Source organism: Carcharhinus amblyrhynchos, chromosome 13 (assembly GCF_965287045.1).
Source record: "Carcharhinus amblyrhynchos chromosome 13, sCarAmb.v2.hapA, whole genome shotgun sequence".
NCBI classification, from domain to species: Eukaryota; Metazoa; Chordata; class Chondrichthyes; order Carcharhiniformes; family Carcharhinidae; genus Carcharhinus; species Carcharhinus amblyrhynchos.
Window position 1 is genome coordinate 63997120 of NC_137336.1, and position 72089 is coordinate 64069208.

General features: G+C 43.1%; 1 long non-coding RNA gene across 1 annotated transcript; it reads right to left on the reverse strand.

The window, feature by feature from the left end:
• Positions 1-12885: 12885 nt before the first annotated feature.
• Positions 12886-51473, reverse strand: LOC145351558 (uncharacterized). Its single transcript, XR_013888429.1, has 4 exons — positions 51392-51473; positions 33569-33654; positions 14803-14972; positions 12886-13158 (listed from the first exon to the last, which is right to left on the reverse strand). It is a non-coding gene; the product is annotated as an uncharacterized LOC145351558 (long non-coding RNA).
• Between the last annotated feature and the right edge of the window lie 20616 nt (positions 51474-72089).

Here is a 72089-nt window from a genome sequence, read left to right on the forward strand (position 1 = left end):
GCCAATTAAGTGCTGTTAATTGTTTTAAACGAGTTTGTGAAACTTGTAATGTGAAATAGTTGGCAATCAATTTACAAAGTCCCACGCACAGAAATGAGATAGATAACCAGTCTTTTAATGATACTGGTTGAGGGATGACCAGTATGTGGGGAGAATACTCTTGTCCTTTTAGGAATAGTACCATGGGTTCATACATGTCCATTGAGAGGCTATTTGGTGCCTTGTCTCATCCTCAAGAAGAAGCCTAGCTTTGATACTGCATCTTTCCTCAACACTACAATGATATTGAGTGCCAGTGCTTTGTGTTCAGGTCTCTGAATCCGTAGCCTCCTAAGAGTACTGCCATTGATAGTACCTGAACTGAGCTGTAATTTGTTATGTCTATTTTGGATAGACATGACCAATAACTCCCTTTTTTTTTCAAGGTGAACAAAATCAGTGCTGGAGAATTAAATAGCTATTATGTTAAGTTTTAACAATTCATTCATTTTAATATTGGAGCAAATTCCACTGTCCTCTGGTGACCAACTGTTTTGATTTCTGATAGGCATTCTGGCCTTGTGAAGCTGTGTACTGGGGTCACCATAACATCAAATTTACTCCATTGTCAGCATTAGGCATTTTTGAGGACAGGACCAAGACATGTCACAGATTAAGCAAAGTTTCAGTAATGTGCTTTAGACCCGCCTTGTCCACAAGCCACAAAGGGGAGATGGGGGTGAGGCAGTGTAGTTAAGGTGAGCCCAAGCATAACTCACTGGCATCTCTGAAAGAGAAAACGAGAGAAAGATTGTGAGGTGGGTAAGGGATTGTGAGGGAGTGTCTGGCAACAGCAGTGACAAGAATTTTAAAACACCTAATAGATTGCAATTGGCCTGCAACAGCTAGAAATCTGCCTAGCAACAGCACTGGCCAGCATTCTAAAGACATGATGAGATGCAAATTTTGCTCAGTAACAAGATTAGCAGGCACCTAGACAAGATCTGATGGAAACAACTTATCTCGACAATTGAGAGATCAGCAGATGTATACAGATGCTAAGTTATAAAGTATAATGTGTTAAGTATCTAAACACCCTGCAATGCCCAAGCTCATTCTATTATTTATTTGGAGAAAGTTTGTAATGTTAGCTCCCAAATTCCTCCATTTAGACAACAAATCATACAATCTTAACAGCAGGAAGGAATTTGGAGCTAGATACAGTAGTATATTTCCACTCTCTTGATCCAGTCAATTTGAAGCTTGTGTCAGTGGACTGAGCAAAATCTGGGGCCCCCACCAGGAGGCAATCTTATTCACAGGTAATATATTTTCATATAATTTGTTCCATTGTTAATGCAACCAGCTAACAGTCTCCAAACCTGTCTGTTCGTAGATTTTAATACATGCTTGTGTTTTAATAGATTGGAGTTGAGGAGATATATGAGGGGAAGGTGGATGAATCCTGAATGATCCTGGTGGCCAGGGCCTCAAGAATTAATAACCTAATAGAAGCCCCTTTACATGAAAGAGAAAATGAAAGAAGTGGGACTTGTAGGATGGTATCATCTGTTGTAATTTTCACAGGTTCTCTGCATCCCCTCCATTCTTCCTCCCCACCCCCCCCCAGCCACCCTCCCACCTACCTACATGCATGCACGCACACGTGCACTCCCCTGCTCCCAGAGCAACATGTGCAGGCAGAGGTGCGATCACTGAGTTGAACAAATGCCAATTCCCCTGCAGCGGCCCATCACAAAGCAACCCACTGCACTTGGAGAAGCAGCAAGTCTCAGAGACCGTGGGATGGAATGAAGCTCTGCCTTGCCTCAGATCTGTTCTTAAAATCTCTCCTTTGGAATTTCAAGGCCGCTGACTCACTTATCTGTGTGAATACATTGCTGATTTAAATCACTTTAGAACAATGTTCATTGCATCAGCGTTTAAAACAGAAATAATTAGGGACTTCATATTTCTACTCTTTGAGTCGCGTATGTGTTATTGCTACTACAGGAATATTGAACCTTATTCCCCTTTCCATCTATTAAGCTCCCAACAATAAAAACTACATGTATTTATGTAGCACCTTTCATCTGGAAAGATGTCAAAGGGCACTTCACAGAGTTGTAACCTGACAAAAATGGGTGTCAAGTCAAAAGAGAAATTAGAAGGCTTTACCAAAAACATTATCAAAGAGGAGGCTCTTAAAAGGGGAGATATGAGATGGAGAACTGGAGGTTTTAGGGTGGAATTTCTAGTGTACGAGGGAGAAGAGAGGGGGTGATGCATAATTACACCCTTTTTCATATGACTGGAGTTATGGGGCTGGATTTTACAGGAAGTAGCTGGGTCGGGGGCGGGGGAGAAGAGGGTAGTTGCATCATCAACCCTGGAGTAAAAGTTAGGAGCAAACCAGCCCTTCCTTTGCTGGCTCCTCTTGGAGCTACTTTTTGGCCATTGAGCCATTAGCCAGTTCAGAGCGAGTCTTCCTTCTCCATCCAACCAAATCATTAATTAAACAGCTGGTAGCTGTCTGGTTCCAATAGTGCCACTAGGGGTTAATGGCCACTTCTGGAACTGCAACCATCCCTAATGACAATCATTGATGGTGTTGGATGTGAAGGTAAGTAAGGCAGTGGTATTACTGGGGCCAGGCTGATAGGCCATGGTGAGAAAGGTGGCAAGAACTGGAGTGGACGGGGCAGGGAGGGAGAAAAATGGGAAGGCTTTGGAGGGAACTGAAGAAAGGCACAGGAACTAACAAAGAAGGAACTCCTCCCCTCATCTCTTTCTCCACCACTAGCTTGATTCCTAAAATGCTGCTCCCCCACCACAGCTTAAAACTCAACATTGGTAAGAGAAAACTCTTAAGTAGGGATTAATTGGTTACTTATGGACCTCAATTAGCCCATTGCCGTGTGGCCTGCCCAACCCCTCCCTGATGGCTGGGAAGATTGTGATGGGGGTGGCAGTGGGCAGGTAGGAGCCCATGGCATGGCTCCATTTGACAATCTGCCCATAATATGTCTTGACTACGACCCTTCCTGATCCAGGGCTCTGAATTCAAACATCATCTGGTAAGTCAGCATAAAACAAACAGCAAAAGTGAGACTTTGTGGCATTGAACAACTAAAGGAGATTTATGCATCACTGATGACTCAGGTGTTAACGCTATAATGATGATGTGTTCTACACCATTGGGATCATTGTGTTGTGGTCTTTGCAGACCAATAAAAAACTGAAAGTTCATAAAACACCTTTTCCTGAACTCAGTGCTTTAATATCAATATTTCCCTTGAATTAAACAATGGTCATTGGATTGCCACTTGGTTTCTGATATCAAATGCCTTTAAGTCTTTATATTTCAGAATCATTACAAAGGTCCTACTGTGAGGTGAAGCAAGCTATTTTCAGTTTCTCTGAAAAAAAAGAATGAATAGGCAGAATTTCATGGGAGTGTTTCACATTGATCTTTTGGGTGAGCTCAGCACTGTAATCTTCTGGCATTCTGTCAGTTGTTCTGATGGCTGGGAGCTTTGCATCAGCAGGGGTGTGGGGGTTGGAGCCTAAGAATGCTGGGGAAGCCTGCTTCAGAGCACATGGATGCCATTGTGGAGGTTGCCCCGATCTCTTCCTGAACTGGGAGATCATCCACATCGCGCCCCCCACCCCCACCCTCACACTGCCACCACCCCCATCATCAATGGTATTGTCATCCCACACTAATGTGGATCGCTGGCATCGGGGCATCAGGACCCACCCAATGAATCCCTTGGTTGACCCGTGACATTCTATTCCCCTGCTATGACCCACTCCATGACTCCTCCTTGCATGACCCCTCTGTGCATAACCCAAGATGCCGCTTGCCCTGCATGCTCCCTCTGCATGTACAGCGCATGACCACCGCCCCCCCCAACTTGGAGAACTCTCCCATGCTGACCACACACCACCACCACCCCCCCCACCCCCGCCAATCCCCTTGCGGACCCCTTCCTGGATAGGTCCCCATCATTGTGCATACCTTCCATCAGAACCCCAGCCCCACATAGGCACCACCACCTTGACATATTTCTGCTGCCCAACCAGACACTGCCAGGGTGCCAGGTAAGCTATGCCAGATGTGCAGTGGCAGGGTGCCAGATGGGCACTGCCAGGCAGACACTGTCCAATGGGCACTGCCCATCCATGCTCCTACCACCTGGAGGTTTCAATGGCTTCCAATTTTCCTGGTGTGGCCATGATACCTGGTCTCTGGCAATAGTGACTGTCATCAGCATGATGTCATGTTGCCAAGGTTGGAAGCATCTGAGAGGATGGAAACAGCTGTGCCGAACTAGGTAAGTACTTTTAGATTTTGTAATTTTTATGTTAATAGGCTTCACACCTGTTATGTATGTTGGGTCATGCCTCTTTAAGAGAACATGTTAGGTGACCCGGGATTCAAATCCCATCCTGGGTAGATCTTGTTTAGCCAGTCTTGTGCTAGCTATGCCAGGGTAAAGGTGAGTTAATAAACTGTTCCTGTTAGTTTACTACCGCTGACCCTCTTGGTTTGTTATTAATCTCAATATCAGGCCTCACTAAATTCATGCCCACAGTCTTTGTTGAATCCCATAGAATATTTGTGCCCTATTCACTTGGAGGGTGGTGAGGGGTTGGGATTGTCACATAGAAATAAAGAAAATAAGAGCAGGAGTAGGCCACTTGACCAATGGGGCCTGCTCTACCTATCAATATGATCATGGATGATTCCCTATCTCAATACTATACTCCTGTTCTCTCCCCATACCCCAATACCTTTAGATTCTATTTCTTATGTACAAGGAAGTCGTATCTGATTGCTTTGTAATTGATTCATGCAAAAGCCATTCATTTGTCCAGAGTTAAAATCAGGCCAACCCTTAAAATCAAGCCCACTTTTCTGTGGGGAAAATCTTTAGGTGGCCTTCTACGTTACCTGAAACCAGACTACTGAGTAGTGGCATTATCGATGACCTTCGCATAGCCCTACTCCCAAATTCTGGTAAAGTATCTCCTGTGCACTGGACAATATATTCCATTTCTGTGAGTTGTTGCTCTTTTGATATGGATTTTGTTTCCTCGCTCACTACAAGTCAAAATGCACCAAGAAAACTCTAGAAGGAAATTTAATTGATGGTTTTGTTTTTCTTGAAGTATAACAATTGAAGTATAACAAGACATCAGCTTTGTGGTGACTGTCATGTGAATGTGTCAAGACTTATCCCCTTAGTGCTGTATTAATCTTTAACAGAGATATTATCCATTTATTATAGGTGGACTATTCTGTACATCAGCCTAGTGAACAGAGAACTGTAGTAATACATTAAGTATTTGCACATTAATATCACTGTAACCTCCCGATTAATGTCACTCCTTACCAATGAAATCTTGCATTGTTTTAATCATGGGGATGTTTCATGTCACTGACAAAATAATACGTTTTTACATGAGTTAAACTTTCACATTAAGCATTTGCCAAAAGTTTTCATGAATCTTAATTTCATAAGACCTTATGAAACATGATGGAAGCATTTTAGTGCACAGCCGTCACAGCATTTGAGTACTGGTCCCTGATCTAGGCTGGCATTTTAGATTCTGACTAACAAGTAGCCATTTTTGAATCATCAAGCAATCGTCTGTTCATCCTACTCACCCATCTCTATCCTCGTAATTTCTATCAAAGTCTTTGTCACAATTTGCTTCTTTTTTAAATTTCATTCGTGAGCATGGATATTGCTGGCTGGTCAGCATTTATTGCCCATCCCCAGTTACCCTTGAGAAGGTGGTGGTGAGCTGCCTTCTTAAATCGCTGCAGTCCACATGTGTGTTGACCCACAATGCCGTTAGGGAGGGAATTTTGGGATTTTGACCAGCAACTGCGTAAGAATGGCAGAAAATTTCCAAGTCAGGATAGTGAATGCCTTGTAGGGGATGGTAGTGTTCTCATGTATCTGCTGCCCTTGTCCTTCTAGATGGAAGTGGTTGTGGGTTTGGAAGATGTTGTCTAAGGATCTTTGGTGATTTGCTGCAGTGCATCTTGTAGATAGTACACACTGCTGCTACTGAATATCACTGGTGGAGAGGATGAATGTTTGTAGATATGGTGCCAATCAAGCAGGCTGCTTTATCCTGGATGGTGTCAAGCTTGTAGTGTTGTTGGAGCTGCACCCATCCAGGCAAATGGAAGTATTCCATCACACTCCTGACTTGTGCCTTGTAGATGATGGATAGTCTTCGGGGAGTCAGGAGGCTAGTATTCCTAGCCTCTGACATCTACACCTACATCCCCAATTTGGTATCATTAACAAATTTCAGAATTGCTCCCTCTGATTTAAAGCAGCAAGGAGAGCTGGGAGTTAAGGTTTAAACAGTGAGGAGAACCAAGAGTTCAGATTAAAGTATTTCTAGCTGCAGTTCCTGAAAGCTTGAGTTTCAGATCTGGGACTGTGGATGGGAAAACTGGAGCATCTACGAGCCTGAGAGCATCATAGGTAGCATGCTTAGAGAGGTGGTCACACCATAGCTGAAGGGACTTGAGGAAGGAAGGGAATGGGTGACCCCCAGACAGTCCAAACAAAATAGCCAGGTAGTTTAAGACTCCCCTGGGGTTCTGTCTCCAAATCAGTATTCTGCTTTGGAGGCTGATAAGGGTACTGGTTCCTCCAGGGAGTGCAGACAGAACCTGGAGGAATGCAGACAGAACCAGGTTTCTGGTACCACAAGCAACCTGCCTGTACTGGAAGAGAGGAAGAGCAATAGTAAGAGTAATATAGTCAGATGTACAGGTAAGTGCTGCTGTGGCCATCACCATAATTCCTGGATAGTGTGCTGCCTCATTGGTGCCAGGGTCTAGTATGTCACTGAACAACGGCAGGGCATCCTGAAGTGGGAGGATGATGAGGCAGAAGATGTTGGTACCAATGAAATAGATAGAAAGAGGGATGAGGTCTTACATCAAGAATTCACAGAACTAGGCAGCAGACTAAAAAGCAGGACCTTCTGGTTTGTAATCTTTGCATTACTGCATGTGCCATGTGTTAGTGAGCATAGAAACAGGAGAATGATGCAGATGATTGTGAACTTTAAGATGTTGGTGCAGGGGGGAGAGTTTCAGATCCTTAGATCACTGGGACTGTTGCTGGGAAAGGCGGGACCTGTACAAGCAGGATAGTCTTCATCTGAACCAGAGTGGGACTAACATCCTTGTGGGCTTGTTTGCTAGTGTTGTTGGAAGGAGTTTAAATTAATTTGGCAGTGGAAGGAGATGCAGGCTGTCAGCAGAATTGGGACACAGCATGAAGTAATCAAGTCAGAGGGAATGCGGCTGTATTAGGATTCAAGGTAGTAAGGTAAGGCTGGATGACCTCTGTTTTAATGCCTGGAGTATTACAGTTAAACTGGATGAGTTAAAGGTGAGGATTGACACATGGAATTGTGACATAGTAGCCATCACAGAGATGTAGTTGAGGGAAGGACAGGATCGGCAGCTCAAAGTTCCAGGAAAAAGTATCTTCAGGTGAGATGGGGTAAAAGAGGAAGAAGCATTGCATTTTAATTAAGTAGTTAGTTAGTGCAGCAAGGAGAGATGATGGGCAGAATTTCCCCATCCTCACTATGGCAATCATAATGGGCGGATGTGGGGATGGGTGGAGTGGACCATGCAAAGGTCTATTGACCTTGGGAAGGCATTTCCGGTCTTGAGGCAAGCATTTCTGGGTGGAGCATAGGAATAAAAAAGGGGCAGCCACATTGCTGGGTGTTTATTATAGACCTCCAGATAGTTAATGGGAAATTGAGGAGCGATTTATGAAAGTGTGCAAAAACAATAAAAATAGGGTTATTGTATGAGATGATTTCAACTTACCCATCATTAATCGAGCTGGATATAGGGCTTGGATGAAGTGGATTTCTTGAAATGTGTAGAGAAGAACTTTTTAGGTTAATATGTAGGGAGTCTAACAAGGGATAGTGCAGTGCTGGACCTTTTTCTGGGAAAGGAAGCCAGACAGATGGTTGAGATGGTAGTTGGGAGCATTTCAGTAATAGCGACCACAGCATAGTACAATTTAAGCTTGTTATGGACAAAGAAATAGACAAAAAATGTTTTGGATTGGGGGAGAGCAGATTTTAGTAAAATAAAACAGGATCTGGCCAAGGTAGATTGGGAACAGCTACTTATGAGGAAATCTACAGAAGAGCAGTGGGAAGGGTTAAGGGGGGGGGGACATTCAAAAAAGAAATAGAGAGGCTAGAGGCCCAATATTTACCCTCTAAGGTGATAGGAAGGAGTTACAAGCCCAGAGAAACATGGATGACCAGAGGTACTCACGATATAATGAGAAAGAAATGAGACTTCTGGTAGATTGAAGGGCTGCGAATCTGTGGAGGCATCAGTGGAGTACAGAAAGGGCAGGGTAGAGCTTAAGGAAGCAATTAGGAAAGCAAAGAGGGATATGAGCAAGCTCTGTCTGGTAAAAGCAAAAGAAAAATCCCAAGATATTCTACAAGTATATCAATAGGAAGAGGATAATCAGGGAAAGAATGGGGTCCATTAGGGACCAAGGACAAGAGTAGACTGTTGACAAATACTTCACATTCATCTTTGCTTAAGTGAATGAGGATGAAGCTATGGAATTCAGGGAGAGAGACTGCAAGGTTCTTGAGCAAATTGATATAGGGAGCGATAAAGTATTGGGGGTGTTGGCAAGCTTAAAAGTGGACAAATCCCCAGGTCCAGATGAATTGTTGTGGGAGGCAAGGGAGGAGATTGCAGGTGCTCTGACCAAAAATTTTTAATTCCTCTCTGACCACAGTTGGAGGTGCCAGAGGACTGGAGAACAGTTAATGTGGTTCTGCCATTTAAGAAGGGTTATAGAGACCAGTGAGTCTTACATCAGTGGTAGGAAAACTATTGGAGAAAATTCTGAAGGAGAGAATCTGTCACTACTTGGATAGTCAGCCTGGCTTTGTCAGAGAGAGATCGTGCCTAACAAATTTGATTGAAATTCTTGAGGAGGTGACCAAGTGTGTAGATGAGGCAAATGCAGTTGATGTAGTTTCTATGGATTTCAGAAAAACCTTTGGGAGACCTTGTAAAGAAGGCAAATGCACATGGGATACAGGGTAATTTGGTAAGGTGGATTTAAATTTGACTTAATTGTAGGAGGCAGAGGGTGATGGCAAAAGACTGCTTTCGTGACTGGATGCCAGTGTCTAGTGGTGTACCACAGGGATCTGTGTTGTGTCCTCAATTATTCATCATTTATAATAAACAACATAGATGACTATGTCGGGGGAAGACTTAATAATTTTGCGGATGAGCAAAGATTGGCTGGGTGGTGAACAGTGAGGCCAAGTGTTTTGGGCTAAAGAAGATGTGGACAGAATTGTCAAATGGATGGATAATGGCAGATGGAATTTAACCGATAAAGTATGAGGTGATACACTTCGGAAGGAATAATTTGACAAGAAGGTATTCAATGAATTGCATGACACTAGAAAATTCTGAAGAACAAAGGAACTATTATCCATAGATCTTTAAGGTGGAAAAATTTGTTCATAGAACGTGAAAAAGGCATATAGCACACTTTCCTTTATTACTCGATGCATAGATTACAAGCAGGGAAGTTATGTTAGAGTTTTATAGAAGTCTGGTGGGGCCACAACTTGAATATTGTGTGCAATTCTGGTTGCCACATTATAGGAAGGATATGATTGCACCGGAGGGAGGTGCAGAGAAGGGCAGAGGTCACAGGCTGAGGGGAGGGAGTAGACAACCTCTGAGATTCCTGAGTCGATGACTCAGGGGTGTCCAGTTGCAGCTCCTCCTTTCTGGTGCCTGAGTCTGGCACCAGACCTTCACCCTCAAGGAGTTTGTCAGGATCAGGAGGCAAGCATTGAATGATGCTTTCTGCTTGAAGCAAGCACTGAATGATGCTTTCTGGGTGGGGCTTAGGAATAAAAAAGGGGCAGCCACATTGCTGGGTGTTTATTATAGCCCCCCAGATAGTTTATGGGAGTTTGGTCTGGTGCCAGACCAAACTCCTTGAGCTGAAGGGATACCTGGAGGGACATCAAAATGCCCTGTTCCCCTCTTGTGTTGCCATTGCATGAACTCACCCAAGGCAAGGGCAATGGAGTGCAAGGCTGCAGGCATCACTGACAGAAACCGGGCATTGTGCTGGATCAGCATCTCCATGGCGTGCTCCACCCTCCATATAGAGATGTCAATGCTTGCATTTCCTCATTGTAGAACAGGCAGGTGCATTCCTCTGAGTTGCATTGCAACAGCTCTGCCTGGTGTTTCCTCGCTTCTGCTGAGCGTCTGTCAGAAGTTGGAAGGCCGATTCCAAAGGCTTGTTCTCAGACTGGGAACTCCTGGATGCCTCTTCTCAGCTGTCCTCTGACAGCTGGGGAGATGGGGTGAACTTTCCTACTCCTGTTGTAGACATGTGTTCATGCCGTGACCTCCTCCTGAACTGCCACTAATCCTTACCGAGGTAGCTGTTCCTGAACAGGTGGAGGGCACATGTGAGCGTTGTGATGTCTTGAACATTGTGGAACTCTTCTGTTCTGGTCCCTCCTATCTCCTTTCAGTAGCTGGAGCTGGAAAAGGGCATCTTTCTCTTCCTCATCCAGCTTTGGTCTCTTCCTGGAGCATGATGTATCAACTGCCTCCAAGATGGAGGCACATTCCACACTCAGGTTAGCATTGAATGGAAGAATTTGTACCCAGTGAAACCTGAAGCCAAGTTTGTCAGCCCCAATAGCACTTTCCCACTTCATTCCCATGAGCTTTGAAGCCCTTGCCTCTAGTTGAGTTAGAGCCCTCAGGTGTGGTGGATTCCCTCCAGCCTTCCGTTCCTCTTGCTTGTGCTTGAGTCTCTGAATGCTTGAGAGGAATTGCATGTTTCATCAGTTGGAACATTGCATTTAGGATCATATCTCATTTTATGGAAGCCCATTTCTATGAAGGATGCACAGTGGACACTGTGTGGTTTATGGTAATTGGCCATGAGGGAGGATATGCTGTAACCACTGATCCTTGGATCCTGACCTTTTAGAGCCTTTGTGGATTTTGCAACCATGGATGAGACTTACCCTCGTGGAGAGGAGTAGGTCATTTTTCCTTGAGAGGCACTGGTTTGTTGACCTAAATATTTATGCCATCAACCACCTGTGCCCATACTGCAGTATTTTCCCTGCTGAGCTTCCTCCTCCCATCATAGAAATCATAGAACCCTACAGTGCAGAAAGAGGCCCTTTGGCCCATCAAGTCTGCACTGAACACAATTCCATCCAGGCCCTACCTCCATATCCGTACATATCATACCCACTAATCCCTCTAACCTACGCATCCCTGGATAATTTGCAATTTCTTAGCATGGCCAATCAACCTAACCCGCACATCTTTGGACTGTGGGAGGAAACCAGAGTACCCGGAGGAAACCCATGCAGACACGAGGAGAATGTGCAAACTTCACAAAGTGACCCAAGCCGGGAATTGAACCCAGGGCCCTGGAACTGTGAAGCAGCAGTGCTAACCACCATGCAATTGTGCCACCCATCAGCTGTGTACAGAGTAATCCCTCATGACCCTGACATGATTGAGGAGACGGTGGAGGGAGGCATCACTATCCTTGGACACTGGACTCCCCTGCATGACATCTCCTGGTACGGATAGTAAGGGCCCTTTAAATATGATGTCTGGATATGATGGCTCCTGACATGGGACTTAGTCCCTATGAATCTAATATTTGGGAATGTGAAGAATTTGAGAATGCCAGCTTCTCTTTTCCATCACAAACTGTCTTCTTAAAGCATCCTCCTGTACCTGCTGCACCTTCACTCCCAATAACGAGTGCAAGGAGCTCAAGGATTGTATGTCGCAATGAATGGTATTTAACCGAGATGAAGTGGGTCTTGCTTTTTGACAAACAGCAATTTATACATACTTTGCATGTTTAAAACCAAAAAGACCCTCAAAGTGCTTCATGAGCAACATAATCAAATAAAACAAATGGTTCTATTTGTCCAGGTGCAGGTCAGTGGGACTAGGCAGAAAAATGGTTCAGCACAGCCAAGAAGGGCCAAAAGGCCTGTTTCTGTACTGTAGTGTTCTATGGTTCTATGGCTGCCCAGCCAAGAAAGAAGCTATTACAAGGGGTGACTGGAAGCTTAGTCAGAAAGGTGGATTTTAAGGAATGTGTTAAATAAATTCTTTTTGATTAATTTGTGGTACATGGGCATCACTGGCCGGCCAGCAATTATTGCCCATCCCTAATTGCCTGATGGCAGTTGAGAGTCAATCACTTTGCTGTGGCTCTGGAGTTGCATATAGGCCAGATCAGATAAGGATGGCAGATTTCCTTCCCTAAAAATTAATGAACAAGATAGATTGTTTTTGACAATCGACAATGGTTTCATGGTCATCAGTAGATTCTTAATTCCAAATACTTTTTATTGAATTCACATTTACCATATGCCATAATGGGATTCAAACCTGGGTCCCCAGGACACTGGCCAAGTTTCTGGGTTGATAGTCTAGTGATAATACCACTAGGCCATCGCCTCCCCTATCGTTAAAGGTGTTTGGGGGAGATTTTCATCGTGTGGAGACTGGATGAAGTGAAGATACGACAATCAATTGTCAGGTGAAGAAGGGACGCACAGGGAAATCTGAATCTGAGGAATGGTGGAGTAGAGCGTATTACGTTGTAGAGTTAGAATAATTTATAGAGATAGAGCAGGGCAAGCCTGTGAACTGGTTTAAACACAAGGACGAGAATTTACATTTGAAACATGGAGGACCAGGAGCCAGTGTAGGTAAGAAAAATTTATTGACTCATCTAAGTCATTGCATTAGCCAAATACATCAATGAATAGACAATTGTCTTCAAAATCCCCTCAGGTTTCAAACTGAATAAATTGAAGGCTTGAAAAGAGGGACCTCATTAGTGCTGATATCTAGTATATTTTATGACTGAGGCATTTTACTAAATTGACGTACAAATATTATTCAATGGTGCCAATGTGGATATAGGCTCTCCGGAGACCACTTGGAATAATGCAGCTGATTCATGAAACAATTGTGGAGATCCTTTCTTCTTCTGCTCAGATCAGTACATTAGCTTCAGAATCTGAGTCCCTGAAAGCAACCTGCTTGGATATTTAAGAAGGAAAGAATTAGTTCATACTTGGTCACATCTCTCAGAGACATCGCAAAGCACTTCCTGCCTGGCGAATTACTTTGAAGTGCACTCACTTTTATTATGTAGGCGAGTGTAAAAACTACTTCGTATGGCAGCACAATAAATTGGAAACAAATGACACCTCATGTGGTGACGAAATGCCTTCTCAAAAGGATTCCAAAAATCTCTGATTGAAAGTAAAAATGGCGAAACAAGTACTTCACCCCTATTAGCCAAGAATATGGAATTCTATGTAATCTGCAGTCAACAGCAGGAGTGCTAATGCCTAATTTATCATGACAAATGTGAAGACATCTTTTACAAGTTAAGGAACAGTGAATTAAGGATTTTTTTTGTTTATTTATCAGTGTCACAAGTGAGCTTACATTACCATTGCAATGAAGTTACTGTAAAAATCCTGAAATTGAAGTCCTGAATTTGAACACAAACTGTCTAATCCTGATAGATTGATGAGTGAACAATGCAGTTTTGTGGTTAATATATCCATATCACTTTAATCTTTATCTTTAAGATGAACAGCCCATGCTCGTAGAAGAACCATAGACCTACTTAGAAGTTTACAGCACAGAATGAGGCCATTTAGCCAATGCATCTGTGTTACCTTCAGCAATCTGATACTCTCTCTTCTCTTAAAAGATGCAATGGTGTCTCTGTTAGCATCCTTTGGGAAAGAATGCCATGCCCAAAGCCTATAGGTCTGCTAAAGCCTACAGCAGAGTGAAATACCACGCAGCAATCCATCCTGTCATTATTTGCCAAGGTCTGTGATAAGTGTTTCTACAGATTGAAAAAGGCCAAGTCAGAAAATATGGATAATTTGCAACTAATTATCTCTGAAATTTCTGTTAAGTTCTGTAATCAAAGTAACAATGATTGCTTATTGTTGCTGAATTCCAGTTTAGTTTTGGAAAGGAATGCTTTTGGTTGCAAACTGTTTTATGTTAACTGCGATGAAATTCAGTAGTTCCTGCTAGACCTGAAAGGCCACACATCCTTTGCATCGTTTCAACACTGAAAATTCTTTCCAGCATCCATACTTGTCATTTGAACAATCACATCTTTGGCATTTGATGTGGGCTTGAATATAGCCAAGTGTTTTTGGAGTTACAACCATTAGAAAGACAGGGTGGGGTTTCTATTCTTCTTTCTTTCCAACCTTCAAGAGGATGACCTCAGTGGATGACCTAATTTGGATTTATGTTTTGCGTTGCCACAGCAACGTGCTTTAGCTATGACTATGATGCCAGTTTTCTTGGCTCCGGAGACCTGATCATGTTTCAAGAGATGGAGATGAACAGTGCAGCATAAAATCAAGCCCAGTTTCTACTGGGCCGACAAACTAACACTGAAAGCAGCCTGTAGTTCAGTGACAACATACTGCTCCTGACTCTATCTTTGACAGTATGAAGCAGCAAATGAGAAGATTAAATGCTGAGAGTGTCAGCAGGGCCTTGGCATTTTGGGTCGATTTTTCCAATTGTATTGACAAGAGAGCATAACATATATCAAAGAATAAGTAGGGATACCGCCCATCTAATTCCCTGAGGGTTTCTGATGCTTGGCACTTGTTGTTTTCTATAAAAGTACTTACAATTTGATGGTCTGTTAGGGACTTCCATAGATGTCAGTTTATAAGCCAAACTCTGAAGCCTTGAAATACCCCTCCAGAAATAGGGATTGACTTGTAGGTTGAATACAAAGGTGAACTGCTGGCATGGGTACGTTGCACTGCTGTGTGTGGGCTTGCTTCATCCCTTGCATCTGTATCAATAAGTAAAACATTTAATGGTGGGATGAAAAATTGAGGCTGAATACCAATATAAGTATTGCATGGCATGGCTGAAAAGGGGGTCAGCTTACACGCCAAGTTTATGCGAAAACATGGACTGCAATTTTCTGGCCGTTCTCGCCCCACAACCACTGCAAGACAGGATGGAGAATCTGGCTCTCAGCCAAATCTTCATTCACCGCAGTGCACTAGAGTGTGGTGTGAACCATAGAATCATCATAGAATCCTACAGTACAGAAAGAGGCCCTTCAGCCCATCGAGTTTGCACTGACAACAATCCCACCCAGACCCTACCCCCAATCCATACATATTTTACCTACTAATCCTCTCTAACCTATGCATCTATGGTCAATTTAGCATGGCCAATCTACCTAACCTGCACATCTTTGGACTGTGGGAGGAAACCTATGCAGACATGAGGAGAATGTGCAAACTCCACACAGACAGTGACCTAAGCTGGGAATCAAACCCAGGTCCCTGGAGCTGTGAAGCAGCAGTGCTAACCACTGTACTACCATGCCACCCATGCTACCGTGAACAATGGGAGAATCCCACACGTGATGTTCGGGAGCAAGAAAATGGGTTCGTCTTATATGCTAGGTCGTTTTATTAAACACAATCAATGGTATATAACAACACAAATCCTATTAATACCAAGAAAATGGTTTAATTGTAAAAACAATTGTCTATTGACAGCTTGCTGAGTAGGTTAACTCCATTCCAATTTGGTTGGGAATTATACTTGATTTATAATGATCCAAAAACAATTCAGTTAAACTTGGGGGAACTGTGGAACACAGAGGATTAGAATGCTGCCTTTTTCACAAATGGGACTTGGATTTAAATCTAGCCAAGACAAATAAGGTCTGTTCTATTTCTAATGGTTGTTAAGAGTCCTAAGTAAAATGAGTTTGGGCAGCTTGAAACCCAGCTCCCAATGGATACCAGTCCATGTAATAAAACTATCCGCAATTCAGCACTAATTGGTCCAGAGACACAATCAAAGTAAATGGTACGGGAAACGAAAATACCACACTTGAATAGTAGAATGTGTTCTTCTGGGGTGCCCTATATCTGAGCTGCAGTCAAACTAATCAGTTAACGCAGAACTGTATTACCGAGTGTAAAGGGGGGAAATGTTTTACTCTTCTGCATTATCATCCCTCTTTCTGATGCAGCTCTTTCCCTCCACCTTCCCACCAGAAAGAAACGACAACACCTACAATGCTAAAGTGGCTGTACTCAGTCAGATCCTTTACTTTCCCAATACGGTATGATCATTTATAACAAAGCTATATTCCACTGCCTTTTTAAAAAAATTCAGGGCACAGAAAACAGGTCTTGTGACTGGTGGTTATTTTGGGGATTTCAAATTACCTTCAAGAATATTACATTCACTATTAACAAGAGACCTAATGAGCAAGCAGTTGGAAGAATATAATGCCATGCTGCAGAACAAGAGTTGATTTATTACAGCATAAGTTCCTGGGCTGCATTTCGAATGGGTTTACTAAAAGAAGCACACAGTTGTTCGGACTTCCAGTATATAGTTCAATCTTTTTTGATAACTGCTTGCCACCAATTATTTTCTTCAATCCCCAAGGGGATTTGGACGCAAGACCACTTCATAAACAGTACAATAACAGCTTGGTGATCAATTAGAAATAGACATGATAGAATTCTGGTTAGAGAAGGATGGACCTGTAGTTTGTTAACCTCACAATCCAACCCCTCCTATTGTCTGGGGCTGACCAGTGGCCAAAAAACTTTATTCTACCAGCCATATAAACACTGTGGTTACAGGGGTACAACTCCCCCCCGACTCACCAAAGCATTGCTACTATCTACAAGGCACAATTCAGGATTATGTTTGAATACTTGGCCTGGATATGTGCAGCTCCAACAACACTCAAGAAGCCCGATAGCTTCCAGGACATAGTAGACCATGTGATTAGCACCCCATCCACCACCTTGAAATTCTTTCCCTTCACACCAGCACAGTGAACATAAGAACATAAGAAATAGGAGCAGGAGTAGGCCATCTAGCCCCTCGAGCCTGCCCCGCCATTCAATAAGATCATGGCTGATCTGTCGTGTCTCAGTTCCACATTCCCGCCCTCTCCCCATAACCCTTAATCCCCTTGCCTATCAAAAACCTATCAACCCGCGTCTTAAAAATATTTAGCGAGGCAGCTTCCACCACTTCAACGGGCAGAGAATTCCAGAGATTCACCAAACTTTGAGTGAAGAAGTTCCTCCTCAACTCCGTTCAAAACCGCCCCCCCTTTATCTTGAGGCTGTGCCCTCTAGTCCTACTGTCCTTTCTGAGCAGGAAGAGCCTCTCCACCTCTATCCTATCCATCCCATTCATCATCTTATACGTCTCAATGAGATCTGCCCTCATTCTTCTAAACTCTAACGAGTACAAGCCTAGTTTATTCAGCCTCTCCTCATAGTTCAACCCCCTCAACTCTGGTATCAGCCTAGTAAACCTCCTCTGCACTCCCTCCAAGGCCAAAATATCCTTGCGTAAGTGCGGAGACCAAAACTGCACACAGTACTCCAGCTGCGGCCTCACCAGTGCCCTATACAGCTGCAGCAAGACCTCCCTACTTTTATATTCAATCCCCCTCGCTATGGAGGCCAGCATCCCATTCGCCTTCCTGACCACCTGCTGCACCTGCAGGCTGGGTTTTTGCGACTCATGCACAAGGACCCCGAGGTCCCTCTGCACCGTCGCATGCTGCAGTTTTTCGTCACGTAAGTAATAGTCCTTCCTACCATTATTCCTACAAAAGTGGACAACCTCACATTTGCCAACATTAAATTCCATTTGCCAGTTCCTGGCCCATTTGCCCAGCCTATCTAGATCCTTCTGCAGACTCTCCACACCCTCCGCACAATTTGCCGTTCCACCAATCTTGGTGTCATCAGCAAATTTCGACACCATACACTCAGTTCCCTCCTCCAGATCATCTATATAAATGGTAAATAGCTGAGGCCCCAGCACCGACCCCTGGGGCACTCCTCTAGTCACCAACCGCCAATCCGAATAGCACCCATTGACCCCCACTCTCTGCCTCCTATTTGACAACCAATCCTCTATCCACGCTAACACCCTACCCCCAACTCCATGCCCTTTGACCTTCTGTAATAACCTCCTGTGAGGCACCTTGTCCAACGCCTTGTGTATTAAATTCAAGATGCGCTCCGGCAACGTGCCAAAACAACTTTAACAACGACAATCTATACCACCTAGAGGAACAAAGTATGTTGTCGCACAGGATCACTTCCACATGCTAGTTCTACTGTAAGCCAGTCACCATCCTGACTTTGCAATATGCCACTGTTCCATCACTGTCTCTGGGTTAAAATCCTACAGCTCATGCAGATCTTCATATGAATTAGCTTTTATATGGGTCAGACAAACATTGGACAGACTATGCAAGCGATAGCCTTTTTTTATTAATTTGTGGGACATGGACGTTGCTGGCTAGCTGGCATCTATTGCCCATCCCTAATTGCCTTTGGAGGGCAGTTGAGAGTCAACCACATTACTGTGACTCTGGAATCACATGTAGGTCAGATCGGGTAAGAAGAGCAGATTTTCTTTCCTAAACGACATTCGTGAACCAGATAGGTTTTTCCAAAAATTAATAATGGTTCCATGGTTATCAGTAGATTCCAGATATTTTTTATTGAATTCCAATTCTACCATCTGCCCTGGTGGGGTTTGAGCCCGGGTCCCAGAACATTAGCTGAGTTTCTGGATTAATAGTCTAGCAATAATACCACTAGGACATCACCTCTCAAGTGAACCACCTCTAATATCCTACTTCAACCAATGCAGTGAAACTGCCCAGTGGAATATTGCTTAGCACAATATGAGAAGTGCGCTTTAGCTATTCTTTGACCAACTAATTTGATGATGTCCTGCAGTAGAAAACTCACATACGATGCAAGACTAATCTTTTGCCAAAAGAAGATTGCCTTAGGCTAGAAATTCTTGAGGAGTAAGTATCGTTGGAGTGCATCCAGGCTGGGGCAGTAATTCTGACTTTGCTAAATCCCAGGTTATTAGCATATTGTGAATACCTATTTCAGGGATATTACTGAAGTACAAAATCAGGTTTTGAATTTGCTACTTTTCAAATGGGAGAGGCCAAAGGTATCAACCTCTGCCAGGTTAAGGCATTGGCAAACAAGTGTGCCTGTTTTATGGAGGTGTACATTGCAATGGGTGTGGGGGAAAATCTTGGCAGAACCAGTCAAATTCTGATTGCATCTTTTGTCCGAGTCTTGAACCTTTCAATAATGTTGAATGTGGATTGGAGTGGGTACAATAATGATCTGACCCACTAATTTGAAATCCCCCCGCTCCTGACCCAATTTACACTCCTCTCTGCCTGGATAACATGCTAGTGCACTCCCTCAGGCCCGTGGGAATTTTATCTCCCTATACTTTCCACAGTGGCAATCATGTTGCACCATCAGAAAGAAAGACATATTTACATTCGTGGAGTGCTTGTTGCAACATCAGTGTGTTCCAAAGTTCTTTACAGTCCAGGAAGCACTTTGGAAGTAGAGTCATGTTGCAATGTAGGAAATGTGGCAGCCAATTTGAAGCAAGCTCCCGGAGACAAAAATGTCATGTATATTAATGATTTGGATGAGATTTTAGTAGGCAGGGTTAGTAACTTCGCAGTTGATATCAAGATTGGTGGCATTTTGGACAGTGAATAAGGTTATCTAGGATTGCAATGGGATCTCAATCAATTGGGCCAGTGGGCTGACAAATGGCAGGTGGAGTTTAATTTAGATAAATACCATATGATGCATTTTGATAGATTGAACCAGGGCAGGACTTACTCAGTTAATGGTAGGGTGTTGGGGAAAGTTATAGAACAAAGACATCTAGGGGTACAGGTTCATAGCTCCTTGAAAGTGGAGTCATAGGTGGACAGGCTGGTGAAGAAGGCATTCAGCATGCTTGGTTTCATTGGTCAGAACGTTGAATACAGGAGTTGGGATGTCTTGTTGAATTTGTACAAGGCATTAGTAAGGCCATACTTGGAATACTGTGTACAGTTCTGGTCACCCTATTATAGAAAGGATATTATTAAACTAGAAAGAGTGCAGAAAAGATTTACTAGGCTACTACCTTTGGTTTCAGTTATAAAGAGAGACTAAATAGACTGGGACTTTCTTCTCTGGAGCATAGGAGGCTCAGGATTGATCTTATAGAGATCTATAAAATAATGAGGGGCATAGATCAGCTAGATAGTCAATATCTTCTTCCAAATGTTGGGGAGTCTAAAACTAGAGGGCATAGGTTTAAGATGAGAGATACAAGCAGGTCCAGAGGGGCAATTATTTCACACGGAGGGTGGTGAGTGTCTGGAACAAGCTGTGAGAGGTAGTAGCAGAGGCGGGTACAATTTTGTCTTTTAAAAAGCAGTTAGAAAGTTACATGGGTCAGATGGGATATAGGCCAAACGTGGGCAATTGGGACTAGCTTAGGGGTTTAAAAAAGGGGTGGCATGGATAAGTTGGGCCGAAAGGTCTGTTTCCATGCTGTAAACCTCTATGATTCTATATATTCCATTTTTTGAAATTTTCATTGAGGGAGAAATATTGGTTAGGGTGCAAGGTGATAAGTCCCTTGCTCTTCTTTGAAATAATGCCTTTGGGTTCATTATGTGCTAATGATGTTAACCCTTTTCTCTACATCTCTCTTCAAGTCTTTATCCAACTCTATAAATTCTCTTACATCTCACCCCAAAGTCTCAGACTTCACAGTAGCAGCAAATGTGCACCATCTACAAAATGTACGGCAGGAACTCACCAAGGCTCCTTGGGTGGCACCTTCCAAACTTATGACTACTACCAGCTAGAGGGGCAAGAGCAGCAGATAGCTGGGAACACCACGACCTGGAGGTTCAACTCCAAGTCACTCACAATCCTGACTTGGAAACATCTCACTGTTCCTTCATTGTCGCTAGGTCAACATCCTGGAACTCCCTCCCTAACAGCACTGTGGATATACCTACACCTCAGGATTGGTAACGGTCATGAAGGCAGCTCATCTTCACCTTCTCAAGGGCATCTAGAGATCGGTAATAAATTCTGGTGCAGTCAGCAATGTCTTCATCCCGAAAATGAATTTGATGAGGTGTTCTGATCAATCTCCCTGATTTGTTTTGATTTATTTCTGAGGTTGAGGACATCATGCAATCATTTCTCTCATTTCGATACGAGTGATGTGGAGATGTTGGCGTTGGACTAGGGCACAGTAAGTAGTCTCACAACACCAGGTTAAAGTCCAACAGGTTTATTTGGTATCACAAACTTTTGGAGTGCTCCTCCTTCATCAGATGAGAGCGTTGGATTCACAAACAAGGCAAATATAGACAAAGGCACACTTGCAAGATAATGGTTGGAATGTGAGTCTTAACAGGAGTCAAGTCTTTACAGATACAGGCGGTGCAAATGGAGTGAGGGAGAATTGCATGTATGAGAACAGCCTCAACCGGGGTCTTAGGTTCATGTCACACTATGGGCCCAATTTTACTATTGCGTCGCACCCGTTTTAAGAACATAAGAACATAAGAACATAAGAAATAGGAGCAGGAGTAGGCCATCTAGCCCTTCGAGCCTGCCCCGCCATTCAATAAGATCATGGCTGATCTGTTGTGGCTCAGTTCCACTTTCCCGCCCTCTCCCCATAACCCTTAATCCCCTCTCTTATCAAAAACCCATCAACCCGCTTCTTAAAAATATCTAGCGAGGCAGCCTCCACCACTTCAACGGGCAGAGAATTCCAGAGATTCACCACCCTTTGAGTGAAGAAGTTCCTCCTCAACTCCGTTCTAAACCGCCTCCCCTTTATCTTGAGGCTGTGCCCCCTAGTCCTACTGTCTTTTTTGAGCGGGAAGAGTCTCTCCACCTCTATCCTATCCATCCCATTCATCATCTTATACGTCTCAATGAGATCTCCCCTCATTCTTCTAAACTCTAGCGAGTACAAGCCTAGTTTATTCAGCCTCTCCTCATAGCTCAACCCCCTCAACTCCGGTATCAGCCTAGTAAACCTCCTCTGCACTCCCTCCAGGGCCAAAATATCCTTGCGCAGGTGCGGCGCCCAAAACTGCACACAGTACTCCAGCTGCAGCCTCACCAATGCCCTATACAGCTGCAGCAAGACCTCCCTACTTTTATATTCAATCCCCCTCGCTATGAAGGCCAGCATCCCATTCGCCTTCCTGACCACGAAAACTTGGTAAAGTCGGGCTTGAGGCAATTAGTGCAATCTGCACCTGTGTCTGCACAGATGCCCACTTTACCAAGGCCCGAAAATGGCCCCGGTCTGAACCACGCCCGAAACGGGCGCACTGGCGATTTAAATCAAATTAATGGGCTGCCCGCCCAACTTTACCAGCACTTCCCCCTTTACTATTGCGTTTGCACATCCAGATTCGGCGTGAAACAGGTATGCTCAGCCAAGGTCTGGTTTGGGCATTCCAGCTTCTGAAGAGGTAAGTTGAGAGCTTCCAGGGGCTGTCTAGCTCAGATCAGTGGTGGTGGGGGATGCGGGGTTGGGGGGGGGGTGGTGGCGGGGTGGAGGGGGAGGCAGGCTAGATCATTCTGTGGTGAGGGTGGAGGGAGGCCTGATTATTCTCTGGTGGGGGGAGGGAGGTGGGAGGAGGGAGGATGGATTTCTGGCCTTCCTCCTTCTCCACCAGAGAATGATCAGGCCTCCCTCCTCCCCCCACCCCCCTCAATAGAGAATGATTGGGCCTCCCTCCACCCCCTGCCCCCCCCACACCATGGATATATCTGATCTACCTCCCTTCCCATTCCCCTCACCAAAGAATGATCTGGTCTCCTTCTTCCCCCTCCACCAGAGAATGATTGAGCCCCCCCCCCACAACCAGAGAATGATCAGGCCTTCTTCTTCCTCCCCCCCCCCACCCCCCCCCACCACCAGAGAATGATCAAACCTCCCTCCTTCACCCCCCACCAGAGAATAATCAGGACTCCCTCCTCCTACACTCCCCCATCCCCACCTCGTCCACCGAAGAATGATCAGGCCCCCTTCCTCCCTTCCCCCCCTCCAATCTGAGATACACCTGACTCGCCTCCCTCCTCCCTCACCCTCACCAGAGAACGATCGGGCCTCCTTCTTCCCCCCTCCCTCACCAGGGAATGATCGGGCTTCCCGATCTCTGATGGGGGAGGGATGTGAGGTGGCTGGGGGAGGGTGGGACCACTGCCATTCTGCAGGCAATTGGTGGGGGGGAGTGAGATAGAGGATCCTGATTGGTCTGGGTAGCGGGGTAGGTGGGTGTATAAGGGGCACAGTTATGTTATGGAATGGGGCGATGTCTGTGGAAGCCATCAGCGCTGGGCCGCTTTTTCCTCTTTTTGCGGCCCGGGAGCAATGTGATAGGGGCATGTTTTTCAAATTTGTTTTCACTGTGCATAAGCAGTTCAAAACTCCGATCGGAGCAGCAGCATTTTGGCCGCGATAAGTCCCACCCACAACGCGATTCAGACTCACGATTTTTTTTCAGGCTGAGTGAGTATGGGGGCTCCTGAGAGTTATAAGGATGTTTTTTGTCTTTGCTGCTCCTCATACTGTTTCACGATCATCTGAAGTGATAGTTGATTCTAACTTCTGGGAAATTTTATTCCCATTAATAACTCTTAACGTGAGAACCCATTTTGTCATGGTGAGGTTCCATGACTAAGAAGGGCCAAGTTAATATATGTGTTTTTTCATCAATTCTTTGATTGTCCTAACTCCTCTTTCTGTTTCTCATTTCAACCGAAGATATCTAGTTGAACTAATCATGTGCATGAAACCATTTCCCTGCACAAAGTTAAGGAATAATTTATTAGCAAACTGGGACCATTGGTTGACACGACAATATCTGAGATCCCTTGTTTGATGGTCTTCAGTGAATGAATGACTGTTTCCTCCAAGATGTTGTGCAAACTATTCACCTCAATCCATCTGGAGTAGTGATGATTCCCAGGTGCTCCCATGGCCTCAATGCAAAAGTGGAGACTGCCTGTGGCTTGTTCTGTTGTTGGCTATTCGCTGCACAGGTAAAGCAATGTGAGATTATCTCTTTAATAGAACAAATGACTTTGATGTATTGTTTGAAGAGTCAAAGTGTTTGAGGGATAATTCATCTGATTTAAGAATGAGGAAACTATCAATGATTATAAGAAGCTTTCTCTTTCAAAATATTGGCATAGTTCTGGTTGTTAGGAATATAATCTGGCCATCCTTTTTTATTTGGATACATTTGTCACCCTGCTATTGAGTTTGCATAATCTCTTGTAGTTTCTTCTACGTAGTTGCTGAGTCTTTGGTATTGACCCAGGAGGAAAAAACAGTAAAATCGGGAAGTAAGAATGGTCTGAACTGGTCTTGTGTACTTTAAATTGCAACATCTGTAAAACAGGATAATAGGAATACTGGTCTAAATTTTTTTCCTTCTGGGGAGTGAAGTAAATGCATCGACTTCCTCAAAGGAATTCAAATCTTCCAGTTTGCTTCCTTCAGCTGGTATTCTTGATAAACTTGAAGTTACTCAGTCACTGAATCATCCCTCATTAGTCCAAGTTTGAAGTGTTGAATTTCAGGCCCATCTTCACAGTCTTCTTCATATTTAGGAGAGTTACTAATAGTTTGTGGTCTGTTTTAATTTTAAACTTCAATCCATCACACAGTCTGAGAACCATTAATGGGCCAGTGCTTCTTTTTCAATGGTTGCTTATCTTTTCTCTGTGTCTGTTTTCTCTGTGTCTCTTGTGGTGTAATAAACTGGCCTACTTTTTCCATCTTTTCGAGCTTGAAACAAAACAGTGCTCAAGCCTTCAGACAATATGTCTGCTTGCTAGAATTGTTGGCAATTTTGGATCATAGTGCACTAGAATTTCAGATGAAATGAGAAGATTTTTAATCTTATTCAAAGTATTTTGCTGGTCCACATTCTAGCATCATTGTTTACCTTGTCTCAATGGCTGTGTCAATGGCTTATTGATTTCTGCCAAGTTGGTTCGCAATGTTCCTACTTAGTTGACCATCCGAAGCAACCTTTGCAACTTTGCGATGTTCCCAGATTGTAGGAGATCTCTAATCACCTTTGTTTTCTGCGAATCATCTGTTATTCCTGAGGTTTGCATGATCTTTCAGGACTGCTCTCACTCCATGGTCACACAGTTCTCTTGTGGAGCCATCTACAAGTATGACAAGTATGACAAATTACTTTTTCCGTGCCGTCCCCCAAGGCGTGGGCTCGTTGGGCCGAAGGGCCTGTTTCCCATGCTGGGTTGTTCTTTGTTCTTTGTCTGAGACATCGTTCTTTGGAATATCTCTGGTGCAGAAGTAATTCTGAGTGACAATCTGTTACGACAATAATGATCGAATGCCATTATAAAGGTGGTTAGCAATCTAGATTATTTGTTAAGAGACAATGGCCAACGGCCTCTGTTTGCATCTAATTTGGTGAAGAGGGTACCTTCAACCAATTTTTGCAAGACTTTCATGCACTGATGCCATTGGGTGGATCTCATATTTCACTGATTTGTTGAGTCAAGTCCCCATAGATTTTAATTGAGCTGTTTGGCTTTGAGATCCTGACCATTGCAGAACACCACATTGTGAATATGATTAATGGAAAGATAAACCCCTGCTGTAGCAGGTGCACAGTTGTGCTCTTGTCTTTGTCTAAGAGTGGGTGAGGGACTTCAGTGTGAGGAGGCAAACGTATTTAGCATTAGCTCTTAGAATTGTATAATATTCAGTTTCCAGCCTTTCTAAGCCAGAAAATACAGTTGGAAATTCATTCATGAGTACGTTATTGGACTGTTCATCAGGAATTTCATCAACCTTATTGGGCAGCTTCAATTGTAAGTATGCTTTCTTGCTTGATAATGATGATTTTTGATTCTTTGTGATATATAGAAGTTCAATGATTTCTTTACTCTTGTATTTTAATTTTGCCAAATGTTGACCTCTGACTTTGTGTTTTCCCTCATGGACCTTGTAACTGGATGGATGATGGCTGTACTATGATATATTTAAGCCACTTTACTTCATCAGTTCAGACTGAAACATCAGCACCTGTAAATAATTTAAACTCTGTGTGATATCCTTCCACTTTCATTTCATGTTCTAGTAATTATCTTCTCTTTCATTAATTTCCCGAGGAATGTTAATTGTTATTTTCTGTAGTTTTTCCATTTGTTGTGTTTGGTTTGGACTTGGAATTTTCTCTTTTCTTTCTTGAGAGTTTCTTGGGGCACTCAGTAGACAACTTTAAAATGTCCTAATTTTCTGCAGTTGTGGCACTTTTCTGCCCCTTCTGGGCAATCATTCCACTTGTGCAGTGTTTTCCTACTACACTGATAGCATTTCGAAGTAAAAGTTTCCACAGTTTTGCTGACTTTTGTTTTGACGTGCTTTCACTCCCTTGTCCAATGGCCTATTTCATATTTTCCAAATGATGTCACTTTCCCCATAAATAATCATTTTATTTTGCTTTCAGAGCTCTATCATGTGAATTGTATTGCCTTGGCAGGAGTTATAACCTTCTCACATTTACAGGGGATCTGAAAGAGCTTTATCTCGGGCCAACTACTTTGCAATTGCATATTAATTCATCTCTCAGAATCCTGCAGTAACAATTCTCTGTGCAAGTCATTAATGAATGAATCCTTGCAAACTTCTGGCTGGGAAATTTACAGCTATTCACACTAGTGGGATCTTCTGGTCCTGCCGAAAATGCACCCCGGGGTGGGTTTCTGGGCAACAAAGGAACATTCAATGGGAAACCCCATTAAACTTGGGAGACCAAAAGATTCTGCCACTGGTCAATGGTGGGCCATGAAATATGCAGTGGGATGCACAATAAATCCTGACCCTGATTTTTGTTTCCATTTATTGAATTTCACTTTTTTAGTGATTGCTGAAATATGAATTGAATTCCCGGAGGACTTCATCATCAGAGCTTGAAGCCTCATCAACTTTCTGCCTTGCTGTTTTGTCACTGGAAATAACTCCAGTTGCATAAAGCACTGACCTGATCCTTTGTTCCTTCTTGAAGCTCTTCAATATCTGGAAATCCTCTTTCTCCATTTGCCTCAGTGTTGAGCCCTTTGTGAACCTGCAGCAATTCAGGATGGTTCTGAGAGTGGCAGTGTAGGCTTGTGCTTATCCCCAGTGTTATTGATGCTTGTGGATTGTGATCTATGCTCACAGCTATCCATTCTCCTGGTCTGTGTCTCAGCTTGCATCTGTTGTATCCTTGAACCTCTGAATTCCCAGGTGAATTTCCAATTCATTTTCTTTTCATCCTTCATCCAAGTATCTGTCGCTCCGTCAGGTCTGTAGCCTTCATTTGAAGTTTTTCATGGGGTGGAATTTTCCAGTCTCGCTCGCTACGATTCCTGCAGCGAGCAGGATGGGACAATACTGCCATGACAGGATGATCGAAAGATTTGTTGACCTCAGACAGGATTTTCTGGTCTTGGGGCAAGCACGGTCTTTAACTCATGTGCAATACCACCACATTTTGCCATGTGATGGGAGTCCACAAGAGGTTGTTTAGGGTCTATCTACTTTCCTAATAAAACTAATTTAGATTGTAGTTTATAAGAGGTATTCTTGTTTACTTACAGCTCTACATCTTATGAATTCTGCAGGGGGTTAGACATCTCTTTCCCTCCAGATCTTAGTCATACATCATTCTGTCATAGTTGTATCTACTACTGATGTTAGCCCTTTACCCTATGATTTTGACATCTCATTCAAAAAACGTCGGGAGGGATTTTCCGGCCATGCTCACCCCAAGACTGGAAAATCCCTCCCCAGGTCAATGGGCTCTCGCATGGTCCTGTTCCACCCACTACGATTCCTATCCATCACTTCTGACAGTGCACTCCCTTGGTCCTGCCCTTCAGCATTAGCCAAAGGTTAGTTGTGTCTTGAGGTTCTACAGTGAGACTTGGACCAACAACGTTATACTGCGAAGTTCTACTAATTGAGCCAGAGCTGAGTTCAATTCCAAAGTAGCTGGATTGTGTCACAATGATGAGCACTGCTACTCACAGCTCCAAGGATCCGGGTTCAATTCCCAGCTTGGATCCCTGTCTGTGTGGAGTTTGCACATTCTCCCCTTGTCTGCGTGGAATTCCTCTGGGTGGTCCGGGTTCTTCCCACAGTCTGAACAACATGGTGGTTAGGCGCGTTGACCATGCTAAGATTCTCCCTCAGGGTATCCGAACAGGCGCCAGAATGTGGCAACTAGGGTATTTTCACAGTAACTATATTGCAGTGTTAACATAGAAACATAGAAGGTAGGAGCAGGAGGAGGCCATTTGGTCTTCGAGCTTGCTCTGGCATATTAATGTAAGCTTACTAGTGGTACTAATAAATAAACTTAAACAACAAACTTTAATAATTTATTTTGGAGTCAGGGCAGCTATTTCTTTCATTATTGCCCTGACAATAATAAATATGTATTTTTGATGTTGTAAGGGTTGTGTAATCTGCACTCAAGAGTAGAATGACAAATGTACTAATCAGGTGCTTAGCTCTTCGACAAGAGGTCAAGATCCTTGACAGAATTGTTATTCATCTGCCCAACTGAGTAACTTTTATCAATAAACAATCAAGCTACCAGTTTTTGCCGAGGATATTTCATTTTGGAATGAAAAAAAACTAACATTGTCTGACTCACCTTTAATTGCAATTTCCACTAGGCAGTTGAAAAAAAATGGGTTGCAGCTGGACTTTGGTGGAGCAGTCAAGTCAGTAGTTCATAATACCATATTTTTCCAGCTGAACGGACAGGGAATTGTGTGTTGACATACAAGTAATAATTTGTGACTCGCAAGTAACAGCTGTAAAATCAGTTTAGGTGAAATAAAATCGTTTGCACTACAAGTCTGTACAAGCTTCATTACCCTGAAAATACTTTCAAGAATTGATGCCATACTGAAAACTCTGACATGGGTGAGATCTTCTCAGCATGCAGCTCACCCATTTAAATTTAGCACTTGGTGTCATGGGGCTGGATTTTCATTTCCCTATGGAGGCATGAATCTGGTTGCGAAGGGCTGAACTTAACCTTTTCTTTCTCTGGAAAATAATTTTCCACTGTCTTCCCACGCCTTCCTTTTGTAACCTTTCACAAGTTGGGAAGACCTTGTGAGCAAAATCATAGAATCCCTACAGTGCAAAATGAGGCCATTCGGCCCATTGAGTCTGCACCAATGACAATCTTATTCAGGCCCTATCCCCCCAACCCCGCACATTTACCCTGCTAGTACCCCTGACGTGATGGGACAATTTACCATGACCAATCAACCTAACCCTCACATCTTTGGACTGTAGGAGGAAACCAGAGCACCTGAAGGAAACCTGCAGACACGGAGAATGTTCAAACTCCACACAGTCACCTGAGGCTGGAATTGAACCTGGGTCCCTGGCACTGTGAGGCAGGAGTGTTAACCTCTGTACCACTGTACTGCCCCAAATGCATGCACACTCTTTTGAGATTGGGGCTCTCTATTTTGAGGAACATAGAAAATGTGAATTTATCTTCCCACGCTATCTTCATGTGTGGATGTGGGTTTTGGAAGTGCCAAAAAATAAACTTCTTTGGTGAGTGCATGACCATTGGGGGTAGACCGTTGAGAAGTCTGGAACATTGTGACAAGTAGTTGTTATATGTTTTAACACCTTCAGATATCACTATTCAGTGCTATATGTTAAGGTAAATGTGCTTTTACCATCATGTAACTGTTGATATGAATAATAGTACTTTTCCCAATGGAGAAAGTGCTATATGCATTCCAAACAGGAGAAAAATGTGCTGGCAAACTCTCCTGTCATGTTTTGGATTGAGATATAAATGTTCAGATATCTTTAAAGCACGTGCCCCACTCCATGAGTGACAGGTTTCAGCTTTAAAATGGAAATGAAATACCATTTGATTTTTCACGTGTATTGTCTGGAATTTTAATGATTTGCTTTGATAGCTGTGACTATGAATGCCTAGCTGAATTCTAAAAGGTTATGGAATACTCAGCTCTGTTGATGTAGCTCAGTGATTGGCAGCTGTAAGAGGTTTTGCTATCATAATTTGCCTTTAATATTGTTGCTGAATATATGGTTGTTTGTTTATACAACTTAATGGCCACTTACGCGATGAAACCTTTCTCTACAGGCCCATAGTTTTTTTGCAGTTTCAATGTCAGAGATTTTAATTAGAGTCTTATTAGATTATTAAATGATTTTTTCACTTGTAAGTGTTGCTCATCTGAGGAAGGATACTCTTACTACAGAGGGACTGCAGAGAAGGTTTACTGGACTGATTCTTGGGACAGCAGGACTGACATAGGAGAAGAGATTGAGTTGGTTAGGATTGTATTCACTGGGGTTCAGAGGGGAGACCTCATAGAAACATATAACCTTCTAATAGGAGCATGTAGTGTAGATACAGGAAGGACGTTCCCGATGATTGGGGTGTCCAGAACTACAGCTCACAGTCTGAGGTTACAGGGTAGACCATTTTGGACAGAGATGAGGAGCGATTTGTTCACCCGGAGAGTGGCCAGCTTGTGGAATTAACTATCTGATATAAAATAGTTGAGGCCAAACAGTTGTATGTTTTCAAGAGGCAGTTAGATCTAGCACTTAGGATGAAGGGAATCAAAAGATATGGGGGGAAGATGGGATCAGGCTATTGAGTTGGATAATCAGCCATGATCATAATGATTGGTGGAGCAGGCTCGGAGGGCTGAATGGGCTGGCCTCCTGCTGCTCCTATTTCCTATGTTGCTACATGACATCAAATTGGGTGCAACGGTCATTTATTTTGACGATGAGTGAGTGTCAATGTTTGGTTTCTGTGTTTAAGCAGTAACTAAAGAGAAGTAACTGGTATTACTTCCTTCCTGTTATTGAGCGTGTTGTCTAATAGGCCCTCCCTGGACAGCACTTTCAATTCCACAAGTTACTAGAAGCTTCCACACCGACATTCTTACAGCACTTTCAGTCAAGTGATCAACGATCGATCAAAACTGTCATGTCTAGCAACCTCTCAGCTTTACCTTCATTCATCAGGCAGTGTGCATGCTGTCTCTGCATACAGCCTCCATTCCCACTTGTTACTTGATCACATTTGGTTCCCTTTTGGTGCATCAGAAGAATGTGAGATGCCTCACTCCTAGCTCAGACTTTGAATATGATGAACAACATTTTACTTATCCATTCTGCTTTTCTCAATTGTTTCTGCCAATCACAGACTGATCTGGACCCCCTGTTCTAATCATGCAGGTTCCAATAGTCTTCATTCTCTTGAGGTAAAGTAGGCAACAAAAGATTAAGTAACAAGGGATCAGAGATTGTTCATCGCCCTTAGTGCTGGGCAGTCTGTAAGCATTTAGAAATATACATCTTTTGCTTCCTACTTCACAGCGTTATGCATTCATATAAACCAGATCTCAACCAGAAGACATTTCTTGTGCATTTCCTGATGCACAAGGAGAGAATGAAAACGTTGGGATGGAGTGGATTTAAAGAGAAGGCAAAATTCTGAAGTGAGGCAGCATGTGAATGCAAGAAATATGAGCAGGAGGTGATAATATGATCTGTCAAGCCTATTCCGTCATTCAATACAGTTGGTCTTCATTTTCCAACCTGGCCCCCATATCCTTTGATTCCCTAAGGGACCAAAGACCTATCTATGCCAGCCTTAAATATATTCAATGATGGAGTATCCTCAGAAGACTAACAAAATTTGGTACATCCACTAAGATTCTCATCAACTTTTACAGATGCACCATAGAAAGCATCCTTTCTGATTGTATTACAGCTTGATACACCTCCTGCTCTGACCAAGACTGTAAGAAATTACAAAGGTTTGTGAATGAAGCCCAGTCCATCCCTCAAACCTGCCTTCCATCCATTGACACTGTCTACACTTCCCGCTGCTTCAGAAGAGCAGCCAGCATAATCAATCCTGGACATTCTCTCTTTCACCTTCTTCCATTGAGAAAAAGATACAGAAGTCTGAGGTCATGTACCAACCGACTCAGGAACAGCTTCTTCCCTGCTGCCGTCAGCCTTTTGAATGGACCTACCTCACACTAAGTTGATCTTTCTCTACACCCTAGCTATGAACGTAACATGACATTCTGCACTCTCTCTCCTTTCCTTCTCTATGAACGGTATGCTTTGGCTGTATAGACGAAAGAAACAATACTTTTCACTGTATACATGTGACAGTAATAAATCAAATCAAATCCACAATTCACTGGGGCAGAGAGTTCCAAAGATTTCCAACCCTTTGAGTGAAGAAACTTCCTCTCACCCCTGTCCTAAATGATCACCGCACCATCCCCCCAGTAGTGAACTTCTGCTGTACCATGGCAAAGGAGTTAAGAAGGGAGGCTAGGCAAGTTTCAGGGTAGCTCAGTAGCAATTCCCTGTGAGAAATTAGAACATTCACTTTTACAACTGATGAGCTTGGCTTTCTTCATGACTTTGAGGTAAGTAGACACTTCTGTCATCTTTTTGGGGACCCCACAGAGTAACTGAAATTGGGTATCAGTAGCTCAAGCTGGGAAGGGGAGGGGTAGACCGTATGGGCAGAGTGAAGGCTGGATCTGTGAGGAAAGCTAAAGGTGAGGAAGAGGCAGTGAGTAATGCTCTGGGGACCAGAATTTGAATCCCCCCACAGCAGATGGTGAAATTTGAAACTGGGAAAACAAAGCTGTAACTAAAAGTCTAATGATGACCACGAAACCATTGTCGATTGTTATAAAAATCTATCTGGTTCACTAATGTCCTTCAGGGAAGGAAATCTGCTGTTCTGACCTGGTATGGCCTAAATAAGACTCCAATAAAAATAGGGAGGTGGCCTGGTGCCCTTTTAAATATACTTTCAACCCCGTGAGGTTGCTCTGTATGGATGCGTACATAATGGGGAGAAAGCGGGAAAGTGGAACTGATCCACTTCAGATCAGCCATGATCTTATTGAATGGCGGGGCAGGCTCGAAGGGCTAGATGGCCTACTCCTGCTCCTATTTCTTATGTTCTTAATGAATTGGTCAGCACAAGGTCACGTGTGGTCAGCCATCCAGCCATCAAGCTAGAATTCAGAATGTAAGAGTCCACCCTGCGATAAACTTCCATATTCTGCTGCTGGGATCAATTATCGACAGACTATAAGATAACGTTTCCCAAAGATGGTGGTGTGATCATGGCACTAAAGGATGTGGTGATCAAATTCTGCACTATTAAGGACATTCAACCAGAAGAAATAGAATCTGGAGTCAGTTAATTGGCCATTTGAGCCTTCTTTGTCATTCAATACATCAGAACTGATCTCCTACATCAATTCCAAATTCCCACCCTGTCCCGCTACCCCTCCCTATTGAAAAACCTCTCAATCTCTGTCTTGAATGAATGGGTCAAGCATGAATGCATTTACACATGAAGCTGGTCCTAATCTAGAGTTTTAATCAAGCATGCACCACCCTCACCTTTTGTTTCAGCTCAAGATCCCTGGTGTACTGAAGTCCATGCTAAATGCATACTGCTTTATTGCCATTGCCTGGGTTCCACGATTCTGTAAGCACAAAGGCCCTTGATTTAAGTAAGTCATTCAGTGTCGAGTGCAAGTTAATTGAAACCGATGTGCTTTATTGGTGAATAATGCATGATAGGATTGGTTTGGGCATAGGGCCATGTATAATTGTTCATACACACCAGTGAGTTGAGTTTTGCTGTTGCATAATTCCTATGAGCATACAACATCAGGTTATGAAAAAATTAATAGGCAAAGTTTAAATGATTGATGATTATCACAATTCTGCTATATGCATTTAGTAACTGTGCAACACATTCATCTTACTGCTGCCCAAAAGCTATTTATTATTTATTAATAATTTACATAAGGCACCAGAGTGTCACTGGTACTTAATGACATTCACTTAAAGGACCCTGTTGGTGTGACTTATTAAGTGCCAGAAAAATATATATTTACTTATTCAACTACCTCGTTGGTAATTAATTTTGCATTAATGGTGTGTCATGGACCAGTGCATTAAAAAGGTGAAAGCATATAACTTCCTCCTTTCTAATTTTGTTTACTGCCTGCATTTTGTAGGAGATTGGTTGTATTTTATGTTTAGCTGCTTTTTCCTGTTCCATTTTAGGAATGAAATAAACAATTGGAGCATATGCCACACAAATCAATCAATAATCATAATGGATTATCGATTGAGAAATGAAAAATAAAACAGGCGCTTGAATTAACTGCACTCTACGGACCCGTCTAATGAAATTTAAAAAAAAAGACTTGCATTCATATTGTTTGTGATAGAGGTATTGAAAATCATGAGAGGCCAGAGTAGAGAGGGGAAAGCCATTCCCACTGGTGAAACAATCAAGAACAAGAGGACACAGATTTGTTAAGGGAAACAATGGTAATTTGAGGAAAAGCTTTTTCATGCAGTGAGATCTAGAATATGTGACCTGAGACTGTGGTAGAGACAGGTTCAATCCAGGCATTCAAGAAGTAATTGAATCACTAGCTGAAAAGGTAGAACCTGCAGGGCTATGAGGAGAAGGTGGGGGGAAGCAGCACTAAGTGAATTGCTCCTTCGAAGAGCCAGCACAGGCATGTCAGGCTGAATGGCCTCCTTTTGCGCTGTAATCATTCTGTGAATACAACATTTGTCAAAGTGATTTACAGCCAAACATAAGAACATAAGAAGTAGGAGCAGGAGTAGGCCATCTAGCCCTTCGAGCCTGCCCCGCCATTCAATAAGATCATGGCTGATCTGTCGTGGCTCAGTTCCACATTCCCGCCCTCTCCCCATAACCCTTAATCCCCTCTCTTATCAAAAACCCATCAACCCGCGTCTTAAAAATATTTAGCGAGGCAGCCTCCACCACCTCAACGGGCAGAGAATTCCAGAGATTCACCACCCTTTGAGTGAAGAAGTTCCTCCTCAACTCTGTTCTAAATCGCCCCCCCTTTATCTTGAGGCTTTGCCCCCTAGTCCTACTGTCCTTTCTGAGCAGGAAGAGCCTCTCCACCTCTATCCTATCCATCCCATTCATCATCTTATATGTCTCAATGAGATCTCCCCTCATTCTTCTAAACTCTAATGAGTACAAGCCTAGTTTATTCAGCCTGTCCTCATAGCTCAACCCCCTCAACTCCGGTATCAGCCTAGTAAACCTCCTCTGCACTCCCTCCAAGGCCAAAATATCCTTGCGTAAGTACGGCACCCAAAACTGCACGCAGTACTCCAGCTGCGGTCTCACCAATGCCCTATACAGCCGCAGCAAGACCTCCCTACTTTTATATTCAATCCCCCTCACTATGAAGGCCAGCATCCCATTCGCCTTCCTGACCACCTGCTGTACCTGCAAGCTGGGTTTTTGCGACTCGTGCACAATGAAGTACTTTTGAAGTCCAACCCACTGTTGTGAATTGCCAGACCCCGCAAACAGCAATGGGATAATGGCCAGATAACCTGATTCTTGTGACGTTGACTGAGACATATATTGGCCAGGACGTGTGCAGTGAGTTCTCCATTAATGCGGAGGGGGTGTCTGTTTACCATCTCAGCTAAAATAGAGAACCTCCAACAGTGCAGGACTCCCTCAGTACTGCACTGGAGTGTCAAGCCTTGAATTTTGAGCTGGAGTTGGGCACGAATAAGAAACTTATTACTCAGAAGTTAGAGTGCTACCAGCTAAGCTATGGCTGACACCATGCACCCATACATTATACCAAATGAGCAACCTCACCATCTTGCCTCTTCCCTATATATTATATTAAAGGGACAGCTCCATTGAAGTTAGCCTTGAACCTCTTGGTTCCTAGCTTTGCTCCATATGCACTTGAAGATCATTATAAAACTGCATATTGTGCCAAGCCATTTTCTCCATTCTGGTGTTTCTACTTTACTACTCTGCTCAGAGGACCATCTCCCTCAATGGATACTTTCTACCCTCTGCCAGATCTTACTTGCAGTTAAAGCTCATCTGAGTTTGGACGTAAAATTGGTAAAATTTAGACTAACAATTATTATTTTTCACATTACATTGACTTTACCTTTAGGTGTAGACCTTGACTTAGTGCAATAATGTAAAACCATCAATAGTGAATTGGTGGCCCTTTTTATGTCTCTAAATTTTATGTTCACCAACTTAAAAAAAAGTGGGAAGGGATATAAAACTGGCTTCCAACCCACTATCACCCATTCTACACTTTTGCACAAGTAAAAATCTACCCTTCGATATGCGCCACTTTTAAAACAAGTTATGTTGACTTTGATGCTTACAAAGTTTTTTTGCATTTCATTGGCATTAACTGGTCATTTGCCTATTGCCACTCTAGTGACAGCACTTCAAAAATAATACTTTATGAAATGAATTTTGAATTATTTTGATATAATGAGGTGTTTTTCGCAAGTGATAAAATAACAGATATTCTAAATTTCATTAAAGAAAGATCTTCAATAAAGTATCGCACAATGGATGAATGTTTGAAGGTAGAGCAGCCAGACCCAGGGAATAAGTTTCAGAATGGATAGCTGGTTGTCTGGTTGGATAGTGGTAAAAGGTGGCTCTTCAGAGCGGCGGGAGTGGGGAGTGATGTGTCAGAAGGGTCAGTGCTGGGGTCACTGTTGCTGACAATTTGTATTAGCGATTTAGCCTTTGGAACCCAGAACATAACTGTGTGGATCAAATGGCGAGAAACAGTTAGCACTAAGGAAAAGTGCAAAAAGTTACACAAAAGTATTAATAAACTTGCAGAATGGGCATTTGATTGGAAAATGTATATCAATTAGTAAATATTACATTTTGGTTAAAAAAATCATATATTACTTGGAAAAGAAGAATCCATGTAGTAGAGAACATGTAGTAGGGAACCGAGTGTAGGGTGTTGAAATTTGCTGATGACACCAAGATTGGGGGAACGGCAAATTGTGCGGAGGGTGTGGAGAGTCTGCAGAAGGATCTAGGTAGGCTGGGCGAATGGGCCAGGAACTGGCAAATGGAATTTAATGTTGGCAAGTGTGAGGTGGTCCACTTTGGTAGGAAGAATGGTAGGAAGGACTATTACTTACGGGGCGAAAAACTGCAGCAGGCGACGGTGCAGAGGGACCTCGGGGTCCTTGTGCATGAGTCGCAAAAACCCAGCTTGCAGGTGCAGCAGGTGGTCAGGAAGGCAAATGGGATGCTGGCCTTCATAGCGAGGAGGATTGAATATAAAAGTAGGGAGGTCTTGCTGCGGCTGTATAGGGCATTGGTGAGGCCGCAGCTGGAGTACTGTGTGCAGTTTTGGGCACCGCACCTGCGCAAAGATATTTTAGCCTTGGAGGGAGTGCAGAGGAGGTTTACTAGGCTGATACCGGAGTTGAGGGGGTTGAGCTATGAGGAGAGGCTGAATAAACTAGGCTTGTACTCATTAGAGTTTAGAAGAATGAGGGGAGATCTCATTGAGACGTATAAGATGATGAATGGGATGGATAGGATAGAGGTGGAAAGACTCTTCCCGCTCAAAAAAGACAGTAGGACTAGGGGGCACAGCCTCAAGATAAAGGGGGGGCGGTTTAGAACGGAGTTGAGGAGGAACTTCTTCACTCAAAGGGTGGTGAATCTCTGGAATTCTCTGCCCGTTGAAGTGGTGGAGGCTGCCTCGCTAAATATTTTTAAGACGCGGGTTGATGGGTTTTTGATAGGAGAGGGGATTAGGGGTTATGGGGAGAGGGCGGGAATGTGGAACTGAGCCACGACAGATCAGCCATGATCTTATTGAATGGCGGGGCAGGCTCGAAGGGCTGGATGGCCTACTCCTGCTCCTATTTCTTATGTTCTTATGAGAAGCAAAGGAATCTGGGAATGCAAATACACAAATGATTGAAAGCTGCATTGCAGGTTGATAAGGCGAGTACAAATACAAGCAAAGCACAATGGGTTTATTTTAAGAGGGATAGAGTTGAAAAGTAGAGAAGTCATGCATCACGCCTTGATTGACCCACACTTGGCTGTGTACATTTTTGCTCATCAAATTGTAAAACAAATAGAACAACTTTGCATGGGGTGCAAAAACATTTACAAGGATGCGGCGTGATTCTACCTGTCAGAAAAGAATGAACAGCCTAGGTCTCTTTACTCCGGAAAAGTGAAAGCTTGGCTGTTGTCTCTTTAAAACTATGATAGAGTAGACAGAGCGATTGTGATTCCACTTCCGGGGAAGAGAAAAACTAGACTGGAGGCCCACCAACATGAGAAAGTCACCAAGAAATAAAATGGGGAATTCAGTAGAAGTGCCTTTATCCAGAATGTGATAGGAATGTGAATTTCAGTACCAGGGAATAGAGGATATTGATAGAGTTAGATAGAGTGGGATGGAAGGAGGATCAAGTGGAGCATAAGCACTGGTATGGACTGGTTGGAATGAAGTGTCTGATTGTGTGTTGTATATTCTATGTAATTCCATGTTAGCTATGAGGGACTAAGACCTCACACTGCATTTTTTATTGAAATATGCATAGATATGCTCATTGCCAGTTCTAAATTTGAGACAAAACAAACTCAAAACTTATATCATGACTGTCCGAGCAACAGCTCTGGAGCCTTGTAATGTCCTGCTAACATGTATTTTTTTTTACCCATTTACGTTGTTTGTGGGCCTACAAAGTTTGGAAAGGATCATTTTTCAGCACAGTTACCAAATCAGTGGGGAAATCCTAAATTGGGATCCTAAGGTCAGCAATGTGTGATATTCCACAAATTGACAGGAAGAGAGATATAAACATCAAGGGTTCAAAATCACAACCGTCTCAACTTTGAAGGGAGATCTGAGGGGAGATGGTGGAGATGACACAAGACTAGTAATCCAGAGGCCTGGGCTAATGCTCTGACGACATGGGTTCAAACCCCACCAATGCAGCCGATAGAATTTAAAATTAATATCTTTGGGAATTGAAAGCTAGCCTGAATAATGGTGACCATGAAATTATCATTGATTACCATAATAACCCATCATGTTTGCTAATATCCCTGGTTTGGCCTACAGTCGACTCCAGACCCATAACAAAGGGGCTGAGCTTACCTTCTCATGGAAATGGCATTGTGATTCATTTAGTTAGTTCAGGGGCAATTAGAAATGGACAACAAATGCTGGCCTTGCCAACCACACCCCATGAACGAATAAAAAAAATGGTCCTTGATGTGCCTCTCTGAGGCAATTATTTACAGTGGAATGCAAAAGAGAAGAAATTTCCCAATGTATGACCTTGATTTTACATGGTATGTACCTACACGGCTCAATAAGACAAAAGACTGTGCTCCCTTGTTGAGTTGATATTGATTCATTAGCGCCACTGAAAATAGAGTTGAAAAAAGCTGAGGAATCATGAACTAATGACGCACGTATGGAAAGCAATTGGTCTATGTCACTCGCAAAATATAGGGCATAATTGTAATTGTCTGAAATAAAAGCAAAATACTGCTGGAAAATTGAAATAATAACAGAAAATGCTGGAAAAACTCAGCAGCTCTGGCAGCATCTGTGGAGAGAGAAACCAAATATATAAAGAACCAAATGATATAAAGTTTATAATAAAAAATTTTTCATTTTTCATGGAAATATTTCTTGATATATGCCCAGAGTGGGCATGATTTCGCCCCCTAATATTCTTTGTTTTGAGGGGATGGGGAGGGGGACAGTGTAATCAATAAATTCTGTTAATATAAGTTTCATGACAGATTTTGGAAGTAAGAATATATATATTTAATATCAATAACCTATTACAATTGGTTTCCTTAGTGCAAAAATATACCAAGTGTATTAATATACCAAGTGTATTTATATGAATAAAAAGCAGCTTTCTAAGCATTAAAAAAAAGCTTACAAAGTACAGAACAATGAACATATTAATATAGGAAGAAGCTATATCCTTTCACCATTTCAATACACAGGTCCATGACACACCATTAATGCAAAATTAATTACCAACAAGGCAGTTGAATAAGTAAATATATATTTTTTGGCACTTAATAAGTCACACCAGCAGGGTCCTTTAAGTGAATGTCATTAAATAGCAAGAGTCCCTTGCGACGATATGCCATCCTTCAGGCAGAAAGGTGAGTTTGTTGGGATCATAATCTTCCTATTGAAGCAGCTGACTACGATCTGTATGCTCTGTGTTTTCGTGAGTCAATAAAATGCTGCTTTCCCAACAGCTGTTCTGCAGATTTTCAGCATGAACCATCTGAGGCCATCACAGAATTTACTGTGAGCTTTGTAAATGGTACCCAGCTGCTGTGCATTCACCGAACACCATCACTGGATCTGCAAAATTGGCCAAAACAGATACGGCAGATTTGAAAGCAATCAACATTTGACTTTTCCTGCACTTTCCTGACCTCTAGAAACATCAAGATCCTGTCATTAACCCAGAAACGGATTAAATACTGCACCATGTGGACAGTTTGTAACTGTACAAAATCACTGTTCCCTGAAGGCAGGCGTTAATGTGAGTGGCATGGTGGCACAGTGGTTAGCACTGTTGCCTCACAGTGTCAGCGACCTGGGTTCGATTCCTGGCCTTGTCTGTGCAGGCTCTGCACGTTCTCTCTGTGTCTGTGTGAGTTCCAATGGGGTGCTCCTATTTCCTCCCTCAGTCCGAAGACATGTTGGTTAGGTGTATAGGCCGTGCTAAATTCTCCCTCAGTGTACCCAAATAGGGAATGAAGTATGACGACTAGGGGATTTTCTCAGTAACTTCATTGCAGTGTTAATGTAAGCCTACTTATGACGCTACTTTCTCAGAAGACTACAGAAATGTGGCATGTCCACTACAATTCTCACCAACATTTACAGGTGGAAAGCGTTCTTTCTGGTTATGTCACAGCTTGATATGGCTCCTGCTCTATCCAAGACCGCAATAGAGAGTGCAGGAAGGCATGCCAGGAGCAGCACTAGGCATACCTAAAAATGAGGTGTCAGCCTGGTGAAGGTACAAAACAGGACTACTTGAATGCCAAATGACAAAAATAGCAAGTGATTGACGGAGTTAAGCTAACTAATGGATCAGATCTAAGCTCTGTAGTCCTACCACATCCAGTCGTGAATGTAGTGGACAATTAAACAACTCACTGGAGGAGGAGGCTCCACAAATATCTCCATCCTAAAAGATAGAGAAGCCCAGCACATCAGTGCAAAAGATTGCATTTGCAACAATCTTCAGCCAAAATTGCCAAGTGGATGATCCATCTCAGCCTCCTCCAGTGGTCCCTAGAATCTCAGATGCCAACCTCCAGCCAATTCAATTCACTCCACATGATATCAAGAAATGGTTGGAGGCAGTGGATACTGCAAAGGCAATGGGCCTTGATAACATTCTAGCAATAGTACTGAAGACTTGTGCTCTACAACTTGCCGCTCTCCTAGCCAAGCTCTTCCAGTACAATTGCAACATTGGCATCTACCCAACAACGTAGAAAATTGCCCAGATATGTCTTATACACAAAAAGCAGGACAAATCCAAACTGGCCAATTACCACCCAATCAGTCTACTCTCGATCATCAGTAAAGTGATGGAAGGGGTCATCAACAGCGCTGTCAAGCAACACCTGATCAGCAATAACCTGCTGACGCCCAGTTTGGGTTTCGCAGGGTCACTCAGCTCCTGATCTCATTATAGCCTTGGTCCGTACATGGACAAAAGAGCCGAATTCTGGAGGTGAGGTGAGAGTGACAGCCCTTGACATCAAGGCCACATTCGACCGAGTGTGGCGTCAAGGAGCCCTAGTGAAACTGGAATCATTGGGTATCGGCGGCAAACTCTCCACTGGTTGGAGTCATGCCTGTGAAGACGGTTGTGATTGTGGAGGGTCAGTCATCTCAGTTCCAGGATATCTCTGCAGGAGTCTCCCAGGGTAGTGTCCTAGGCCCAACAATCTTCAGCAGCTTATTCAATTACACTCCCTCCATCATAAGGTCAGAAGTGGGGATGAATATATAATGTTCAGCACCATTCGCGTCTCCTCAGATACTGAAGCAGTCCATATTCAAATATAACAAGATCTTGGGCTTGGGCTGACAAGTGGCAAGCAACATTTGCACCACACAAATGCTAGGCAATAATCATCACCAATAAGAGACATTCTAAACACCACCCTTGACATTCAATGGTGTAACCATCACTGAATCTCCCACTGTCATCATCCATGGGGTTACTAATGATCAGACACTCAACTGGATTCACCACATTAACACAGTGGCTACAAGAGCAGGTCAGCGGCTAGGAATACTGCAGCGAGTATCTCACCTATTGACTCCCCACCCCTATCCACCAACTACAGGGCATGTCAGGAGTGCGATGGAATACTCCTCACTTGTCTGGATGGGTGCAGCTCCAACAACACCCAAGAAGCTTGATATGTTCCAGGACAAAGCAGCCCGCTTGATTGGCACCACATCTACAAACATTCAATCCTTCCATCACTGACACTCAGTCGCAGCAGTGTATACTATTTACAAGATGCATTGCAGCAATTCACCAAAGATCCTTAGACAGCACCTTTCAAACCCACAACCATTTCCATCTAGAAGGACAAGGGCAGCAGATACATGGGAACACCACCACCTGCAAGTTTTCCTCCAAGCCACTCACCATCCTGACTTGGAAATATATCACCATTTCTTCACAGTTGCTGGGTCAAAATCCTGGAATTCCCTCCCTAATGACATTGAGGATCAGCCCACAGAACATGGTCTGCAGCGATTCAAGGAGGCAGCTCTCCAGCACCTTCTCAAGGACAACTGGGGATGGGCAATAAATGCTGGCCAGCTAGCGACGCCCATGTCCCATGAATGAATATTAAAAAAAAAGAAACTACAAAGAGTTGTGAATGAAGTCCAGTCCATCACTCAAACCAGCCTTCCACCCACTGACACTGTCTATACCTCGAGTTGCCTCAGAAAAGCAGTCAGCATCATCAAGGACCCCACCACCCCGGACATACTCTCTTCCACCTTCTTCCATCAGGAAAAATATATAAAAGTCTGAGATCACATACCAACCGACTCAAGAACAAAATCAAATCAAAATCAAATAAAATCCAATCAAATCTAGTAAATAAACTTCACGTAGAGACTTTCATCAAATTCCAATCCTCCATTCCCCTGGTTGTTCTATCACAAGGCATGGTTCACAAGCAAACACCCAACCTAGAAAGAGAGGCTTGCAGTCAGTGTGAAAGTGATGATGGATATGCTATCAGTCCTAGAAAAGTCATAGGGGTCATGGGTGGAGGGGGGGGACTGCTAATATTAAAAGGGCAGTGCGGGCTCGTTGGGCCGAAGGGCCTGTTTCCCGGGCTGGTTTTGTTCTTTGTTCTTTGTTTTCTTTGTTCTCTTCTGAACAAATTGCTCTTTGAATCTCTTTTGATGGAGACATGTTCTTGCGGTAGGTGCATTGAGTCAATTCTATCTTTGAGCTCCGATTCCTTTCAGTTTTCGCAGCTCTGTGTGATGCCTGTGATAAGAATCAATTATTACCCAAACTGATACTTGATCAGACTTCTAAAATTATGTCTTTTTTTTATGCTATTGCTAAGTGTGCAACAAAGCCTTCCAGTAAAGTGATAAATTAAATCAGGATACCCAATATATAAATGAGTGAATGAGGTCATTGCGCCTCATTTGAAAACAAAAGATTGAGATTTGTTTTCCAAAACTCAGCAGCAAAAATTCACTGAATGTTGGGTAAGTACAAGCATCATGTGGTTTAAAATCCCTGTACAGTCATCATCTGCATACAACAGCCTGTCCTTTAATATTCCACATCAGCTTGTTTCTGCATCAGCACATTTAGCGCGTAGCACTTTAATAAATGCAATCAACAAATTTCCCTCAACGCAAATTACCTGCTGTAAATTCGCTAACTGCTGATGAATGTGAATGCTTATGCCAGTACTTCTGGGTGCATCCTTGGGGCCAGGCTGAGGACTGGTGGGCAAGATATTACTAACTAAAGAGTAGGGTGGGCCCAGCTAAACAAGCAGTGCAAAGCCCATTTTTTATCATGACTGAATGTAAGTCATGGCTCAGTCGGTAACACTCATACTTACGATCCAGAAGATAGTGGGTTCATATCATATTTCCAGAGGAACTCTAAAGTCTAGGCTGACACACCCATACAGTGCTGAGCGGATGCTGCACTACCAAAGCTGCTGGCTTCAGATGAGACTTTAAGCCAGAGCCCGTCTCCTCTCTCAGGTGAAAGATTCCATAGCGTTATTTTGGAAAAGAGTAGATGCAGATTGTTGGCCCATGTCTGGCCCTGGATTAACATCACAAAGCCTAGGCCATTTTCATTACCACATTGTTATTTGTGGGAGCTTGCTGTGCACAAATTGCAACAATGCCCACACTTTTAAAAATAAAAGTACTTCATTGGCAGTATGGTGCTTTAGGACGTCCTGAGATTCTGAATGCAAGTCTTTGGCCAGGATTTTCCAGTCCTGCCTCATGGTGTGTAGGACCGGAAAATCATAGTCTTTCTTTCAGTTTCAGCTGTTTGAGTTGCCTGTGCGTGGCTGGGAGCTGCAAACCTTGGCTCTTTCCAGCATGCACATATAGAACGCAATTTTCCAGTCCTTCCCATCAGTGGCATCTTCTGGTTCCGCTGAAGCTGACCCCCCCCCCCAGTTGTGGGTTCCCTGAGGTGGGATGGGTGAGACGTGAAAATTGTCAATTGGTTTTAGCAGGACTGGAAAATCTGGCAGGCAGCTAGTGGTGAGTTGCAGGAAAATCCGCCATAGGGAATGCTGGAAAATCCAGGCATGCTCTCCACATAAACTAGACAGAGACCCCAGGTGTGTGGGCTGAACATCTACGTCTGCCCATTATGGATATTGTAATGGAAAACACTTGTTTAAAATGCACCTTTCACAGTCTCAGCAATTGAATTGTAGATACTGTTGTAATAAGGAAATATTGTTGTCAGCAACAAAGTTCCACAATGAATCATGCGAAAATCACCAGACCATTTACTTTCCATAGTGATGCTGGTTGATCAAAAAATATCGTCCAGGAGAAAAACAGTATTAGGCAGGAACTGAACCATGTAGAATGGGGGCAGATCCTTGAGGGCAAATCAACATCTGGCATGTGGGAGGCTTTCAGGTGTAAGTTGATAGGAATTCTGGACCAGCACATTCCTATAGGATGAAAGATAAGTATGACAAGTTTCAGGAACCTTGGATAATGAGAGATATTGTGGGCCTAGTCAAAAAGAAAAAGGCTAGGATTGTCAAGGCTAGGATGCTGGGAACACACGAAGCAAGTGTGGAATACAAAGAAAGCAGAAGGAAATTTAAACAAGGAATCAGGAGGGCTAAAAGTCATTGGCCTGCAGGATTAAGGAAAATTCCAAGGCTTTCGGTACATCATTAAAGAGCAAGAGGGTAGCCACAGAAAGGGTTGGTCCACTCGAGGACAGGGGAGGGAATCTATGCCTGGAGTCAGAGGAAATGGGCGAGGTATTAAATGAGTATTTTGCATCAGTATGTACCGAAGGGAAGGATTTGGTGGATGATAAGTCTGGGGAAGGGTGTTTAGGTCATGTTGAGATCAAAAGGGAGGAAGTATTGACGGTCTTGAGAAACATTGAGTCCCCAGGGCCTGATGGGAAATACCCCAGAATACTGAAATTGGTGGGGCCTTGAAAGGAATCTTTCTACCCTCACTGGCTAGGAAGGTCCTAGAGGATTGGAGAATAGCCAATGTTGTTTCTTTGTTTAAAAAGGGTAGCAGGGATAATGCAGGTAATTATAGACTGCTGAGCCTTACATCAGTGGTAGGGAAATTATAGGAGAGGATTCTTCGAGATAGGATTTACTCCCATTTGGAAATAAGTGGATGTATTAGCAAGAAGCATCATGGTTTTGTGAAGGAGAGGTTGTGTCTCACTAACTTGATCGAGTTGTTCGGAAGTGATGAAGATAATTGATGAGGGTAGAACAGTAGATGTTGTCTACACGGATTTCAGTAAGGCCTTTTACAAGATCCCTCATGGCAGACTGGTACAGAAGGTGAAGTCTCAGAGGTGAGCTGGTAATATGGATACAGAACTGGCTCGGTCATAGAACAGTAAGAAGTCTTCCAACACCAGGTTAAAGTCCAACAGGTTTATTTGGTAGCAAAAGGCACTAGCTTTCGGAGCGCTTGCTGCCCCTTTATCAGGTGAGTGAGAGTTCTGTTCACAAACAGGGCATATAAAGGCACAAACTCAATCCAAGGCAGCCTTCACGACACACGACAGCGCAGCGTCGCTGAGCAGGGACTGATAGCCAACTTCCGCACACATGAGGACGGCCTCAACCAGGATCTTGCGTTCATGTCACACCATCTGCAATCCCCACGACCCACCTGGGGGTCTTGAGAAACATTGAGTCCCCAGGGCTTGATGGGAAATATCCCAGAATACTGAACCTGGTGGGACCTTGAGGAGAATCTTTGTATCTTCACGGGCTACAGGGAAGATCCCAGAGGATTGGTGAGTAGCCAATTATGTTCCTTTGTTTAAAAAGGATAGCAAGGATAATCCAGGTAATTACGATTGATCTTAGAAGACAGAAGGTAGCCGTGGAAAGATGCTTTTCTGAATAAAGGACTGTGACTAGTGGCACTCCTCAGGGATCAGTGCTGAGAATTTTGCTGTTTTTAATATATATTTGGAGGAAAATGTAATTAGTTTCATTTATAAGTTTGCGGACAACACAAAGGTTGGTGGAAGTGCAGATAGTGATGAGGACCTTTAGTGGATACAACAGGATATAGATTAGTTGGAGACTTGGGCAGAGAGATGGCAGATGGAGTTTAATCCAGACAAATGTGAGGTAATGCATTTTGGAATGTCTAATACAGATGGGATATATACAGTAAATGGCAGAACCCTGAAGAGTATTGATAGGCAGAGGGATCTGGGTGTACAGCCAGACAGGTCACCGAAAGTGGCAATGCAGGTGGAAAAGGTAGTCAAGAAGAAGGCATACAGCATGCTTGCCTTCATTGGCTGGAGCATTGAGTTTAAAACTTGGTAAGTCATATTGGAGCTTTATAGAACCTTAATTAGGCTGCACTTGGAATATAGTGTTCAATTCCAGTCACCATACTTGCAGAAGGATGTGGAGGCTTTGGAGAGGGTTCAGAAAAGATTTACCAGGATGTTGCCTGGTATGAAGGGCATTAGCTATGAGGAGAAGTTGGAGAAACTTAGTTTGTTCTCACGAAACCTAATAGAAATCTACAAGATTATGAGGGACACGGACAGAATGGATAGTCAGAAGCTTTTTCTCAGAGTGGAAGAGTGAATTACAGAGAATGTAGGTTCAAGGTGCGAGGGACAATGTTTAAAGGAGATGTACGAGTTAGGTTTTTTTACACAGATGGTGGAGGGTCCCTGGAACTCGCTGCTAGGGGAGGTAGTGGAAAAAGATACGAACATGACTCTTAAGGGGTGTCTGGATAAATACATGAATAGGTTGAGAATAGAGGGATATGGTCCCCGGAAGGAACAGAAGTTTTAGTTCAGATGGGCAGCATGGTCAGTGCAGGCTTGGAGGGCCGAAGGGCCTGTTCCTGTGCTGTAATTTTCTTTGATCTTTGACATTGGAGAGAAATTTTCTTCCTTGAAATTGTGTCATGCATTTTTTAATGTCAACCTGACAGATTAAACATACCCTGGTTTGACATCTCATTGAAAAGACGGCACCCCCAACAGTGCAGCACCCTGCTAATACTTGCCAGGACTGAAGTCCACAGAATGGGGCCTCAATCTCAGTGCTCCCACATGCTGAAAGCTCTATGGATATCAGTATATGTGAAAACCAATCACTTGACTGATAAAAAGCTGAGATGAAAAATGAAGCTTTTTATTTGCAGCAACTACTACTTGGTGAAGGGACAGGCACCAATGATACTGCCCTTCCCTATCTGTGGAAATATATTTATTGCAGTTATCTTCCCAGACTTGTAGTTTTCATTTTGGGACACTACACTGCACCCTAAGATTGACATGTGAAACCAGGCATATGTTCTCATCTATATCACATAAAACTGTGTGCTGGGATCACAAAATATTGAGGAATGATGTGACTTTATGTTGTTAGGAATGGTTGACTATAGGCCAAGTTTGATGTTGTAGGGAAGAGCCAGTAGAGTAACGGTAAAGTAGCCATAGTCCCAGATGACCACAGGTGAGGGGCAAGATTGAGATAGTGCGGCCTTCATGAATAACCTCAACTGGTACAGGGATTGGACATGCTGTTGGCTTTGCTGTGCATCACGGGTCAGCTGTCCAGCCAACTGAACTAACTGACTCCCCACATTGAATGACTAAAAAAGCAGTGCTGATGATGAGTTTGGAAGGACCCGGAATGGGTAGAAATGCTGTCTCTGAGATGCAATAGAATTAGGATAGAAAGAGACAAACTTGTCAATCTTTTATTCCGTTCCCTCCAATTTCCCAGAAAACCTCCATCAGCCAAATCATTCCAATTTATAGCAAGGTCTGGGTCTGCAAATCTCCTGAAGTTACCAGCCCTGCTTCTCGTTGACTTTGCTACAAGGGAAACCGCCCCTCCCTTCCATCCCCTGCCTCCTGTGCCAGCCGTCTGTGTGTACAGCTAGTTCCAGGGAGCCCTTTGTGCTTCCACTGGTTTTAGGCAAGTGGAGAACTTCAGTCATCTATCCCATTGGTCTCTTGTATTGCTGAGTTTCTTGTAACCCTAAGCCCTGTTTGTGAATATGAGTATCTGGTTCCTTCAAACCCATTAAGGATTCTAGTTTGATCACCTATGACAGTAACCTCTTCAACATACTGACCTTTGTGCAATGAAAAGGTTATTTTCCCACCTTTACTTAATTCGCTTTTCTTTTCCCCGTGTTTCTCCTTCTTCATTTGGAACATCACCCAGTGCTCAGGGACGGAAGGTGCACTCATAACTAAACCAGTGGGGCCTTTAGATTTTTTTTACAGTGATTAGGGGACAGGTGCTGTGGAAGTTTGTTTCCTTTCAGTCTTTCTGAAGGTGACTGTTCCACATCTTTTTATTTGCTTTTTGGTGACTAAGCTGTAAATCAATTTAACTTGCTTTTCTCACTTTTTGTTTGTTTACATTTCAATGCTGCACTATATGGTTTTCCTCTGGCTTCTTGTGTTCAGTGTCCATGTGTTCCTTAGTGGAGTGAATAAATGACTGGGTAATACAGACAAATGGTCTGATAGTTGGTATGCAGAAGTTGTATTCTAACATAACTGTGTGCTCTGGCTGACGTGAAATGAAAGTTTAAGGGGGCTACAGTAGTGCAAGTGGAGGGGTCTTCATTTGAGATGTGGAATACACACACACACACACAAAAACATTTCTGGTTCATCTCGATTGACTCCCTTTTGCACACCCACTCATCTTATCATTCCCACCTAGTGGGAATCTATTTTAATGCATACTTGCTGCATTCAAGCCCGCAGCAGAAAGTTGCCAGAAGTTTGTAAATTCAACAGCTAATCTAGGCTGGCATATCGGTGCTGAACAGGGGCACTGGTGTCAGGGGTGCTGTTTTCAGGTGAGGTATTAACCTCATGTCATCTCATGCCCTTGTCAGTCACCTCAGGCAGGTGTAAAGAAACCAATTGGTCCTATTGCAAAAATAGAAAGGCCATAGGTGTGGGGACAGTGGGGCAGGGGGTTGTCTCCCAGGTACCCTGGCCAATATTATGGTTTAACCAGCAGCACTCATACAGAGATGATCTGGCCATAATAAGATTGTCATGCACAGATTGATTGCAGAGTTTTCTACCATACTGCAGTGGCTGCATCTCAATAGATATTTCATTGGCCGCAGAACGCTTTTGGACCTCTTAAGTCATGAAAGGTGCTATATAAATGCATGATATTTCTTTATTATTAATGTTTCTAGGATTAGATTTTGATTTGATTTATTATTGTCACATGTATTAGTATACAATGAAATGTATTATTTCTTGCGCACTATACAGACAAAGCATACCAGTCATAGAGAAAAAAATGAAAGAATGTGGAATTACAGTCATAGCTAGAGTGTAGAGAAAGATCAACTTAATGCAAGGTAGGTCCATTCAAAAATCTGATGGCAGCAAGTAAGAAGCTGTCCTCGAGTCGGTTGGAATCTTTTTCCCAATGGAAGAAGGTGGACAAGAGTACGTCCGGGATGCGTGGGGTCCTTAATTATGCTGGCTGCTTTGCCAAGGCAGCAGGAAGTGTAGACAAAGTCAATCGATGGGAGGCTGGTTTGCGTGATTAGATTGCTGAGGTTGCTTAATAGTGCATGTTGACCAGTTTCTGAAGGTTTTTCTGGCTTGTTACAGCTCTGGTTGGAGTAGTGTATTTATAGATAGCACCCATTAATAGGAACTTTCTAGTTTGCAGATGAGCCTTCACTATGTCCATCACTCAGGTACTGAATGGTTAGAACACTTGAGGTGTGATTTTACTGGCCATTCACGATATGCTCCTGCTGAAGTGAGGTCGGCACTGCAGTGAGATGTTATGGGCGGCACGGTAGCACAGTGGTTAGCACCGCTGCTTCACAGCTCCAGGGACCTGGGTTCGATTCCCGGCTTGGGTCACTGTCTGTGAGGAGTTTTTACGTTCTCCTCATGTCTGAATGGGTTTCCTCCGGGTGCTCCGGTTTCCTCCAAAAATGTGCGGGTTAGGTTGATTGGCCATGCTAAAACTGCCCTTAGTTTCCTGAGATGTATAGGTTAGAGGAATTAGTGGGTAAATATGTAGGGGTATAGGGGTAGGGCCTGGGTGGGATTGTGGTTGGTGCAGACCCGATGGGCCAAATGGTCTCTTTCTGTACGGTAGAGATTCTAAGTCATTCTAAGAGATGGAAAATCTTGCCAGCTTGAACAGTGCTAATGTTCTGGCTGTAGACTTTTATTGGTTTAGTAGGTAAAGGTTATAGCCCTATATAGTATCAAGCTAGAAAGACAAGAAGATGCTGGATTTGTTTGATGGGCAATGTGGATTTAACTGATCTCAGGCAGAGGGTGGATGTGGAATTTATGTGCCAGATCAGTGGCCCTTAGTTTGGAATGTGAAAAGTCAGTAAGACTGTCTATTCCGAATTGCTACATATCCATCCGATTTGGAATGATTGTGTGGAGGCAGGGTTCAAAACGAAAACCAGGGGTTCACACAATGGGGTCTTCCACCATCTAAACACCACAAAAATCTGAACATGGCAACTCGTCTAGACATGCACGTAGAGAACGACTGACCTGAGTGAGGTATGAAAGGATCGTCAATGACTGCAGAACACGAATCAGTCTGTCTGGTATAAATTGAGACTGAAACTGTCCTTTTTTTGCATATCTGCAGATAGAAGAAACACCTAATTGTAGCAAACTTAATTGCACAGTTTGTAATGTAGTTTGCAAAGTGATACAGAGTGAAACACCAAACTGTGGCACTTGCTCTTTGAAAAGCAGCAAAGATTCTTGTTTAGAACAGTGTTGTACATGTCAAGGACACTGAGTTAATAACCACCAAGCCGCACTGTTGCAGACATAATTTTGTTTGTGCCCTGTCACCCCAGAACCGGACACGAAACCAATAACTTTGCTCTCCAGGTCTTGGTCCCACTGGGAGTCTACAGCCTGTGTTTTAACAGGGTCGTACCTGGGATTGTGGTCTCTAAAGCTGTTTTAAAAGAAGGAAAAAAAAGTAATGGAAAAAAAAGGAAGGGTCTGGTGACAGCATCATTGTGATTTTGGACAGTTTAATTTATTGATGCCGGGAGGCATATGAATGATTGTAAAAGCATTGGTTAGCAGCTGGAGTGTAGATGGGAGCTCGGAGATCACAGATTGAGATTGCCTCTCAGCATGGCTCTAAAGAGAAAGGTAGAAATAAAAAATGATGTTCATGAAGGAAATAGTATAACCTGACCCCCAGTGAGGAGTGGCACTGATGTCCGACTGATTTGTTCTCAAAGCGCATTTGCCCGTGAGAGTTGAAACTACTTTTCTCGAAAGTAGGTTGAAGTGAAAAGATCTTTTTCCCCTGAATTTGCTGCTGTTGTTGATCTCTGCAGCAAGCACTCAGTCCTGGGTATTGTTATCAATGCTGACGCTCAGCACCAGCAGTGTGTCTAGCGGTCTATTAAAAATGTACGATTACAAATTGACAGGCCCATTATTGTTAAGCAGACTGAATACCCTAGCTCCTCCAGTCGAAAATTGTCAAAAAATAAAAATGTGCACAACATATTTCCCCTTTAGCACTTCCCAAATGATGGATAATTTATCCGAGAAGTTTCCTGTGGAACATATTTGTTGAAATGCTTCAAGGTTGATTTACTTGAGTCTGATACAAAATAAAAAAGCCCCTAATTGTATCATCATTATACTCTTTGATTAAATTATCTAGAACATTTTCAGTTCATTAAAAAGCTGGTATGTACATTAAAAAGAACAGCCTGTAGATTCAGATTCCCTAATCCAGCCCTTATTAAGTGCACAAAAGGAATACTTAATGCCATCCTTTTTAAGACAGCCACACCATGATTTTGATTAATCCCTTTTACGGCTAACCACTTCATACAGAAGCCTAATTAATTGAAGCTTTGGAATTTCCTTGCCAAACTTCTTAGTGACAATTTGGCTTTTAAATAGCGTGGATTTGCCATGTTGGGGTAGAAGACTTGTTTCAACTGAATTAGCATTTCAAATGTCTTTTCCACAAAGCATGGAATAACTTTAATTAGGATTGGATTATGAAACTGAAAAATAGGTCGATCACACATTCTAACATTGACAAGAACAGGTAGGGGGGACGCTACAGTTGGACGCAGTATCTATTTTTCATTTCCTCATTCTAAGATTTATTTGCACTTGACTTTCAAAACATGACCATTGATGAGTGAAAAAGTTCTCTTCGGTCACCCTTGCTCTGGGGTCTTGAGGATAAACCTAACAGATTAATGCAGTCCTAACTGACAGAGTATAATTGGGCAGGGGAACATGGTTGAAAGGAATTTCACTGCACAGCAGTCCAGCATTTTTTTTAACCCTGGAGCCTGAGTTGATTTCTGATCCAGTCAGTCCATGCAGCAAGACATGGACAACACTCTGGCTTGGGCTGATAACCAAGCAATGACCATCTCCAATAAGCGAGAACTAACCAGCTCCCCTTTGTTATTCAAGGGCATTATCATCACTGAATTAACATTAACATCCCAGGGGTTACTATTGACCAGAAACTTAACTGGACCAGCTATATAAACACTTTGGTCACAGCAACAAGTCAGAGACTAGGAGCTCTGTGGTGAAGAACTCACCTCCTGACCTGATAAGTTTGTCCACAATTAAAACACAAGTCAGGAGCGCGATCCAGATGATGAGGCTCCAACAGCTCTCAAGAAGCTTGACACAATACAGCACAAAGCTTGCTTGACCAACACTCCTTCACCACCTTAAACATTCACTCCCTCTACCAAAGACGCACAGTGACAGCAGTGTATGACCATCTACAGGATGCACTGCAGCCACTCATCAATGTTTCTTCAATAGTACCTTCTAAACACGTGACCTCTACCACCTAACTTAGAAGGACAAGAGCAGCAGATGCATGGGAACACTTCAATTGCAAGTTCCCCTTCAAGTCACACACCAATCCTAACTTGGAATTACATTGCTGTTTGTCCACTGTTGTTGAGTCAAAGTTCCAGATCTCCCTTCCTTACAGCACTGTGGGTGTAGCTACACCAGACAGACTATGGTGGCTCAAGAGGGTGGCTCACCAACACCTTCTCTTGGTCTATTAGGGATAAGCAACAAATGCAGGCCAAGCCAGTGATGTTCACTTCCCTGAAAGAATAAAAATAAAGTTGATGGGATCAAAATCAAATAACGTTAGGAACCTGCTGCCAAATGAGTTTCAGCGTTCAACATCCAATTGTTTTTGACCTTGAGCATATAGTTTACAATGGCCCATGCTTTACACTATTTCCGTGAGGATATTGGCTGATATGGGAAAATGGAGAAGTTCACTCGATGGTACTCTGCTGAGATTGTGTGTAACATGTGCCAGGATGGATCAGGCTCTGCGTCTAGCTGTGATATAGCAGTACTTTGTACTAGCAATGGGTATCATGATTTAACACATTAAGAGACACCAAACCAACAATTCTTTTTGTGTTTGCAAATGATTGCATAGGAAACATTGTTCAGAAGCAGGCCATCTGGCCTAACCAGTTCGTTCAATCATTTAGGCTCCACTCCAACTCACCTAAATGTATCATCATTCCAGCATCTATTCTTTGATGCTTGAATAGATTCCCCTTCAGTACATCTATATGATTCACTTCAACCACTCCCTGCAGCAGCGAGTTCCACATTCTCACTACTCTGTGAAGAGGTTTCTCCTGAATTCCCTATTGGATTTCGGGGTGACCATCTCAAATTGATGGCCTCTAGAAATGCTTCTTCCCACAAGAGGAAACATCCTCGCTGTATCCACTCTATCAAAGCCTTTCATAATTTTAAAGGCCTCTATACGAAAAGGTCACTGCTTAAACTTTATTTTTTCAAAAGAAGAGAGCCAGCCTGTCAGTTCTTTGCTTGATATATAAACACATGCATTCCTAGTACCACCTTTATAAAAACTTTCTCTGCATCCTCTTCAATGCATTGATATCCCTTTTATATTATGGCGACTGATACTCCACGAGTATTTTAAGTGTGCTTTCACCAAGGCGTGATTCCGATTTAGCATAACCTCTCTACTTTCCAGTTCTATCCCTCTAGAAATAATGTCGAGCGCTGGTTTTCTTTTTGTAAGGCTGACCTGTGGTGCAACTTTTAGTGATTGGTTGTTTGTACTCTGAAATGTGCACAAAATGGCAACAAAACAGAGCACTGAGGGCTGTCAAGATAGGCAATAGAAATGATCTGTGAGGGGCCTGAGCATATGTTTAAACCAATAGGATCACCCAAGAGGGCAGATGTCCTTTCCTCATTTTGAACTTCTTGTGTTGTTATGAGTTTGCACCACATTCCCTTAGTTCCAGCATAACTAAAGTTTATATTAAGTTGTAGAATCAGAGCACAACAAATGGATATATATGTCATGAATGGAAATGAAAAATGCCGCCAGACATTAAAAATATATAGGGCTATAAAGAGTTACATATCAAAATTAGAGCTTTAGGCACAATTGCACATATAGAAAGTAAAGCACATAGACAGATATATTGGTCCCAGGCTTCTGCACCTTGTTCTGTGGATGTGGTGAAATTCTCTGCTCTGTGCTTTTATTGTGATTTGGGTTTTATTCTTCTTAGCCTGTAGGGTGTTACTTTATTATTAAATTATAACTGCTGACGTGGTGTGTGCGTAGGGACTTCCACGTGGCTGCTGGGACTGGGGTGAGTTGTGTTGGGAGAGAAAGGTGGCAGGGATAGGTGCCATGGTGTGACTCAAGCAGAGGTCTGCAGAGTCCCTTCTTTACATGGCTGTCAGTGAGAAGTGATGATCATTTTTCACTCTGCCGCCCCCTTCACTCTCAGAGCCTCATGCAAGGTTGGGGGTGGGGGGAGGTGGTTTGCTCCATGTTACAGCAGGCAGTCGTTATGAAGGTGCTGTGCTTCCTGCCATTGGCAGTACACCCTCACACAAAAAAGCACTGCTAGTAATTCGCCGCTCAGTCAAAAGGTGCAGCATAATTTATATCTCTTGAAAGAAATATGCAAATTCATCCTCCAGGCGTACCTGAGCAAGGAATAATCTAGAAACTTTAAGTGAGGTTGTGCATTGGACCTGTTTTTCTTTATGATGTATAAAAGGAAGGGCAGATGTTCTCCTTAGCAAATGAATTCTATCACGACTCGAGAGATACCGTAAATCACGATGTATAAGACAATCCCATTTCCCAGCCCAAAAGTCATGTTTTCACATATACTTGGCATACAAGTTGGCCTACCCTTTTTCAGCCATGATGTGCAATACAAACATCCATGATCCACCTCAATTTCCCTCCCCAGAATTGAGTGTTTTACTTACTGATACATTAGAACTGGATGCGCGGAATCAAACAGGTGGTATGGGCTGTGTGGTGAAGGTGTGCGGGGGTTGAAGACAGCCCCACTCTTTGCATGAGTTGTTGATGATATTGCAACTTTATTTATTAGTGTCGCAAGTATGTTTACATTAACTCTGCAAGAAGTTACTGTGCAAACCCCCTAGTCGCCACACTCCAGCTTCTGTTTGGATACACTGAGAGAGAATTTAGCATGGCCAATGCACCTAACCGGCAAGTTTTTCAGATTGGGAGGAAACTGGGGCACCCGGAGGAAACCCACGCAGATAATGGGCAGAACATACAGATTCTGCAGAGACAGTGACCCAATCTGGGAATTGACCCCGGGTCCCTGGCGCTGTGGGGCAGCTGTGCTTACCACTGCGTCACCGTGCATCCCAAAATGGCGACCGCCCACAAGCAAACTGGCAGTTCACTTTTGTACTTGGCATCTCAGTCAACCCCTGTCTGTGAAGGGATTTTTTTGATGCTTCACAGGTTGACTTATACACCGACATCTACGGTACATTTATGACATGGTTTTTGCATAATTACTTGTGACACACATTGTCCCTCTCTCCCGTGCGCCCTGATCTACATGGAGGTGTTTCAATAAGGCTGTCCTTAGGGAAATGAACGCTCCCCGCTAACTTTTTTCAAAAGACAGGAGAAAGATAACTTGAAAGAGAAGAAGCTTGATTGACCCAGCTTCCAGAGTTCAGGAGGCACTCAGCGTTGCTCACTGTGGTCAAATTATCAGCCTTGCTGCCGTTCGAGACTGCAAAAAAGGCCTAAAGGCTTCACGAATTAAAGGTATGAGTATGCAGACTGGAGAAATTTCTAATGTAGCCCTCTAATGAGGCGTTGTGTCAAGATATAGTGGGGGGGAAAAAAATGAGCTGAATAATTTGCTTACAGGTGAGGTGGAATTCATCATTCCTTGACTGCAGGAAGAATTACTGGATGAGCACAGCAATATAAAGTAGGTAAACCAAATGGTTCAGCAATTGAAGAGTGTTGTTGGGGGAGAACAGCAAAATAGACTCTGAAAAAAAAAGTTCAAATCTAAGCCAGAACGAAAGGTTAAAAACTTTCTCTCTCCCCCACTCCCAGCCCAAGCACCGCGCCCCCCCAGACATAAAGATCTTTTGACCCTTCACTGGAGGTGGGGTGGGGTTTCTTGGTGGCTGTGAGCACAAAATTTTTCAGAATTTAATCATGTCATTTAGGGAGGCCATAAAGATGCTTTTTCACATTTTCAATTTTTTTTCAAACACCATTTTTTTCTCCTCTCAGTGGAAGCAGGCACCTCAAGAGAGAGCTTAGCCTCTTGCCGCATTTTACAAGCTCAGGCTGCATAGCTCGGGGTTAATAATTTACCTTATTTTGCAGTAACTGCACATTGGAATTTACACACTAGTCCTTACAATTTGAATACAGTAATATCGCTTATAATAAATGATTGTTATGGGCTAAAATCACTGCTCCTACTTAAATCATGCATACAGAATGATGCGATACTGTAACTATCAGACAATATTACACACAAGTGGAGTCCACTTAAGAATCGACCTACTTTGGCAAATCTTGTCTTCTGCAGAAATCACAGCTCTTCAGTTTAATGAAATGTAGTCCGGTAGCATCTACTTTGGCTACATTTTTCATTCCTTAAGGTGTATCCTAGTCCAGTGTACAGAACACTAGGTTTTGTTATGGGTGACCTCCAACATATTTGAATGAGGATGGAATTGTTTGAGGCATTTCTGCTTTAGCACTTTTCCTTTTGCAATTGACCACACTTGATGGGACTGACCATCAACTTAACAATAGTATTTCAACATGGCCCAAAGTCCGAGATTAAAATATAGCATTACAGCTGAAGAGGAAATTAAAAATACTAAGTTGCTGGTAACCACCCACCCACTGTACAGTGCTGATGGAATTTAAGGTACTGTTATCCGGCACTGGACAGTTTCAGATATTTCTTCAATCCTCATTTACATTTTAAACATGCTAATTTAAAGAGAACCTTTCTCTTAATTAATGCTTCATCAGAAGAATATCTCTGCATTGTGATGTATAAGTTGTCTTTGAAAATCCATTTTAAACTTGGGGAAGAAGCACTTTCTCTTTTATTTGGGGTTGCCACAATTTTAATACATATATATTATTTATATATAAGCCTGCAAGACAAAAATGTTACTTTTGGCACAATGGCTTGTATTGAAAAGGAAAAGAAAAATCACCCTAGGGCAGTTGTACTCTTCTGGGAGTGCGTTTCTGAAACATGGAAGGAGAAATGTCCAAACAATGTAACTTAACTCTCGCCTCAGAAGAGCGATATGATTTTTTTTTCATTTCTCAGAGCCAGTCATTAAGGACTCCATGACTGAGATTGAAATTTAGGGTTATATTTTCTGACTACCATTGTTCCATGTGGCGCTTAACGTACTTGCTGTAAATTCCTTTGTGTACTGTTTTAATACAGAAAAGACAAATATATTGTGATACTTGTGAGTCAGTGTAGGAAAGAGGAATAGGAGATATTAAACCATGCCTGCAGTTTGATTTAGCCCATTTTAGCGCATTCGGAGTACAAGACAGTATATCTGGAAATCAATGCTGGTGCTATCCATTGACTAAGCAGCAGCAATTTTTGGGAGTACAGTGTAGCATGCTTGTAAATTCAAGCTGCAGACTTACTAATGAGAGAAAGCGATTTGTAGATGTGATAGTGTTGAATTCGTGCATTAAGCTGAATGACTTCATTACCGCTCGCAATTTGATCTTCATATGGAAGCTGCACAATATTTGCTGGGCTTCCACTTTGCAGGCCTGTTTGTTGCCAGATCCTATTTAAAACTGGTGTGACAACAGGGGCTGCAGACTGCGTGGCTTTACTGGCAGGTGACCTGATGTCTAACGGAACTACAAACGGGACTGCTTTGATTTCATGAGACACAATGCTTGAGACAGGCTGAGAAACATCAACTGCCTGTTTATGTAAGGCGGCTCACAAAGTGGGGTCTGGGTCAGCACACAATACGTTAGAGCTGAAACCCCAGCTATAGCTGCGTGGCGAATGGCAGAACAGTGTGCCCTTTGACCCCGAGGTGAAGCTGAGAGGCTGCACCATTATTTTATTGGAAACCACTGGGTGGAATCGGACATCTGTTTGGAAATTCTACAAACCCTGAAAGTCAGAACTGCCCTGAATTTCTATGCATTGGACTCCTCACTGATGAGCACTTGTAATGTATGCAGACATTTGCTGTGCATAGATACCCTAATAAGATCACAGATGACTTAATCAGCAGCATTACCAGCACTGCTATCCTTTCTGACCGACAACACCAGGAGCAGGAAAAGGTCTAACATCCCTAAAGCACTGTTGGTTTCTAAAGAAAGTAAAATGTCTTACAATACCAGGTTAATATCCAACAGATTTATTCGGTAGCAAAAGCCACTAGCTTTTGAAGCACTGCTCCTTTATCACTTTAACCTGGTGTGAGACTTCTTACTGTGTTTACCCCAGTCCAGCGCCGGCATCTCCACGTCATGGTTTCTAAAGAAAGCAGTCATTACGCAATAAATATGGCCTTTCGGTTCCTTGTTCAGAGTTCAAAAGCCCATATCAACTCTAAGGATGTTAATTTGATCAATATATATAACTGCTGTGCAACAACATTTAACATTTACGTAGCACCATTCAAAGCATTTCACAGAGGCAGGAAACACATACACAGTGGTTAGCACTGCTGCCTCAATGTGCCAGAGACCCGTGTTCGATTTCCATTCTGTGTGGAGTCTGCACGTTTTCCGTGTGTCTGTGTGAGTTTCCTCCAGGTGCTCTGGATCCCTCCCCCAGTGCAAAAGATGTGCTGGTTAGGTGCACTGTCCATGCTAAATTCTCTCTCGGTGTATCCAAACAGGTGCTGGCATGTGGCAACTAGAAGAGGATTTTCAGAGTAACTTCATTGCAGTGTTAATGTAAGTCTACTTGTGACGCGAATAAATAAACAATAAACTTAAACGTAAGTGGAGAGTGGAGGAGGCCAGCACTGTGGCACAGTTGTTAGCAGTGCTCTCTCACAGTGCCAGGGACTGAGTTCAATTCCCACTTGGATCACTACCTGTGCGAAGTTTGAACATTCTTGCCGCATCTGCATGGGTCTCCCCCAGGTGCTCCAGTTTCCTACCACAGTCCAAAGATGTGCAGGTTAGGTGGATTGGCCACGCTAAATTGCCCCTTAGTGTCAGGGGGACGAGTTAGGGTAAATGCATGGGGTTATAGGGATAGGGCCTGGGTGGGATTGTGGTTGGTGCAGACTCATAGAAAGTCATAGCGTTATCGTATCCTACAGTACAGATGGAGGCCTTTTGGCCCATTGAGTCTGCACCAATGAACTCTATGGGCCGAATGGCCTCATTTTGCACTGTAGGATTCTATGATTCTAAGGTGATCGTGATTTGGTTGTCGGGAGGCTATTGAGGCTCGAGAGAGGGAGCTAGTTATTGTAATATAGAGAAAGACCAAAGTGTGAGTCTGAGATGGCTGAAAGATATGATGGAGATCTGAATGGCAATAATGTGCTAACTTTAAGCTTAGAGCGGATTTCAGAAGTAGGAAGTAGAAGGTGAGAGGTTGATTTGCACGTGAAGACAAGCATTTTCAAATCAATGTCTTTGGTGAATAAAAGAGCCAATGGAAATTAGAGTGTAATAGAGTCATTCCATTCCAATTCTCTTCCTTCACTAACGAAGATCTTTGTCTGCTTTCATAGCTAGTGATTATTGGAACAGGTCACTAATTCATTGCCAGGGGCTGAGAACTTGAGGGACACCTTTTCACATCAAGTGTGGCTGATTAAGAGTCTCTTGTGCTCTTAGCACCTTCCATTGGCATGGTTGGAAGGATTTGCACATTGACACATATTTGACCGTGTTATGAAACTTCCTTGCTGAACAAATCCTGGGGTGGGACTTGAACGCAAAGCTTATGGCTCAGAGGCAGGGACGCTGCTTACTCCACCACAATCACCTATATCCTCTAACTCCCTTGTTAGTCAAGATCTATCTAACTCAGCCTTACAAATATTCAATGCTTTTAATGCATTTATATCTTTTCTTAAAGAAGAAGACCAAAACTGTGCAGAGTACAGTGTTCTCACGAAAGTCCTGTAGAACTGTAGCAAAAGATCCCTTCTTTTATATTCTGTTCTCTTTGCAAAACCAACAACACTCCATTTGCCCTCCCATTACTTACAGTTCCCGCACACTGATTTATGTACCAGGACGCCCAGATCCCTCAGTACTCTGCAGTCTCTCTCCATTAAATAATATGAAGTTTTTCTATTCTTCCTTCAAAAATGGACATGTTCACATTTTCCCACATGATACGATCTTCCAATTTTTTTTCACTCACCTAACCCATCTATGTCTCTTTGCAAATTCCTTATCCTCCTCACAACTTACTTTCCTACCTATCTTTGTGTCATCAGCAAATTTAGCAACCATTCATTCTGTGCCTTTATCCAAATGAGAATTGTAAATAGTCTCATGTTGAAATCTGCTCATCACGTCTTGCCAATCCAAAAAAGATTCTTTTATCCCCACTCACTGCTTCCTGTTAGCTAGCCAGTCTTCTAACCTGAAGATAAAAAACTCTATATAAATACAAGGTGGGGGGGGGGGGGGGGTAATCTTACCAAAAAAAGTCTTAGTGCTGAACAAGCATGAAAATGGGTGAATTATAGATCTGCTGATTCAGCAAGGCCACAAATGAAATCCTACATCACTCAGTGCAAAAAATGATGCACAATCTGATTCCCACCAGCAGGGGAGGGGACGGGGCCTTAGCTTTTCAAAAAGCCAGCTGCTGACAATAAACGGCACAATCGCACATGCACAGAACAGAGAGATCTGTCAGTCACCTCCTGCCTCCCCCTGCCCCAACCGGATATCACTGGCCTGCCTGGCTGACTGACCCTCGAGCCCCCGGATATAGCCCACTGCCCATCACATACTCCAACCCGACAGATCCTACCCCCTGCCCCCCCAATGGCTTCCTCCCAAACCAGACCAATCGTACCATCCCACCGAACTGGTCGATCAGCCTACTGTAGTCCGATTGATTGCCACTCCTCCCTGGCCCTGCTGCAGACAGTGCAGCTCCCTATGCCCACCCCCCTCTGCCTCACTGCTCCTCTTTGGCCCCAGCCCCACCTTGGCCCTGCTCCCTTGCCATAGGCCCTGTGCTCTCAGGCCCTCTCAGGGTCCATGATGGGCATTGCCAGGCTGGTACTGCTGGGTTTCCAGGCTGGCACTGCCAGATTCCCAGGCATGCCCTCTTATCCCTGACCTTCTGGGGGGCCCTCAGTGGTCTCATGTCAAGTCCTTGTTGATGGGCACTGTATGACATTCTTGCAATCACACATACTGGTGAGGATTTTCACTAGCAAGGCCGCTACGACAAGTGAGCCCAGATGTTTGCATCTCTGGCTCTCTAATAATATTTAAATCACTGTTTAATAAATTCAAGTATCATAATCAGCCTCGTGGCTGGCAAGGATGCGAGCCTGATCTTGCTGGAAATCTGGGCCTGGTAAGTGGTTGCAAGGCACAAACCCAATTTTTTGCCTCTTGCGCAATCTTACAGGCTCGCCCACCATTGACTGGTGTGATGAGTCAGTGTGATCACCCCCAAGATCTTTCTGAAATTGTTGTCTACTTCTTTGAGTCCAGCAGCATGACCTTTCAACAGTGACCATTATGCATGTAGTGATATTAGAGTGACTGGTTTAGTACAGTAACATCACTGTGGAACCTAGTAATTATACATTAATGATCTAGACCTTGGTATTCAGGGTACAGTTCCAAAGTTTGCGGATTATACAAAACCTCAAAATATTGTAAACTGTGAAGAAGACAGTTTAAAACTTCAAAAGGACATGATAGGTCAGTGGAATGGCAGATAGGTGACAGATGAAATACAATGCGGAGAAGCGTGAGGCAATGTACTTTGGTAGGAAGAAAATGGAAAGACAATATAAAGTAAGGGGTAAAAATCTAAAAGGAGTATTGAGGGAGAGGGACCTGTGAGATTGGCCATTGTTGAAGCTGCCCAAGTTGGAGCATAATTTTGGATATAATTCCAAGAGAGATCATTCAAAGGTAGAGATTGGAAACCCTTGTGAGAAAGACAACGGGCAGAATTTTCCCATCCTGCCCACCACGGGAATCGTAGTGGGCGGGACACGAACCATGCAAAGGTCCATTGACCTTGGGCAGGATTTTCCAGCACTGGGCCAAGTGTGGCTGGAAAATCCTGCCCCACATTTTAGTGAGATTAGTTGGATCATCATGTGACAAATGTGTTGGTGGGTTGTTGAGAAATCAATGGAGTTAGATTTGGCTGCATTTGCCACTTATTCTGTAGTGTGTCTGACCACAGTTTGCCTATTAATTCACATGTGCCTCATAGTTATCCTGAATGTTAGAGTATAAAATAGATATTGTAGACTGTTTTATATATCTAACCTTGTACAGGAAAGTTTGCTTTTGATTGTTCAAAATCTATGGGATCTTGTGGCTGTATTCACTGAGTAAATGTTTTAAATCTCAAACTTTATCTACTTTAAACAAAATGTTATTGGTCGCTAACCAAATATTTCTGCCACAAACTGGGAACTGGCCAAGGATCATAACAAAAGTTTAAGCTTTTTTTAGAAGATGTGCCTTTTCCAAATCAGAATTTACTTAACTATTTTAGGTGGATTGGCCATGCTAAATTGTCCCTTAAAGTGTAGATTAGGTGGATTAGCTATGCTGTATGCACTGGGTTGTGGGAATGGGGCAGGAGGGTGGGTCTGAGTAGGATGCTCTTTGGACGTTCAGTGCAGACTTGATGGGCTGAATGGCCCTATTCTGCACTGGAGGGATTCTATTGGCAGGATTTTATGGCCTCACCCAAGCGAGACTGGAAATTCCCACTCAAGGTCAATTGGACATTTCTGTTGTCCACCCCTTGTCCGCTCTGATTCCGTGGTGGGCGAGACACCAGAACTCTGGTGTATGAGTCAATGGTTTCATTTAAGCTATGAGCAATAAGATGCTGATGAAATAAGGTTTAAACAAAAGTTAAAGAAAGACCACATTTATTAACCATTATACTCAAGTAAACTAATAACAATGTGTCATCAAGCATCCGGTCTTATGCAGTCATGAGGACACACATCTATACATGTGCATACCAGAAATAAGTGGAGTTAAGAGTCCGGTAAAAAAGGTAAAAGATTATATGCTGAAGTGTCCTTTTGGTTGTCCTCCAACGGTAAATTTTGAATGTTGCAACTGTTTTAGATCAGTTGGCTTTGTGGAGGTGGTCAGATGAAATAGATGTTGCCTCATAATGAGGCCTGAGTTCAATGTTAGGTTTTTGGTAGAGCTGGCTACTCGAATCGGGCAACATGCTTATTCCATTAGAGAGAGGGGGAATCCTCTGCTTGTTTTCTTTGCTGAAAACTTTTTGCACTCTGCCTGTGTCACTTGAAATCTCTCTCGTGGTTGTCAGTCTTGCCTTGAAATATTTCACCTATTGTGTATTTCCAAGAGGTTTGAGTGTGTCTGTCTATGGTAGCCATTACTTTAATATTCAGTACTTTTGTGTCTCTTCCTGTGACAGTTATGGGTTTCAGTGGTTGCTGGATTATAGACAGTGTATCTTTCTTTACAGAGGGCAATTTGTTTGTTTTTCATCTTTATCTTGGAATCTGCCCTTGCACCTTTAAGCTTTGTTTCAGTTCAAATGGCATAACTTCTGGTATGAATGTTTAGGAAACCAGGTTTCCTACCAGGAGTAGGAAACCGGGTCTATCATCTCTCTAATCTCATTGATGTAGCCATTTTTAGAGCTTGTCAATGTAACAAATAGAACTTATTCTTTATGTAAGACATTTATACTCATTTGTTAAAGACTGTTTCTTCAGAGGTTCAAGAATTATGAGGTAAGCCTGGAGTATGGCAGATATTACCTCATTATCAGTTTGTGGGAAGAGATCAGAAATGTATCAGGAAGACAGCCAGCCAGGAGACCATGGAGGAGCCAATGGTACGAAAGAGCGAGTTGTGGATGGAATGAAAACAAATACGGAAGAAAGGTCCTAACTGATATCCATAGTTTTTTAGATAGAGTAAACAGTGAACAAGAAATAGATGGTCTTATGCTGAGATATTTAAAAGGAATCATCTAACTGATATAATTTTACATTGTAATATAGTAGGGAGGCTCATGTATTTAACTAAACATAGGTAGGACATATTGATGTAGACACATTGGAGGAAGAACTTCCCATAAAAATAAGGCACTCAAGAATTCATTGGGCATTTTGAAAGTCTTACTAAGGCTAGCGTGAGCATGAGGTGACAGATTTATGATATGTTCATGAGTCTCTGCCCAGCGAGTTACAATTAGTCCAATTTCCTGGGCACTGTATAAAGACCTGTGTTACATCATTGATTTGATGAATAAGGAGTAATAACAAGGTGTCTATGTGTTTTCAAATTTGTATTAGAGGTATAGGATAAATTACTACAATGTCCTTGAACACCATATCTTCAGGTTAATGGATGGGCGATAATATCCTATTAAAAGCTAACAATATTCCTGCTAAGATCAGCAAACTCAGCACTTAATAGAGACAGAACCCCAGGATCTTCCTTTACCAGCCAGCTCCCCTAGGCAGCAACTTGCTGAGCCATCAGCAAGTGAATTGGATGGGCCCATTTGAACCCACGCGGCCTGTCAGGAAACTGATGGTAACAGGTCAACTCTAGTTTTGTCCGATTTTGCTTTTAGTAGAGAATAATGTTAGGCGATGTGTGAAAAAAAAACAGTGTAGTGGATCCTGGCCTGATAACTAACCTCCGAGCTGTGTTTAGAGCTGGAGAAATGAAGACTTTGCTATTCCAAGCACTCGGTTTCAAGTGCATCAATATTTTGTATCAGAGTACTTTTTTTCCATTTCCCATGCCAGGCGATGTCACATAGCCTCCGAATAAATGTGATCATTTTAGTGCCAATTCACTGTTTTTAATAATGTGTAATAATATGTGCTAATCACAGTGAGGGTCTGGCTCTTGCCAATGGTAATGTATTACATTCAACAGCTAATGTATTGTATCACCGCTTTGCACTGAGCAGTCCAGGCATATGTTTTTACAATACTACTAGCACATTTTGGTTGGGAGCATTCCCAAAATAATATCCTGCTGCAGAACTAGCAAACATGGCTATAATTATGTATTTTGCAGTTAGAGAACATTACATATGAGCCCAACTGGCTGCATAATAGATTAGTAATAAAAAAAATGAAGAAAAACACTTGCAAAACCTAAAAATCCCATCTTGGTGCTTATCGTTGCTGGCACTTAATGATCGGCTGTCAAAGTACATAGGGCGTGATTTTGAACCTTTTTTCTAACTAAGGTTTATATTAAACATCAATATGGAACCTTCTATTCTACAGAACAATTCAAGCATGCCAGATAATTAATCAATGAAATGGATATAATGGAAAGAACGTGCGTGACCATAGAAACAAATAATGTATCCAGGCATATGTTGGAAATACAAACTTAAAAAAAGTATGCAAAGAGAAAAACTTGTGGCACATCACATACATTCCTTTCTACAGTCTGCAATGCCATGGATTCTATCCAATTTATATAACCCTCTCTAAGGGGGGTGAGGGGGGTGGTGGTAGGTGGTGCCTATGCACGTGTGAAACTTCCAGAAAGATAAAGCTCAGAAAAAAAACTCTTTCAAAATTTTCCAATTAATCTATACCGCATTGTATGATCACAAATAATGCTTTTACTTTTATTGAGTCTCTCACATGGAAACATATGAAAACACCAGCTAATTACCTCTGGAACTGCAATCACTTGACTCCCATTCTGCAGCAGTAACGTCCCAATGACAAACCCAATCTATTCTTGCTTGGGAGACAAGTACTGGCAAAAACAACTTTCTAATAGTGCTATGGGGTCGCCAATAATGAGTGCACTTCTCAGAGGAAGCATACAAGTCCTTGGAGCCAAAAGGTGATTGGAGCAGCAACAAAGTACAACACTTCTTCAGTACTGCACAGTGTCAGCCTAGATTATAGCTTTAACTGATTGGGTTCAAATTTACAAACTTTGACTAAAGCATTCTCAGCTGACCCAACCTGATACAACCATGTCTAATGACATTGAAAAGACACCACATCCATTGGGTTGGATTTTATACTCACCCCACCAGTGAATTTGATGGCTGAGGGGCGATGGGGTGGGGGCTCATAAAATCCAACCCAATGTCTCGGATATAAGTATGTCAATGAGAGCAATGCAAATCATAAGTTCAAAAGATATAGGAGCAGAATTAGGTCATTTGGCCCATTGAGCCTGCTCCACCGTTTCCCATTTTCTTGCCTTTTTCCCGTAACCCTTCAACCCATTACCAACTAAAAATCTGTCTTAACTGCTCCTCAAATTTACTCACTGTCCCAGCACTCATCGCATTTTGGGGTAGTGAATTTCACAGACTCACAACCATTTGGGAGTAGTTCCTCCTCAACTCTTTGCTACCCCTAACCCTAAGACTAAGACCTCTTGTCCTAGAGTGCCCCACAAGAGGAAGCATCCACTCCACATCTACTTTATCCGTACTTTTTATCATCTTATATATCTCAATTTGATCTCCCCTCATTCTTCTAAATTCCAGAGATTATGGGCCTAAACTGTTCAATCTGTTTTCATCTGACAAACTCCTCATCTCAGGATTCAATTTAGTGAACCTCCTCTGAACCACCTCCAATGCTTCCACATCTTTCCTCAAATAAGGGGACCAAAACTGTGCACACAAATGGCACGGGTATTGTGATTGCAACTAACTTGTACCCATCCGGTGTAATGTTACGAGTTTGTGATAGGGGAGGCCAGCATCAGCTTGGTACAGAGCATGGAATACATCCCTTCCAACATGCAAGTGGTGGTCAACTCTGATTGCACAGTTGCGGACCCAATCAAAATGCAATACCTATGGTCTGATGGTGCAGATTCTATTGTAGCACAAGCAGAAACCGTCCTTGTCACAGTAGTCCAGAAAACTGCTCTCCAACAGAGTATTAGAATTGTTGAGGTTCCACATAACGGGAGTGGTGTAAGAACTTTATGTTCCATTGGCAGAAGATTAGTGTTCATGATCCAGGTCACTCTACCAGTGCCCTGGCTGATGTTGGTCATCCAGCCAGTGCAGACTGCTGCCACGCATGCAAAGATGGTGCAGTCCAAAACTGGGTCTTCCAGATTCGCAGCTGCTTGAAGTTGTCTGCCAGGGCCAGCTTCAACCTCTGCCGTCATAACTCAGCATCCTTTCAGCAGCCATGCCACTGAAATCGGGGTGGTACTCTGAAGGAATGTACACCGTGTCAAAGGCAAACAAAAAACAGGCACTGATGGATCACACAAAAGCATCATGTTTCACAATGGTGGAGATGGCCTACCATTAACCAACAGCAGGATCTTGCTGTCAATGGGGTTTCCCGTTCTGTGCATCCCCCTGCTGCCTTGAAACCCATGGTAGGAATTCCCACTTGGCAGGATCAGAAGATCCCACTGGTGAGAAAATTCCGGCCATTGTCTTGTGCAATATGCCTTGGTTTCATTTATAAATCTGGTTTGAAATGTGTATTTTGTGGTGTCTTTTATTTTTTTAATTGTGGATGCTTTGGTGATCAGTGGAAGAGGGAGGGTAACCCCTGTTGGTAGATAGAGAGTTGAAATTATGGTTACTGATGTCGCACTCAGATGAGTTCTTTGTATTTAGCCTGGCCAGAAGCAGCTGTGTAAGTTGCGGCACCATGGACTCCATGTTGGAGAACATTCAGAGTACCCAAAAATCAGGTGTTAGGGTACCCAATTAGTTTCATAGAAGGGACAAAGGCATGCCTTTTGCCAAGTAGACACGCCACTAAACTATGTTCCATTACATCGACAGCACTAGCACCTACCCAACAAAGCTGAAAATTGCCCAACTGTATTCTATCCAAAGAATGGAAGGAGCCCTAACTAGGCAATTTTCATCCCATCAGTTTACTCACAATCATCAGCAAAGTGAAAAAAGGTTCTGTTGGCCTATTTATCGTTCTGAGTTTGGGTTCTCCCAGGGATACTTGGCTCTAGAATACATTATAGTCTAGAGTCAAACATAGACAAAAGAGCTGAATCCCAGAGTAAGGTCTAATAATAGATTTTGACTACTTTTGATCAGTATGGCATCAAAGAATTCTAGGTAAATTGAAGTTAATGGGAATCTGGGGAAAACTATTATTTAGGCTCATTCAGTGCACAAGCTAGGTTTGAAGCACAGTGCAGTGTTCTCCATGTTTCTAGATGAGTGCAATTCTAACATTCAAGAAGTTTGACACCATTCAGGATAAAGCAGGTGTCATGACTCACACCCCATCCGACACCTTAACCATTCACTCCATCCACCAGTGCAGTGTGACTGCATTGTTTACCATCTACAACATGCACTGTAGCAACTTGCCAAACTTATCTTTTGCAGCATTTCCTAAACCTGTGAACTCTGCCACCTAGAATGAGAAGGACAGCAGATGTGCTGGACCACCATCATCTCAGAGCTTCCCTTCACACCATGTGCTTTCCTGGCTTGTCCCTTCACTGTCGCTGTCGCTGGAACTCCCTCTCTAACAGCATTGTGGGTGTGCCTACACCATATAAACTGCAGCAATTCAAAAAGGCAGTTCACCACCACCTCCTTAAGGCCAATTAGCGATGGATGACAAATATTTGCCTTGTAAGTCAAGTTCACATTTTATAAATAAAACCAAAACAAAAACTAAATAAGGCCAGGAGCAGAAGGACTATGTCTTATGAGGCTGCAGAGTGCATTGGAGATAGTGATTGATACATAAAGATGTTGGCATCTAAGATTATCTTAAATAGGTCATTGAAAGAAAGGGGAGAGTAAAGATTCTGGAATAATGTGGGCACATGGAGTTATGACATATGCTCATGTCAAAGGTGAGCACCAACACGAACTGATTAAATGAGAAGTTATTTTTCTTTGTAACCCCACACAATGAGAAATGATGACCTTACTGAGGATGTGTCTAGGGCAGTGGATAGAGGAGAGCCGGTGGATGTGGTCTTTCTGGATTTTCAGAAGGCGTTTGACAAAATACCTCACAAGAGGTTATTGCAGAAGGTCGAGGGACATGGAGTTGGGGGTAGGGTGTTAGCGTGGATAGAGGATTGGTTGTCAAATAGGAGGCAGAGAGTGGGGGTCAACGGGTGCTATTCGGATTGGCGGATGGTGACTAGTGGAGTGCCCCAGGGGTCGGTGCTGGGGCCTCAGCTTTTTACCATTTATATGGATGATCTGGAGGAGGGAACCGAGTGTAGAATGTCGAAATTTGCTAATGACACCAAGATTGGGGGAACGGCAAATTGTGCGGAGGGTGTGGAGAGTCTGCAGAAGGATCTAGATAGGCTGGGCGAATGGGCCAGGAAATGGCAAATGGAATTTAATGTTGGCAAGTGTGAGGTGGTCCACTTTGGTAGGAAGAATGGTAGGAAGGACTATTACTTACGGGGTGAAAAACTGCAGCAGGCGACGGTGCAGAGGGACCTCGGGGTTCTTGTGCATGAGTCGCAAAAACCCAGCTTGCAGGTGCAGCAGGTGGTCAGGAAGGCGAATGGGATGCTGGCCTTCAGAGCGAGGGGGATTGAATATAAAAGTAGGGAGGTCTTGCTGCAGCTGTATAGGGCATTGGTGAGGCCGCAGCTGGAGTACTGTGTGCAGTTTTGGGCGCCGCACCTGCGCAAAGATATTTTGGCCTTGGAGGGAGTGCAGAGGAGGTTTACTAGGCTGATACCGGAGTTGAGGGGGTTAAGCTATGAGGAGAGGCTGAATAAACTAGGCTTGTACTCGTTAGAGTTTAGAAGAATGAGGGGAGATCTCATTGAGACGTATAAGATGATGAATGGGATGGATAGGATAGAGGTGGAGAGACTCTTCCCGCTCAAAAAAGACAGTAGGACTAGGGGGCACAGCCTCAAGATAAAGGGGGTGCGGTTTAGAACGGAGTTGAGGAGGAACTTCTTCACTCAAAGGGTGGTGAATCTCTGGAATTCTCTGCCCGTTGAAGTGGTGGAGGCTGCCTCGCTAAATATTTTTAAGACGCAGGTTGATGGGTTTTTGATAAGAGAGGGGATTAAGGGTTATGGGGAGAGGGCGGGAATGTGGAACTGAGCCACGACAGCTCAGCCATGATCTCATTGAATGGCGGGGCAGGCTCGAAGGGCTAGATGGCCTACTCCTGCTCCTATTTCTTATGTTCTTATGTTCTTATTAGGTTTGGAGTGATGACACTTGGTTAAAAATAAAAGCCAGTGTTAAAGTAATTTTTACTCCCCATGATGGCAGTTCATGTGCTTGTAAACCTTCATCGAACAGACTTTGGCTCTATCTTGTTCACAGGAAGCTGTTGCCATGGCAGTGCCTAATCAGTGAAGTTTTGCTGTTTTTACTTCCCCCTCCTGCTTTAGTGAGCTGGCTTATTACTGGGCCTTCTCTTCCTTTACTCGGGAGGCCTGTAATCCCAACCTGGTGATGATATATATTTTGAGGCACTTCTCTTCTAGTCTGACTTGACATTTTCCCTCCTTCCAAACTGCCAAGGCTCAAGTCAAGTCTGTAGATTTAGGCCATTAATAACATTTTAAGCAGATTTTCAGTGGTTTTATACCAGTTAAGCTCACAAGTATGTGTTTTATAATGCCACCCATAACAAACTCCCTATTATATCATTCTTTTGTTTAACTTCCAAAGAC